Here is a 72,089-nt window from a genome sequence, read left to right as displayed (position 1 = left end):
AGTATTTTATTGAGGAACAGTCGTTGAATGCATGTCATACTATTGAAAAGCCCAAGGGTACAATTAATATATAAGTACTTATACTTTAACTGCCATTTAGAATCCTTGATTACCAGGCTGCAAGAATCTAGTTCAGGACGTGTGTAAAATTTATGAAGCATTTCATTCAAGTCTTTAGCCCTAAAGCCTTCATTAACCTAAACATTATGAATTTCTACAGTCCTATACATAATGCTTATCCCATAGCTTATCCCATGCATCACTAATGAAAACTTTGTTAAGTGTAGCAACTAGGGATGCAATAGGTTAAACGGTTAACCGATAAATAAACGCATACTGTTTTTACATAACAGTTAACATAATACAATAGATACTATGTCTAGCATTTTGTGTTTTAAAAGTAAATATCCAACAAAACATGTGCTCTTTACGCACTGCCTTTGAACTCTGCAACTCCTCTGCCTGTAACTATTTTGCAACACAAGACATCGGGTTAGGCATGATTAGTCGCATGAAAACAACTATCAAACTGGTCTCAAGCTGTCAATTTCCGGTGTTCATACGCAGAGCACAGCAGCTGGCGTCAAAATACAAAAGGGAGGAGTGTATAGATGGAGCGGTCAAAACAAAGTTATGTGTCGAATACCTGCGAAATAAAAATAAAAACCATTTTAGTTTAAGAAGCAGGTACTTTAATGTATTATTATGGCCACTTTCTAATCAGTTGTACTCCCAACGAGTCCCTCGCCCTACCTGCCTTTGTCTGAAAGTTCTGAACTGGTTACCTAGCAACCAATTTGCCATGTCAGCGGGATGCACTTCTGTAGTCTGTGATTTTTGTTGTGAAAGGAGTTCAAAAAGTTGCTTCATAAATATCAAACAACTGACAGTTTTCTGAAGAAAAGTGTTGGAAATGTGAGTAATGAAGGGGAATCGAGTAGCACTGCAGCAAAAGTAGTGCCGACAACAATAACCCGATCAGCAGTAAAAAAAAGAACCTGAAAAGCTTCTGCTAAATGGCTTGCTTTGCACGGTTTACGGACAGATATTTTCTGATCGCTTAAATATTCTTAACACATCACTCCAAGGACGAGATATTTGTCTTTTCTCTCACTGACAAAATCGAAAGCTGGACCAAGAAGCTGTTTATGGGATGGTAACGTGCATATATGTTTGTTTTTTTTAATGGTGTTTTATTTTATGTGAAACCAGTGTCCCCTGTATCGTGGATCGAGATTAACTATGAAGGAGATACTAGAAACTTAAAGGTGTACTGGTACACATCACCAGTGTGATACAATTGTGATGCAGTTAAAGAGGATTTGTGCTCTAAGCTGCCTCTGTTTGGTAAACAAATGTCAACACATGACAAAGACTACACACAGTGCTCACCTGTTATAACGCGTCTCGTTATAGTGCGGAATCGGTTATAACACGGTAGGGTCGTGGCTCCCATTTGTTCCATAATGCCATTACAGCAGCCCTTTCATACTCGTTGTAAGGCGGAACACAAATAGCACGGTCTTGTAACTATGGCTCCCCACTATAGCGTTATAAAGGGTGAGCACTGTACATGTGGAAATGGTATTTATTTAAAGGGTATTTAGTGTGACTAACTATGGTTAAACAGTTAACCGATAGTTTAAACAGATTTTTTACATCCCTAGTAGCAACACTATTGGAGAACAACTTAATCCTAATGCTTTTTTTTTGGTCTGCAGGAAAATAGAAAAGGGATTAAGAAAGAAAAAAAGTAACTTAAATTACTGTACACACAGCATTATGTAAAATATATTCTAACTGTGTTTCTGGAATCACGTAGTTACACTTTTCCCAAGAAGTTCTTTTAACTCTTATGTAAATATGTAGAGAATTAACTCTTTAAAATGCAGAAATGCTTTTTAGACACAAACACACTATTCTCTTCTCAGTTACCTGAAGCTGCTCAGTGCCTGCCTGAGCAGCCAGTTCCTCTTGCAGCCTCTCTCCCTCTACAGTGAGCTGATCAAGAGCAGTCTGCTTTCCAAGGAACCTCTCCTCCATGGCTGTTATCTGACCTCCACACTCCTGAACCTCTAACCGATCAAGCTCCGCCAAGCTCGAGGTCAACTCCTGAACAAAAGGTTTCAATAAAACAAACAAGCAAACATGATGTAGTCTTCGCTAACATAATCACAAGCCAGGGAATAATCCACAAGTGCACCTGCACAAGCTAGAAGCTCTGAAAAAGCAACTGGAAGTAAAGGAATAAAAAGGAAAACTAAAAAGATTTGCCAACAGAGGTGTGATTTTTAATAGAAATGAAAATGATAAAAGCGGTACGATGTTGAAAACTGTAGACAAACTTACTTCAGTATTTGAGTCTCCCAGTGTACTTGAGCTTAACAGTTTCACTCATGATTTTTCCTGGCAAGCACGTGTTGTCAGCACTTGGCTGTGATTGGCTAATCCACCGACGGTACCACACGGCAGCTAGAAAAATCTCTGTAGTTTCTACTTGAGTGATACCACTCAACGTCACCATGGGACCAGTGGTATCGTCCTGCACTGATCTGTCCAACACCATATGAAAGCAATGGCAGTGATACAGGCGGCAAAATGCTTCGCGTGCCACGCCTGTCTGTGTCTGTCTGTCTCGGGCTTTATACTGCGGAACAGGTTATAAGGCGGTACGGTCATGGCTCCCATTTGCCCCATAATGCAATTGCACTAATACTAGCATTCTCGTTATAAGGCGGAACACAAACAGCACAGTCTCTTAACTATGGCTCCCGACTACAGCGTTATAAAAGGGGGAGCACTGTATTATAAAGGGAGCGATAGCGGAAAGCGGTAAACTGTGCTGCAAAAAAATAGAATCTATTGCGGAACGGAAAAGCGGCACGGCGGAAAACCGCGCCGGACAGAAACCAGACCGATTTTTTGATAATACCACGCGGCAAATTTCCATCTAGACCAATCAACTGAAGTGTTGTTGTGTGACGTTATCTGCACTATGTACAGTGAGAGATGGCGAACGAAAGACATGGTTTTCAGCGTGTAAAAATGCCCTCAACTGTATGACATGTCCCGTCCAGATAAGGATACGCTAAAAAAGACATTATAATATAATCTAATGTATATATAATATATAACGTTTACTAATATAAATACCTCTCGGCCACCCCCATCCTGCCCAGCAGCTAGTGGGCACTCTTGCGCTGGAAGGTCATGCGAGTGGAGAGCCGTGCCCTTCCTCTTCGGCGTCTTTTTCGGCGAATTCGCGCCGTCACTTTTTGCTTTTCGTTGTCTGAAGTGAGCAAACTGCGGATGAAGGTGAATGACAGGTATAGAGACAGGTAAGTGAGGAACAGGTAGCAAGACCAAAGAACCAGCATGGTTGCTGGAGACCACCTTGGCTGGGCCACGCATACAACAGATACTTCTGTCAGCAAAACAGTCTCTGTACAAAGGACAATCACAGCACTGCCATCAAAGACAACAAAGAATTCAAGAAGCTGCTAAAGCAAGTCATCCAGTGGAATGTCCTCATTCAAAGGTGCCATGCCATCATTCTGCAACAGGCCAGAAGCAAATCCAGAGGCTTTCTTCAACAAGTCTGCAGTTGACAGGAACAACTGTACAATTTTCCAAGACAATTTAAGGTTTGTTTAATGGTGCAAATATACATCCAAGTACTCTCCAACAGAGTCTTGTCTAATTCTGTAGCCAATCTCTCTACAGCGCTTTAAGCTGCTTAGGACAGATTAGAGCATTTGAAACAGAGGCACTTGTGTTGCAGGCAGTATCTCTCATGATTGTCTCCCAGACAAAAAGGGCTTGATATCCATCCAACAGGAAAACCTCCCCCAAGGTTAATAACAGTAAGTGTAACTGATAGATACAGGTACAGATACTGTGCACCTCCATAACAGACTGCCAGGGGCGAACTGGCATCTCTGCAGATCTGTATCTGAATGAGAACACCTATTTTACTATCACATGCAGTTCTAGTAAGTACATTACAAATGATGAACAATTCCTTTTTTTTTTTAATCTGGGGTTACAGCACACAACCGGTCAAGGTGTCAGCAGCTTTAAAAGTGCTGCCCTATAGTCACCTTCATGCTTGTATCACAAGAGATGCCTAAACACAAGAAATGAATGTAAAAATGTAGACCTAGGTGGGACATTTGAATTGTTGCAATGAAAAACTATAGAAAATGTGCAATTTTAGTAGATTGAGTTAAACAGTGAAAATTGTTCTAAATGAGCTCTCGACTCACCCAGCGCACCACGTGGCTGTGCTTCTACCAGGTGAGCCACTCCGGGACCCCTTTGTTTTTTGTTTTTTTTAACATGCAATCTGGTATCAGCCACTACTAAAAACTTACAGAAAGGTACATTTGATTACTGGAACTTGTTCATTTGAATAGAAATAAAACTCTCTAAAATGCATATATACAGTTGTGCATCTGAATGCTTCACTTATTCTTCAAAGGTTTCTGCAATGGTGACTACAATGACTGGTCCCACATTTAATTCCATATTACTCTTGGTATTCATCATGGATAAAACAGAAAAAAAATGCATTTTTATTCTAAAAGAACAAATTTCCCACCTAGTTGTTCTGCAAGTAATAACCGGCCTGCGCAGTACATAATTTTGCAATTAGAACAGAAATGTATAGAAGGACATTTTAAACTGTGGGGTAAAACAGGCAACAATGACATCCCCTTTTATTGAATGTATTAACTATATTAATATTGGTGTGTAGTTTCTATTGCAAATACATAAGGGAGTGGGAAAATTATTATTATTATTATTATTTATTTCTTAGCAGACGCCCTTATCCAGGGCGACTTACAATCGTAAGCAAAAACATTTCAAGCGTTACAATACAAGTAATACAATAAGAGCAAGAAAACCACCAATACTGAATTACAGTACTGTATACTGTATGTCTGTATACTGTATTGTTTTTAAAAGTAATGCTTAACCTGTTGCAGTTTCCCCATCAACAGATCAAGACACACCATAAGCTGGTGGGTGAATGGTTTGCATAAAGCTCTGTGATTGTGAGTAGTATAGGCTAGATGTAATTCACAAAGGAAACACATGTTCTTGTCCAGCCCCGCCCCCCCTTGCATATTGCTGCTGCATTTTTTAACGTGTGTAGGGGTGCTGTGTTCATTTAGTTTGACAGTTTACCAACGTAAGTTTGTCTCTTACTTTATTATTATAGTTCATTAATATATACTCGCCTATTTTGCTTTTACTTATTCAGTTAATTTCATTATTATTATTATTATTTATTATTTATTTCTTAGCAGACGCCCTTATCCAGGGCGACTTACAATTGTTACAAGATTTCACATGATGCAGATGTCACATTATTTTTACATACAATTACCCATTTATACAGTTGGGTTTTTACTGGAGCAATCTAGGTAAAGTACCTTGCTCAAGGGTACAACAGCAGTGTCCCCCACTGGGGATTGAACCCACAACCCTCCGGGCGAGAGTCCAGAGCCCTAACCACTACTCCATATGTTGATGCACGTGCGTCATGACAAGTAATACATACTTATTTATTGATTGATTCATATTGCGTATGCTGGCTAACTAGAGAACACTTCGGCTATAAGAACACTTTGGCTAGAAGAACACTTCCCATGCTTCCCGAGGGGTGTTCTCTTAGCCGGAGACTACAGTAATGGCATTCATGCACCACCTACAGAGACTACCATGTAATGCAGGCAAATATGGCTACTTGCTTATTTCTCAATGATGTACCTGGGAGACAACAACCCATCATTTTGTTCCAGAAATGCACCTGGGAATATATCAGAAGGAAATATTTAATCTTGAAAGTAGTCATTTGGATTAGAATACGGCAAGCTGCACTCAGATGCAAACTGAAATGACAGGTAGGATAACAACTTATGTTTTTCTATATTACTTTTAGAAAGAAAAAAAAAAATCAGTTTTACAGGTTTGTATGTACCAGTTTACACAATAGTGTTCAATGGAACTGCGTCTGTTTACAACACAGCTCCTGGATGCAGGCACAGTCACCTGGCAGACACGTACGTTCCTCCATAGAGTATTATGCAGCCGTCATACAGGAAGTAGTGTTATATTCTCTTTTTATGTAGAATTAGAAACAGTGATTTCAGTTTTATAGCTTTGTGTACATATACCCGTTTACACCTCTACACGGGTATATGTACATATCTGTTTCTTTTGAAATGTGTATTTTATTAGATTTTTTCACTGTGTGTAGTTGTGCTCTATATGCGCTCATTTTGAAAATAAAAACTTTTCCATTTAAAAACATTTTTTCTGCAACCATTGACCAATGAACAGAGCAGATATCAAGCCAGTATTATTGCAGGTATGCTCCAATTACACAACTGTGCTCCAACACCACCAACCCCCTGTTCACCACACTATTCTGATAAAAGGAATTTTCTGACACAGTTTGATAGCATGCTACTGATGTATTCTATTGCAAATGAGAGGTCAATTACAGATATAACGTATAAATGACTTTTGCTGGCTGCTTCAGCAAAAGTCAAGGCAGACATTCTCCCTGTAGACCCACCTCTCCATTTGCGTCAGCTGTTATAATGTTACTATATTTACCTGCCACCTGTGGCAAAAAACGGTCTTACCCCAGAGACAGAAATGTGTCAGTTTACTTGGTAAATACTCAGAGTAGCCAAGATCAGATTAAAGCCAACATCTGACGCAGGTAGAATTCAAAACACCAAAAGTCTTAAATACACCCCCCCCCCTCACCCCCTCACCCCCAATCCACAAATGTATTGGATTCTTGCAGGCCCTGAGAATACCCTCATTCAGAAAAACATTTAAGCTACAGAACCAAAAAAAACAGTTGAAACTATACAACTTTTTGTATTGATATTGTGTGGTACAAAATGCAGAATTGTTTCTTGGATCACAGCATGTTGCAGCATGATCAGCCCATACATATTTAAATCTGTGATATTCCCTTTACCGTTAAACCAACCCATTCCTATAAATATCTGTGACACTACTCTAATGCAGAACACATGCAAGAGCAATACTGGACATTTTCTCCAAGTGTATAGCAGCTTGCCTGCTACAGCGAGTTATTCTGATCTAGACGAGTATTATCCAGTTCCATTCAGAGTCATTAAACAGCTGCTGAGATATTGAATCACATACTGGGGAAAAAGTGGTCTAGCTTTGAGCAGGTTTAGGCATGATGGGCAAGACAGCAAATCTGACACAGTGGGCTGACAGATGGTGCTTGGCTGCCATTTCCATAGCCAGGTCTGCAAAAATGACTGATGTATTAATAAGGAACAACAGTCTCAAAAGCGATGTACAGTAAACACTGCGGTGGAGTTACTTATTGTGTAGAATGGTTGCAGATACATCCAGAAGCATGTGAACACTTTGCAGATGCAGTCTCTGCTGAATATCATGGCAAGAGTGTCCAACCTGTTTACAGTAGTTTCTTAATACAAGTAAAAACAGCGTTGCATAGTATTTATCCTTACTGTATACTAAAAACACTTAATTTAAACCTAGCCATTCACTATTTCTCTTCTTGGGTAAGGTATGAACTATTACTCGGAATACTAAACAGGCTACCAATTAAGTGCTAGCAGTACAGTGTGCTACAACAACGCTCTACTGCACTGCATCAATACAGACAATGTAATAAGATCATCAGAAAAATTGGCTTTGTTTAAATCTCTGACTGCAGAAATTAGGTATTCTGAAAAGTAGGGGCACCTGTCGTTTTTGAAAGTATAGCAAAGTGTAACTAAGTGCTGCATTGAAATCCAAGAGAAACAAAACCACAAAAACCCGCTAGGATAAAACAAAAATCTAGTAAAATACGACAACCATACCAGCAATAAACAGATGTATTGTTGGTAAGTTAAGTATTGTCGCATGCTCATAAAGAAAGGTGGTCCAGCAAAACAGCTTTTGTTTATTGTTCCATGTATTCAGTAGCAACTTCACATTTCATCATATTGGATTCAAGTACCACATAAACTCGAACCTGCAACATGTTCGATTGGCAATCCGCACATCTTAACCTAACTACGGTACTTTATGGCTTTTGTTGTTAAAATAAATACGATTACTGTGAATACATGACGTACAGTGGCTAAATTGTAACTTTAAAAGACAAAAAACATTCTATTCAGTCAAACAATATCATTCGTTGTTATGTTTACTAGGGATGCATTTTAAATGCGCACAAAAATATATCTTCTTTCTTAACGATGCAAAAAATATATAGGCTATGTTTTATCCAAATAACATGAATTAAGAGAAGTTAGTTGTTAGTTAGTTGCAAAGTTTAAATAATTATGCATTTACACACCTTGGCTCTACCGGCCTCCAGCTTCTTTTGTCGCTCATCTTTATCCATTGCTAAACAAAAAATATGTAATTATTTATATATCTAGAATAAAAAATAAAATATTGTTCTTTTATTTTCTCTAAAACGTTTTCTCTGATGTGTCTTTCCAACGCACACTCAACTCTACCCCATAACTGTCAGTAACAATTTCAATATGGCCGCCACTCAACGTTAGCACCGCCCTTATAGACATTTCGTTTTATTGCGAGCCAATTGCGACGTCTTGGCTACAACTCCCTACCAATTAAAAGAGCAACTACTGTCTTTCTACCTGCCTTTTCAGAAATACTTTCTCCGCCTATGCGGAGTGTTGACTGGCATTGAAATAGCCAATCGCCATCCAGACTGGGAGGGATCAACTGTAGAGATTTATTTGAGTGATAAGAGTCTGGACCTATTGGATTGCACAATCTGGAGTAACTTTGTTTTTAAATAAATTTGTTCAGTTAAACTATGCATTGTGGAAATACAGCACTAAACCGCCTACAGCACAGACCTTAACCAACTGGTGCTTAAAGAATAGCCGGGTAAATGAACCGAGCCAATGCATTTTTGTAATAATCTTTCTCTCCGCCTCTATTCATTACAGTACCTCTTCAAGACCGCTTATTTCAAGCATGGTATTGGTTTTATTTAAATTGGCCAAAAAAATGTTTCTTATTATTATTTTACTGTGTTAAATAACTTTATATAGAAAATATATACCTAATGTTAATGTTACCCGATTTTTAAGTCCTTAAATATGTGGACATATTGTGAATAACTTCCGACTTCCAAGTTATGGGGAAGCTCTAGGGATTTTATTTTCACTTTGGCAATGTTTGAACTAATATCATATTGAAAGTGAATGCAGAGACTCGTGGTGATATTCAGAGTGGAATATTTTACTTTCAAAAGTAGAAATTCAATAATATCAGATTCCGAGATTCTGTTTTATTGCTGTCTGTTCTTGGGCCTCTCCTTTTCAACATCTACATGCTTCCCTTGGGTCACCTCATCCGCCAACATAGCCTCATGTTTCACTGCTATAAAGATGACACCCAGTTCTACCTAAAACTAGACCCTGGATGTCCCTCTGCCATGGTCCAGCTCTGAGCTTGCATCCAAGACATCAAGGCCTGGTTGTCTGCCAATTTTCTTCAGCTCAACACTAACAAATCTGAACTTCTTCTAGTAGGATCGAAAATTCAACTCAAGATTTGGCTTGAACCTTGGAACCTGTCTGCTGCTGCCTTCCCCCACTGTACAAAGCTTTGATGTACTTGTAGATTGTAACCTCTCCTTTGATGCCCAAATCTCCTCTGTAGTCAAATCCTCCTTCTACCACCTCTGAAACATCTCAAAGGTCCGTCCCTACCTTTCCCTCCCGGATGCAGAGATACTCTGTCATGCATTCATCTCCTCTCGACTCGACTACTCTCTGTATGGTGGTCTTCCGTCACGCGCCACAAACCGATTGCAGCTGGTTCAAAATGCCTCTGCTAAGATCCTTACTAGATGTAAAAAACATGATCACATTACCCCCTGCCTTGCCTAGCTGCACTGGCTACCTGTAAAGTTCAGGATTACTTTCAAAAGTATCCTGCTTGCCTCAAAGGCCCTTTATCACACAGGTCCAGAGTATCTCTCCAACCTGCTGACCCGCTATGTCCCTGCACGCAAGCTGAGGTCCTCTGACTCAGGCTTGCTTGTTATACCCAAGCAAAAGTGCACCACATTCAGAGAGCGCACTTTTAGCTTCATGGCTCTCCCAGCTTTAGTGTGTGCAGCTCCCACAGTCACTCGCTTCAAATCAGCTCTCAGGACCCACTTGTTCTCTCTTGCTTTCAATGTTCTTTAAGCTTGATCTATGTTATTAGCTGTTGTCTAAATTGTTATTTCAAGTTTTTCCCTGCATCTTATTCGTATGATTCTGTATGACACACGCATCCACAATGTTTAGAATTCACATCCTAGCCTTTTATTTAATGTGCCTGTATGTAATGTATTTGCATTGTTTTTTACTATTTGTATTTAATGTACTATGCCCTGTATTTCAATGCATTTTTGTATTTAATATTTTATGCATTGTTCCTCACTATCTTGTAAACAGCTTTGTGATGGTGGTCCACTATGAAAGGCGCTATATAAAATAAATTTTAATCGATTGATTGATTGATTGATTCTACTATTAAACTATTACTATTAAAGGCGATGAAATGTGTTAAGTATCCCATCTTTTGAATGTGTTGCAATAAATGAAGTCCACTATCAGCTTTTCTGAGTTTTGTTTAGAAGCTGCCCTGATAGCAGAAACAGGAATTTCCTTCTGAAGTAGTTATTAAGTCTGGTAAATATAAATAATAATCCACATAGACAAACCCATTAAGTTTCCTCCATTTCCCCCTTTATCATGCTGCTCAAAATGGAAAGAAACCTGTTAAAAACATCTTAATTGTATGACCAATCAATCAATCTTTATTTTATATAGCACCTTTCATAGTGGACCACCATCGCTTTACAAGATACAGTGAAAAACAATGCATAATACATTAAATACAAGGCTAGGATGTGAAAATTTTAAAACATTGTGGGTGCATATGACATATAGAATCATAAGAAAAGGAAAGGAACCTGTTAAAAACGTGTTAATTGCATGATGACATTTCCTGCCTATTCAATTTTTCGGTACCAATCAATGAACATGAGAAAGCGTCTTCTGACAATCTAAATTAGATAACTAGACATTTTACGAAGGCTAATTTCTTGGCTGGAGTTTATTTTTTTGAGTAAACAGTAGGCTGAGACATGGATCAATGTGTAATAAGATTAAATCGTATTCCTTTTGTGATCAAATGAAATGTTGTCACTTCTTTACTTACGAAAGGAATACTATTTAATCTTCCTTAATATAAGCATTAGCCTGTGTAAAATGCGCAGGGGAGTGTTCATATTGTCAGGAGACGGTTTCTCATTATCATTGACTGGTACTGAAAAATTGCATGTTTTTAACAGGTTGCTTTCTGTTTTAAGGGATAGCTGTCGGCTTAAAAGGAAATTTGGAATAAAACTATTTGGAGAAACTTAAAGGGATCGACAAGCCCTGACATTTGCCTCTTTTACTGAAGGAAAAACTTTTTTTTTATCACTGTGTTGTTTTTTAAACTAAAGTAAACTACTTATAAAGTAACTTATATGTAGTTCTACGTTTTTTTTTTTTATAGTACTGTTATTTAAATATATGTTCTATTTCTATTTTGACTTGAAGATGAAGAAAAGATGACAGTCTGTTAGAAATATACCTAAACGTTTATGATATGGTCGTTTATCAGTTTTACAATAACAGTTTAGCCTCTTGCATTACACTTACCTTAAGGGGGGGGGGGGGGGGGATTGTGCATATTTGGAACCCCATACAGTGCTTCCCAAAAGTATTCATTCCCTCCTGTCTTTTCAGAGCAAAATGCTCTAATCCAAGTTGATATACATGGGCAATGATGGATATGTATGCAGGCCCTACAAAATATGAAAATTCTTCTTACTATTGATTTTTAAATTAGGAAGTGATGTTTGCTAATATGTGATTCTCTCGAAACTGCACATCTGAGACAAAATGAGCTGCAAATCAGGTAAAATGTATGGAATTATTCTGTTAGCTGCAATCACTTTAATGGTTCTTTTTGGAACCCACTGCTCATTGGTAAATTATATAGAATGGTTCATTATAGAACACAAACAAAATAGGCCAAAGGTTCTATATACCCACTGGAACCATATATTAAACACCTGTACACCAAACATTTGCCTATTTGCATAATTATACAGCACTATAAGGTTAGCTCAGAGTCCTTTCGGTTTTAACTATTTAAGAGCTGGTTAGAGGTTACATTTACTTCTGTACTGTTTTTAGAATGTTTGCAATCATTCTTAGATCTGTTGTACAAATGATGTTTTTTGGGTTTTTTTTCAATTTTCTTGAAATGGATTTTAAAACTCTGCTCCTCAATTAAAAGGCTGTTCACAGTTCTGGCCTTGCCTATTTGCATGATATACAATACAACCTCAGAGTTACGAACACCTTGGGAATGGAAGTTGTTCATAAGTCTGAAATGCCAGTAACTCTGAAAATGAGTTTTCAATGGTTTTAATAAATGTGTAACCTGCTATCTACACCCTCAATCTGAAGAATAATACAAGGATACACCATTGTTGTGTTTCTAAAGTATTTAAAGCAGTACTGTAAATGAAAAAAGGCTACATTGAAGTTACCACTGAAATCGTAACTGTAGCAAAAACACAGAACGTCCAGGAAAACCTGGGTTAACGTTGTGCTTGTTTTTAAACAAAATGCATTCATGCAGCTTGCTCAGCCATTCAGCCTCCTTTGGCTTGAAAAAAACTGCTTTGTTTAAAACTAAAATGTTCCCAGTAAAATTGCCCATACTTGCTTCGAAGTCTGCCTCACCTTTCTGAATACATTTGTTTGTACCAGCACATGACCAGCACACTGCTTACGTAGGAGTGCCTATCTGGTTGCATTGCAGGCATGATTGAGTGACTGCATCCTCTGGGGTTCTACTGTGCTTATTCCCTACAAAACTGATCACACTTTGAGGTCGGCCAATGACGGTCTCTTGCTAATTCCAAGTTCTTAATTCAGAAACGATGGTGTGAGGGCTTTTCGTTCTTGAGCTCCTTCACTTTGGAACTTTGAATCTAGCTCTTTGATTTGGCCTTTCACTAGAGAGCAGTTTGGAGCACTTTTAGCTTCCTGTATATTTTTGTAAAGTGTCCTGGGATGCTTGCACATGAAGGATGCTATATAAATGAAGTTGGTATGCTGTGGTACGGTAAATATGTCTTTCCCTGGCTTTGAGTTTGTCTGGAGAATCCTTAGTGCCAGGAATAAACAGACTTCCTGGATTCCAAACAAAGCAGGGAAATGTAAATATGGAGAAAAATAATAAAGTAACTCAATACTGGAGCAACAAAACAAAACAAAGTATTATTATTATTGTTGTTAATAATAATAATAATAATAATAATAATAATAATAATAATAATAATAATAATAATAATAATAATAATAAATCGTTTTTCCCAGGATGTCTGTTAAATAGCAATACATGCTTCCCAATTCTCTTTAATTTCTTAATTTATTTCATGTGTGACAGGTAATAGTACCCCAACTGAGCCTTTCATATTGGGTTTTATTACTTGTACCCCAGGAAGTAAATAAGAAGAAAACAAGTACTTCCTTCAAAATCTGAAAAAATACTGCAGCTATTTAACTACAGTTCATTAATCTAGTTTGTGTTATTATTTATGGGTCCCATACCCTTATTCATTTCACAATAACAGTTTTAAGGCAGCATTAATAATATCCATCTCTGTTAAGTTAATTATAAAAGTTTTTTTGGTTTTTGTAACTCTTTGTAATTACATTTTTAATGCTAATTTGTTATTACATTCTCCCATACTCTAGCTTCATATCTGTGACTGTACCGTCATTCATCACGGTGCACACAGAGTGTTTGTTGACATTGTATGCAGGTTCTATGTACCTGGAGATGGAGTTGTTTACAGGCCAGTCCGAGGGTAGCAACCAGCAACCAGAGAGCTGGTCTGGTCTAGAAGAAACATACAGTGTCTAGCAACCAGGTGAATGATAAGGGCTTGGCATAGAGACACGCAGAGAGAAACACAAGAGAAAAACACAGGCAAGGTCACGAACACAGCGGCTTAGAGATCAAAGTGGTCCTTACACTGCTGGCATGTTGAGGGAATAGCACCTTCGGGGCACGCAGAGGGGGCTTGCAGCTTTCTGTTTCTGGGAACTATAAAGAAAAGATACTTTAAGCAGGAGAAGAGCTCCAGTGCATTTGAAGATCTGTTTGGATTTGATTTTCACCTTGCCAGCGTCTCGCCATCTCTTCATAATGGCTGATGCAATGGTGGACCAGATGACGAGGTTAAAACTCAAGCTTTTAGAAAAGGTAAGCATTTCTAATAGTTATCATTTGGCACATTTTTTATTTTAACAAATTTATTTTAAAAAATTAGGATATGTCAATTCTGTAACAAATGTATAAAAATACAGATTTGTGGCCACTTTGGTATATGTAGAGTATGCTGGTATGTGAAGCAATTAACACAACCCTTTCAGTCCAGGGGGAGATGGGAGAGGGGGTCAGGTCAGCACATCCCCCACAAGAGAAATACAATGAAAGCTCTTTTGTAGCAAAAAGCAGAAGAATATGCTTTCTGTCCATTTGAGGAAACACCACCTGGTCAACCAGTGTTTCCTGACGTCTATTATAGCTAAACCATAAGGCAATAATACACATTGGAACCACAACGACAAACAACTTGAACCTCATGAATCAGTATCAGTATGTGTATTTGCATGGCAGTTCTACACACATCATCTTCTATATGAATCATGCCTTTATGTATTCTTATCAAGCTTTCACAGGCAAACTTGTACCATGCTTTGTGGTGTTTTGCTATACTTTAACCGTATTGCAGCAAGGCGTGAAAAAACTACTATATGCACTCCAGGATCCCTCACATGTCTGATTCATGTTTGTGCAACTGGCATCTCTGGCACCTAAAGTCAAGTTCAGTCACGATGGGAAGACAGCAGATCTTTAAAAAGACTTTGACAGATGGCTGATAGCCAGGGCTCGATTCCATATCAAGACTGCACAAATGATCTTCTCAGACATAGAGTAATCATTCTTGGATCTGTTGTTCACCATAGAGACTGATGATAATGTTGTAATTCATAATGGAATTACAACATGCTATGGCATGGGTTGAGGTCTGGCAAAGACGCAAGAGTGCCTCCCTACAGTGCCATCAACACTGCTTCTTCTAGCATCTAGTTTTCCTTGGAAGTCACCCATCCAAGTAGTGTCCAGGCCCACCCTTGCTTAGTTTATGTTCAGCTGTAACAACTTGGGTTGCCCTCAGCAAGCAGTCTGGTGGCACCAGGCAGTTTCCTCTGGCAACAGGGATCTTCCAAAGCCATAGGTAGTTAACTGTGGCATTCAAAGTGTCTATAACAAAGTCAATAGTCAATACAGATGTTCTTCTTAACCAAGTTTCTTTTAGTATAAATTAAGATCTTCCAAAGATCCCAGCCAGTAGTTGGAAGGAAGGCTTGCAATGAACCCCAGGTGCTGCAGTGTATGAAGTGGTGGTGGTTCTGCAGGGAGCGCTCTTCCCTGTATCCAGACATCATGTGCTGGTGTCATTCACTACTTTGGGAGGACACGCAAGGGTGCAAACCTCAGTGTCTTAGATAAATATAATTTGCTTCACGTTCCAAAAATCGCCATTGTATATCCGGGTTAAAAATTGGTTGATCAAGTGAAAAAATGCTTTAGAAATCAAACTTCTCTTTCCTTTCCTTCTCTTTCCTTTCCTATCCTTTCAGTTGGATTGAGATGCAACACGCAAAGTCTCTATCTATTGAATCTATTGGTAGATACATTTCTGGGCCTTGCTTTCATATCCAGATCTCATGCCTATTCAGGTGAACTTGACTTGCCTCTAGATGAGGCACCTCACACCAAGCTATAAATGACAGAATTCAACCAAACATCTCATATGAAAAGTGGAATAGTCTAGTGAGTTAGCCACCTAGCCCCCTAGCCCCTCACTTCTGTGAATTCAGAGCTGCTCTCAACAGAGGGGTAATGCTTTGGGTCCAATGTGTTTGTTCTTTTCACTTTTGTACTGTGTTGGATACAAAGTAAGATCCCAACAATTACAACATTTCCACAATCAGCATATCAATCAGCTTTGTTTTCATGGTAAACATTGGCAAGGCAGTCAGAGAAACCTGGAAGTCTGAGTCATTTGCCATGGCAGCACTTGGCTTGTGTTTTAGCACTGTCAGTCTCTTCACTGTGGACATAGCCATTCAGACGCAAAGATGTTTCTCTCATGCATTTTAGCCCCTGTGCATGTGGTAAACGATTCACAAAGAAACGCTAAACCAAGTTTTGTTAAAGACAGCAATAGGAAGGGAAAATCTTTTGTTTCATTGACGTTGAATTCTAGTTTGTAGTATATTGAACTTTTTTTTTCCTGGAGTCTTTTGTTTTGCTGTGTTTTTCTTGCTTCCGGTATTGAGAAATCATGTGACATTGTGACCTCCCAACTCCGTCCACTTTTACCATGAAAATCTTTATCGGGATTGTGCGTTACTGTATTTACAAACAGCAAAATAACATTCACTCTGTGTCTGGCGGTTTTTACCACCAGGTGGCACCATTTCACTGAACAAATAATTCAAGAAAAAAATCATTAGGAAAATAATTATGGTAATGATGAAAGTTTGCCAAATTAGACCTTAGAACATGGAGCAGTAATTATTATTATTATTATTATTATTATTATTATTATTATTATTATTATTATAGTTATAAAGTACAATAAAAACAGTAGAAAATAAGATTCAATTCAAATAATAACAAAGAATACAGTAAATAATTACATTTAATAGCGAGTTCAACTAAGAGCAATTCACTTGTAAAAATATTTGCCTACACGAGCAGTCATTAAGAGACGTAGTAAGTACGATAAGCAGATAAGAACAAATTAAAATAAGAGCAGTTACCAAAAATGTGAATACGGATATCTAAGAGTACAATCAAGTACAAGATACAGTACAAGATACAGTGAATAAGAAGTTATAATTAAGAGCAGTAGTAGAATACGGCAAGGTATGGAGCAATTCAGTGCCAGTACAAGCTGATGCAAGTACTGGTACAATAGGGTGCAGTATTGTATATTTCTTACGATGCTGTAGTCACAGCTACATTATATAGTATTTGATATTTATTCCCATACCTTAAATATGTAAAGTACATGTAGAGTAAATAAACGTTTTGTTAAATAAAATATTTGTTTGCTGATTTTATTCTGGTTCTTATACAGCAGCTTTATATTGGTCTCTGAACACCAGCCACATATCGAGGGGTGCTGTACAAGATTAACAACTCGTAGGAACTATTTCGTGGAAAAATATAATTGCCAAGATTAATATATATATATATATATATATATATATATATATATATATATATATATATATATATATATATATATATATATATATATATTAAACGGGATTTCTATCTAAATATACAACAAACTGCATGATTAAATTATTACATTTCTAAAATGCTACAGTACAATCAAACTCTGCTCTTTTTTCCAGTTTAATCCAACTCTCTTATTTCACAGAGACTGGAGAACGAGCGAGATAACATGGAAGAGCGATCGGAAACAGCAATCTCCACGGCCAGTAAGGAACTCTTTTGCATTCAAATATTGTACCTTTCTCAGTACAGATTAGTAGCATGGGAAGCAAATGAAATTAAAAGCATGGGAAAACTGCAAAGCTACTGTGCAAAATAACAATTCATAAAATATGGACACAATGTAGCATTCACAAAGGCTACATCTATCTACATTTATAATCCTATAAACACTTTGAAACCTACGTGAAAATAATTATTCATAACATGTTGCCAAATGTGTTGCAATTACATTTGTCACTATAATGGTACAAAATATAGATATTAATAATTACAATTAATGTGTTAATTGCTACAGCGAAGGCATACAGTGTTAGGTATCCCTTCTTGTGTCATGATATCATTGCCTCTTTAGGGAGCTATGATGGGCAGGAGGATGCATTGCACAGTGCTCTGAGAAGAAAGAAGGATCTGCTCCAGAAACTGAGGGTAAGAGTCCTGTGGCGCTGTGCTGAATACTGCACACAGTTTAAACGGTGTATAATGACTGCTCAACAGGGGTCTTACACAAAGGTGGTCTCACATGGATAACAGTGTATAAACATGGTGATATGTCAGCACTGTACACAGGTGCTGCTTCTTTACTGGCTGCCTTTATTGCAGATTTTACTGGAACTTCATTTTAAAGCATACTCACTAAACCAGACTTGAATTAACAAGCAAGTACTCAAAAGTTGTAATGCCAATGAGGTATGTACATGTTTTTTAAAGGCTTGATTATAGCATTGTACACATACCCATACAGTATATAGTTACAGTGCCTTGCGAAAGTATTCGGCCCCCTTGAACTTTGCGACCTTTTGCCACATTTCAGGCTTCAAACATAAAGATATGAAACTGTAATTTTTTGTGAAGAATCAACAACAAGTGGGACACAATCATGAAGTGGAATGAAATTTATTGGATATTTCAAACTTTTTTAACAAATAAAAAACTGAAAAATTGGGCGTGCAAAATTATTCAGCCCCCTTAAGTTAATACTTTGTAGCGCCACCTTTTGCTGCGATTACAGCTGTAAGTCGCTTGGGGTATGTCTCTATCAGTTTTGCACATCGAGAGATGTCTTTATGATTGATGGCTAAGAATTGCAAGAAAAAAGCTTGTATTTAATCCCAATGCAAACATGTAGAGCATAGGTGGGCTGAGAGGCCTTTCCTCATTCTTGAGTTTCTTATGTCTATTCGGTGCCAAGCACTAGTTCATTCAGGTCATCTTTAACTTAGGTGGCCCCAGATTGCTAGAATGATCATAGAAAGGTATTTCCTGTTTGAAACCAGCACTTAGCAACCCAAAACACACCCCAGCTGAGTGAGTGGAGCTTTTCTCTGAAAATATTGACAGCGAGACCTGGGGTTTTAACAGAAGTAAGATACCAGAGAAAACAGCGAGGAACATTTGAAAACTGGAATAGATGTCTGGTTTATTTGATCAAGATCTTTACGTAAATTACACTTTTCTTCTTGGGACTATGGAGACCTGGGACTGGTTTATCTGATGTAATACAATATAAAAAGCAAATGCATTTGCACACCAGGCCAGTTGTGTCATATAAGTCTTATTGGAAACATAGGGGGTTGATATGATCAGCATAAATATATATAACGTTTTCCACTAAAAGTTTTGACTGTGTATCCTTGTCACACATTCTGAAGTGCTGCAAATCTTAAACAATTTCTTAAACTGGCATTTTCATGGGTTTGTATTTGAAAGAATGTGTCAAATAAAATTTAAAAAAATATTTTGGCAAACAAAAACATCTAAATCTAAACACCTCTCTTTAAAAAAAAAAGTCTTCTATATAACTACTGTGATTTTATGGGTTTGTAATCAGAAGATGTTTAAAAAGTTCTTAAAAACTCCTGAATTTCTGGTATTTTCTTATGAATAATGGCTAATGAAGAAACCACACAATACAATGTAATTTTCCCTGATAAGCAAGCATGAAGACCACTTGTTATTTTGGTTTATTTTTACTTCAGTGTTTATGGAATATCATCAAAAGAACTTTGAAAAGGCTTTCATTGATTTCAAATACTGAGCAAATACACTGGAGGCAGTGTGGTCCAGTGGTTAAAGTCCAGGGCTTGTACCCAGAAGGTCACCGGTTCAACTCACTGTGTGATCCTGAGCAAGTTATTTAACCTCCTTGTGCTCCATCCTGCAGATGAGATGTTAAATCAATGTCCTATTGTAAGTGACTCTGCATATACTGCACAGTTCACAGCCTACCTCTTTAAAGCTCTTTGTGATGGTGGTCCATTATGAAACATGCTATATAAAAATAAAAATATTATTATTAATAAACTTCAGATTTTATTTTTTAAACTTCAATTCAAAATGGGTATTTGACATACTTTTTCATACACATCGGCGTTCCTTTACAAAGTTTGCATTAGAGAACACCTTTTATATACTGGGTGGATATGCCTGTATTTTAGGGCTCAGACACAACATGCTGTACATGCCTGCTACTTTCATGCTGATAGTGCACAGTCAGTTCCACACATCCCTAAAACCTGATCTCCAGCCCACACTCACAGTATGTGACAGACCACAGAGCTGAATCTCTTCTTCCTGTTTGTGTGACTCAGGAGCAGCACATGTTGGAGGAGCTGAGCCGGCCTCAAACTTGGGGAGGGACTCGGAAGAAGTACCACAGGCTGGATTCAGCCCCTACACACCAGCCAATACATATGTACCAGCCTCCACCACCACTCCTGCCCCCGCCACAGCCCCAGCCTCCTCGAATCATTGAGCAAATGGTGAGGGGACCTGCCCTGCCTCTGTGCAACTTCTCAGCTGCACGCTGTTTGTGAGTCACAGCTGCCACTCTGGCCAAGGAGGAAACTGCTGTGACTACCTATACAGGACCAAGAATTATGGGAAATCAATGGTATTGCAACACATATCCCAGTTGTATCAGCGCCATTCAAATGATGTGTCTTGTTTTTCATTACATCTTTACAGGGCAGACCCTTGGTCCGTTTTGTAAATACATCTTCATATGGCTGGTTTCTTTAGTCTACCTGGCCTTTTTTGTACAGAATGTCAAGGTACTAAAGTATTTTTGTTTTAAAACCCCTTTTAAAATCCCCATTGCACAATTTGCCCAAAATATGTTCCTGGACCTGTAACTATTGGGAGCAGTGATGAAAAAAACCCACAAAAAATGATCCCTTTGGGGTTTTTAATACAGAAGATGACAGTATGGTCAAGATAGAAATCACTGTAGAGTAGCCAGACTGTTACGTTTGACAAAATGGTCAGTTTGGGAATGGGGAAATTCACTGAATCATTCATAATATTATGTCTGCCTGCACTGAGAGTGATATATTATGATTGAGAATGTATTGTGCCAATTGAAGGATGGCAGTCAGCTGTCTGCAGACAGCATGAGTCCCTAGGTCCAGTAATAATATTTTAAGATCTCTCTCTCTCTCTCTCTCTCTCTCTCTCTCTCCACCACAGATGCCACAGCAGCCAACGACAATCATCCAGCAGTTACCACAGCAACAGCCACTGATAACACAGATCCCGCCTCCACAGCCCTATCCTCCAATCAAATCCGGCAGCATCAAAGAAGGTAGGTCTTGCCCACTGGCAAGTTTTCCCCCGGCAGATGTTGTCTTCTGTGCTGCCATTTTGATACATTCCACAGAACCGATTTAGGTTCCACCATGTGAGTAATGATGCGGCGGGCCATTCCATGATATGTTTATTTAGGACACATACAGTATATATTTTAACATTTAAAAATGCTTTTCAAACATATAATTTTAATGTCATTTATGGATACATACTACCCGTGGGTCCTCTTTGCAAACAAAATAATCTCAAGATTCCCTCATCCATTAACCTGAAATACAAACATTTTCTCACACACTCCCAGAGAAATTTGGATAGGTGTGATTCTAATGTAAAGTATATTACAGGAAAGGTGTTCAAGAAATAGCTAAATATATGCTCCTTTTTATATAGACAATATATGTTCAAGGTTGTTCCAGCCGACATCTTTGGCATGTGTTTCCAGTGTAAAAAGGCACAGCTACTTGATTATTTTCACTGAGTTGAGTATATCTTCCCTATTCCTGTCTTTCCCTATCCAGACATGGTGGAGTTGATGCTGATGCAGAATGCCCAGATGCATCAGATCATTATGCACAACATGATGCTGAAAGCCATTCCTCCAATGGCCCTCTCCCCCCCTGGTACTGGGAACCCCCCTCCCCCTCCTGCTCAGCACAGCCAGGTAGGCTTCAACAGGGCTTTTCCATCCACATCTGCTTCTGGCTGGATCTTCTGCTTCCGTGCTGTCTGAGCAGGAGCCTTGGTGCTTCTGGTTCTATTCCTCTTAAACATCACTGCTCAACAAGTTTGCTTCCCTGTTCTCCCTGCCTCACACCCTGGCTCTCTTTGTTATGTAAAGAAACCTTCTGAAGCGCAAAATGAACGTAAAAGAAGCGTAATAAATGTAATGACAATCGTTTTGAGTAGAAGTCTTTTTCAATGACATTGTAAAAGAGCTCTTGTCATTTTTTAGTTTTTCTAAATGTAGTACTATTTTGTTAGGTTTTGATGACAGCATATCTTTTTTTAGGACCATCACTTTGGAGGCCCCATCATAGTGAAGTCCGACAAGCCCCGGGGATCCTCGGTACATCACCATCATCACTACAGCCCACCTGGGCTCCAGGGCCCGCCCCATCCCGCACAGCTTCCACCCATTGGCTACCCTATGTTGCCGCCGATGATGCCACAGAATCCTATGGGACAGGCAGGTGGCTACCAGCCTGCAGTACATCACATGACCGGCCCCACAACACTTCCTGCACTGCATACGTAAGTAGCTACAAAACAGCCATGGCAACATGTGGCTTGACAAATAGTACAGGTGGAATTAGGTGCTATTGAGCAATGTTGGTAGCAAACCTAGCAGTCAAACGTAATGCTTTACAGAAATACATGGTCATCTTTGCTTCGGGTTTCATCTGTGTATTTTCCTTAGGATTCACCAGAACAAAAGGATTTAGTAATGAAAACACAATGTGATATGATATGAAACCATGGTACTGCAATGGATTAGCAGTGTGTAACAGTTCATTCATATTTTTTTTTGGATCAGAGAAAACTAAAATCTGGTTAAAAAAACTAAAAGAAACATAGAACATTGTGACAGAGATCGAATGATTCTTGGTGCTAGATGTCCCTCCCGACCTGCGTGGCAGCTGCATAAAGGGAAAAGAATACCCTGGACTAAATGGCACGACAGTTTATTCCCAGGGTTAGGTGGAAGTTGGCCATCTAGAAAGGGGGCAAAGCTACGGTATACGAACTCAATGACCCAGACGGGAAATGGTGTGGCATCCGCTGATTGGAGGAGCGGATGTGCTCATTGACCAAGGGGTCATGGGTGATGTTATTTGTTTTTGTTTGTCGTTAATAATACTGTTTGTAATTATTTGGATGGCTAATACGATCCAGAGCTGTCGCCAAAGGCCAGCACTAAACCCGGATCAACAACACTGCACTTTTGTTGTCACTAAAGAACTGTATTTACCACGAGCACTAGAGCACGCACTGTGGACTGGTGTTTGTGTTACGTGTGGGTGAACTGAAACGGGACTGTTATTATTTTGGGGCAAACCCGCAGATTATAAATAAGCAATACACGCTGCTGTATTGCTTCGTTAACATTGTTATTGTATACTGCTGTTAGCCATCAGGCATTGGATTATACAATTAAACCTTCATTGCACCTGGATTATTGTTGTTTGTCTGATTATTGATCACCTGCACTTGCACACTGTTAACCACTTTGCCTTGCTGGAGGCTCTGGACAGCAGACGGGAGGTCGTGGAGAGACGGAGTGAAGAGCAGTACACGGCACTGATCGAGAGGATCGGGCCTGCACTACAGTCCATGGCACCAGCAGGAACCGTGATGATGGCCCCAAAGGCAAGGGCACAAAAGATGACAGCGGAGGATGACCCAGAGGCTTACCTGGTTGCTTTTGAGTGGCTGGCTACCACCTCGCCATGACCCAAGGAGTTCTGGGCAAGCCAACTGGGACCCTGCCTGATCGGGGAGGCTCAGGCAACCTACTAGGCCATGACGTACACCGAAGTGGTTGAGCAGTTTTGCCATGTGGTTGGTGCCAATACACAACCGTGGATACAGCACCACAACCCCGACACCCTGGAAAAGGGTGCTCCACCATCACCATCACTGGGACCGGGTCCGAGACCTTCTAGACCGCCGACCCCAATGGGCAACCTTGTCTCCCCTCTGTGGAGACCAAGGTTGACCCCCAGCTGGGGTAGAGTTGCTGCCCCTGCCTCGGTGCCATATCAGCAACGGGACAGATATTTAACCTCTGCTCCCTCCTTCCCCCCTACCTGTTTTAGATGCCAACAGCCGGGACACCAGGCCAAGTCATGCCCATCTGTGTGACGTGGTGACATGCAATTGGGCATCAGAAGCGGTACAAATTTGGTACAAATCTGAATAAAAGTTTTGGTTCAGGCTCAGCCCTACAGTTTGTCATCTTGGCCTGAAAAAAATAGCAGTATATTTCAGTAATGTATTCTTTTTTAAGGATTGAAATGGATGGATGGCACCCCAGAGTCCCTCCGGGTTTGTGAGGTAAGAAGCTGGATTTTAATTTCTACGACTAGATATACCCTGACCTATCAAAAAATACAAACTGGTGCTGGTTTGTGGTTCTTCCACACCCCCACTGCTCCCCCACACACGTTTACTCCACTCAAACTAGCAGGTCGACTCTGCTTGCGTACTAAATATCTTGGTATCTTTTAATAAATTAAGCATCCACAATGCAAATATATGCAAATAATTGTAACAACCAATCTGTTCCCCGAAATGTATCAGTGTTCAAGGAATGACTAACACTGGGGGGGATATTTATTGACCTCTTACCCACAATTAAACCACTTGTTCATTAAATATCTTGGTACTTGTGAGCAAGGTGCTCACAAGTGCAGTAGTTCCTCAAATCTTATCAATTTACTATCACTGCAAAACTGACTGGGATAGCACAATTGTGTCAATGGGAACGTGGCTTAACCCTTCTCACTTGGATTATTATTCTAAGAATATTCTTAATTTTGTGTTTTTTTCCTCGCTTTGCTTTGTTGCCAACTGATGCCTATTAAACTTGCTTTCAGTCAAGTTCTAACTAGGTGTTGATGAGCTCTGATGCCCTTATAACAGTGTACCATGGTCATTTTACAGTTTTCACATGCATAATATGCATTACGATAGCATGTTTTTTAATATGCTGTACCGTACCTCTACAAGGCTTGCCTATGCTCTACCATGCTATGCTGCATTACACTTTGCTATGCTTTTACTATGGTAAACTTTTATAAGGGTGAGGCTGTTATAAATGTTTTACTGCACTGGTAAAATATATATATATATATTAGCACAAGACACCTGTACTGTAAATTGTGTATGCTGTGTTTTGCAAGCTAATTTTTTTGTGACATTTGAAATAGGGGAAGACTCACCTGATCTGAGACATAGGGACATGTTTTCAAAGAGTTTACAAAATGAGAAATAAACAACTGCAGTGTTTAGACCTCAAATGATATAAACAGAGGTAAATTAGAGAAATGGAGGAAACGCTTTTGAAAATGTCTCTGATACAGCATATATTACTTCTAGCTTCTGGTGATGGGGTCTCTTGGGCCAAATATCAAGATTTATGGACACGTTTTTAGACAGTGTGTGAGTTTTCTGACCATTGACCTATAATAATCATTAAGCCAGAACTGAAAATAAAGTTAAAAAGTATATTTTTATGGGTATGAAAAGTTATCTTTACTAAAGTGTTCTTCTTGTTGTTTAGATTCACTTTGTTTCATTTTCTGTTATCACATACTGGAGACTTTTGAAATGCCAGAAATTCAAGCTGTGGCCTCAACATCATGACTCATGTCATACCTGCAAGTACATCATGTACATCAGAGTGTAACCATTAGCCTGTCCCCCTGTGACACTCTGCCTCTAGTAGCTGTAAGAAATACAACAGGAAGGAAATACCACATAGAACAGATATTGTCTTCCATCCGTTAGGGGTAGAATGTTGCAGGGGGACAGGCTAATGGTAACACACGGGTGTACCTGATGTACTTAGAGGTTAGACATGAGTGTAAGTCATGGTGACCCACTTTTGCATGAGATCTGTCCTCTAAATTGGGCTATTGAGGGATACCTATATGTTTGTTACTCTTTGCCCATATGTGTTAAACTGCATCAACATTTGTTATTGTGTGTTCCTCATACAGCGCTGACACTATAGCTTGGAAACAGGTTTGATAAAACGAAATATGGGGAAGTTGTGTATGTAGGTCACAGTGAACTACTTTTTCATGATTGTGATGCCTGTCATGCATTATTTATAACCTCGTCAGGTCATATTAACGTTATTGCATATCTGTTTAATAAAACGGTTTTATTTGTTTGACAGATGGTACAGGTAAATCTAAATCACAGCTTGAAACAGAAGACACATTAGATGGAGTCAGACATTTACCTGTGCAACCTACTGAAGACGACCTCAATATTCAGCACACTATCCACTGAAGACTCCCCCATCTTACTCATTGGTCTAAAGATGTACAACACAGCCGCTTTACAGATCTTTATCTAAAAAATGACTGTTTAATACATAAATTCATACAAGTGTATTATTGTGTCAACATTTAGCAAGAAAATGTTTTGCTCATTTATTGATCATTCATATAAGAGAGAAACTGAACATACAGCACATGAAAAGGCTACAGGAAGCAGATCTATAGTGTTGCGTTTGTAAAATATGCATTCATATTTTCGTTTATTTAGGTGGTTTGCTGCATTTGTTACAGCACATCTTTTTACACAACCTCCAACATACATAAAATCACAAAAGTTAGCATGGGTACATTTATATACCTTTTTACATTTTTCTGCTGACATCTGTATAAGTTTTGTGTGTGTTTGTCATAGAATGGACATGTTCAATTTTCCATGAATAAATAGATTGGGGCATTTCCCCGCAGGCTTTAATGGACATTGCACATTCAATGAAATGCTCTTTTGTTTTAAAGAAGCATGGGGCACCCTATTCATTTACATTCATTTTAAATGAAATTGTTGCAAACTATCTTAAAGAAAAGAATAATTTAAAAAAATAATTTAAGAAAGAACAGAAAGATGAATAGCACTAAGGAGAGCGTTGATAATGTTCCTAATGCTAATAAGGAGTTAGAAAGTGGATTTGAAAGTCTTGGTTAGCATTCTTTTAAGTATGCTGTATATGCTTTGTCTTTTAAATACCTCAATACAGTACAACATACAGAACTGCAAAGTGTGCCAATGCATGTCAATGATTTGTGAATATAACCCAGTCATGGTTAACTGTTGATTTGTACAATGTTTTATGTTTATAAATGACTTTCATTTTTGTTAATTATCCTGTAATTATGATCTTTCATGTACAAGTTCAAAATTCATAACTAGATAAACAGATTTTTTGCTGTGAGTGGATTGACATAAGTGAACAACAGAACTGTGCTCAGTTCGAGCCTCGTCTATCAGGGGTATCACCGAATAGTCGTCTTGTCTGCCTCATTCTGCTGCTATCGTCTATATTGAATGGAATAGTGTTGCTTTCTCCTAGAGCAGGGGTGCCCAATCCTGGTCCTGGAGGGCCGGTGTCCTCCTGGCTTTTGTTCCAACTGCCCTCTAAATTACTTAATTGGACCAATCAAGCACTTATTAGAAGCTTAATTGGTCCAATTAAGCAATTTAGTGTACAGTTGGAACAAAAACCAGGAGGGACTCTGGCCCTCCAGGACCAGGATTGGGCACCCCTGTCCTAGAGTAAGCCTGAATTTGCTTTCCCATCTTTGGCCTGTCAATTTGTAGTGTTCAGTAAAAAAAACAAGTGGAACTGAACATTCATCTTACTCCTCTTTCTCACCTCTACACTTGACACACTTACAAGGTATTACGATGTTGCGCACACTGTGCCAAATTCTACACTATCAGCTTCCACTCAGGTCCGCCACGGACACGGGCTAAGGACTGTACTGATTGGGCCATGAGGCCTCCCGAACTGTTGCATGATTGGATAAACTGCTGGGGACTGTATTTACAGAAATGTAGTGATTTGGGAGGTCAGGACTATATAAGGAGGCCTGCAAGCCGCAATGAAATGGTTGTGTCTCTCTTCACTTTGATTACTGTGTACTCAATAAAAGAGCTCCATTGTTTTAAAAAACCTGTTTCCAATCTCCTCCTTAACTCAAAAGCTGCTACACTACAATAATTACAAGAACTAAAATGTATGGTGAAACAGGGCAGCAGCTCCCATAACAAAAATAAATATATATGTATTCATATATGTACTCATTGATCAAATTATAATACTGTAAATGATATATTCTGCAATAATATCTTCACACATATATATGGTATATTTAGGCTAAAATATATCTTTAAAATATATGTAATAATGGTATACTGTATATTTCAGAGGTAAAATTTTGATATATAAGCATACATAAAGGGTCTCAATGATTTTCTTCCACTGGTGAGTATGGCCTGTATAATGTTCCCTTCCCTCACTTGTGGAGAAATGCCTGAGTTATCATTAAAATATGTTATCTATACAGATGATATTCATAAATGTGTCTGGAAATTATGTGCTTTGTATTCCCTCAGTAGCTAAGGAGAAACATTAAGAACACAAAGAAAAGGGCTTGTAACCAAGAGGTCCCCGGTTCAAATCCCACCTCAGCCACTGATTCATTGTGTGACCCTGAGCAAGTCATTTACCCTCCTTGTGCTCTGTTTTTCGGGTGAGGCGTAATTGTAAGTGACTGCAGCTGATGCATAGTTCACACACCCTAGTCTGTGTAAGTTGCCTTGGATAAAGGCGTCTGCTAAATAAACAAATAATAATAATGTGGGACAGGTGACAACACTGACATCAAACAACATAGTGGGCCAGCCAGATCATGAATAAAAAGTTTTGATGGCATTTCTTGTTAAAAGCAGTCACCCATGTTAAATCAGCTCTAAAGGGAGTAAGAATTAAGATGTAGATGGATGACATTCTCACCTTTGACCTTTAAGATAATTTTCAAGGTCATAAAGGTCACCGGGGGGTCAAATCGGCACATTTTGGGATTTTTCTGTTTGTGCAGAACTTTGGGGAAAACTAACTTCACTCCAGTTAGGAGAACAACAACGTACATGAAAGAGTGATAAACATTTTAATCTGCATTGACATGTATGGGAAATAAAAACAGAAAATGTGTTTTTCTCAAAATCACATTATCAATAACTTGTTTATACCTAATCTTTGCCATAGATTTATTTGTGTTCATAGTTTGGCCTCCAGGCACATATGAATGTGCTGCAAAGATGAATTCGTGAATTAGGTGAAATTAAATTCATAGAAATATTGTCTGCCTAAGTGCACTATTCATATCACATTTCGTATAACATAAAGCAGTATTGGTCTCTGACAGAATGTCATCCGCAACATGAAGTTTGGGTTATCCTTGAACTGCTCTACACATGCCCTCGTATCTCTGCCAGACATCGCCCATGGCATACACATGACCACGAGTCGTGGCTGTTTGCAGTTCACTAGATGTTGCTGCATCTTCTTGGCAGAAGAAACAGTGTGTATAGTCAGTTTGTCTGCAGTGAATTTTACGCTTGATGACAGCTAATGGATCCATGGTCATGAGCTTTTCCTTGCTTTAGTCAAGATGTATTTGAAATTATACAAGTGTTGTTGTAAATCACTTGGCCCAAAGTCTAAATAATTTTTTTGATGAGATATATGAAACAAGGATCCCATGCTTTCAAAAAACTTAAGTCATGTTTATTTGACCCTACGTGACCTTTATGACCTTGGAAATTACCTTAAAGGTCAAATGCGAGAATGTATTCTGTTACTGCAAATCACTTTACCCCAAGCCTAAATAAAGTTAGTTTTTACTCAGATATATGAAAAATGGGTCACATATCTTGAAAAAAAAAAAAAACTTATTTGACCCTACCTGACCTTTATGACCTTGGAAATTACTTTAAAGGTCAAAAATGAGAATGTCATGTGGCCACATTTTAATTGTCCTCCCATGTAGGGAGGATTTTACATGGATGACTGCTTTTAACACGAAATGCCATAAAAAGTGTTTCTAGTACACTCAAGGGTGGCTGGCCCACTAACAGTGTCACTACAGACTGATAGCTCCAGCAGTGTTGTCAGCTTTTCAGATCTGAAAGTTGTCAGATCGGCCTCAGAAAGTCGCTATTTTAAAGCCGCCAAACAATGATACACATAGTAATGCTGTGGTGTAGTCCTAAATTTATTTCTTAGCAGACTAAATCCGTAAGTACCGGATCGCTAGGGGGGTAGGGGGGGTGATAGAAGAGCGAGCGTGTCGATGTCACGCGAAAATGGTTCCTCCGGGCTAAATTTCATATATTACAAACAAATATTTAGCTTTGCAGTATGAAATACATTTTAAGCTTGTCTATTGTTAAAAAAAAAAAAAAAAAAAAAAGTACAAGAAGATATTTGAGTTTAAAATATAAAAAAAGGCCTGAAACAGAATGGTTTCTGGTTGAAAGTTCTGGTCAGCAGAAACACGGATATGTTCATGCAATATCACAACTACGTCAAATACTGAAGCATATATTTATAGTCTTAACATGAACAACAAAAACAATATTTTTAGCCTTCTCAAAGAAGTCATTCCATGTCTCTTATACGGAAACGTTATAGTGCCAATAAGAAAAATACTATGTTGGTGATTTGAATAGAAAATCGTAGGCACTTTTTTACACAGGGAATGGTGGGAATCTCGAACCAACTACCAAGTAAAATTACTGAAGCTTACACCCCGTGTTCCTTCAAGAAACAGCTTAGAGATTCTAGGAACAATAAGCTACTAACAACCAAGCGAGCAATACGGGCCGAATGACCTCCTCGCTTGTAACCTAACCTTATGTTCTTATGTTCTTATGCTTAAGGGGGCAGCAGTAGTATTTTTAGTGGTTACTTGCATTACGATTAGCAGGTCACTCGTGATCTCTGCATCGTCTCTGTGATTCGCAGCCGCAGCCACTCTCCCGCATCAACTTTTCAAAGCTGCGTGCAGATTCTGCACACATTTCTGTGGATGAAGTTGAGTGACGTCACGCAGCAGACCTCTAAGAACGCGCATCCCTGCAATTCTGCAGAACTTCTGCGCTAAAGAAATCTGCGCTATAAGAACACGACCAATGTAAAGGAGCTGCGCATGTACGACTACACAGTAGTGGCGCTACACTGCTGGAGGCTGCGGTCTGCAGTCTCACATGCAGCCTCACCCAATCACATCTCTATCTTTGAAATGTCTACCAATCAGAATTTTTCACACACTACAACCACTGTGCAATCAGGGTGCTGTTGGTGTGGGGAATGACGCAAGTCTTTCATTATTTCTTGTGACGTGCGTTTGTGTTTACAACAATCCTAGTGTATGGTGGACTATTTAACTCAGACTGGACCGGACCCCGACGGAGATACTGGCGCCCCTTTTCCTTGGTTCTTTGTGATGTATGAATGGATCGTTAACAGACTCAGTTCATTCTTTGTGCCCAGTTCTGGGCAACCGGCGCGGAGGCAGCCCGCCCCCGGGGAACCGCACAGCTCTGTAGCGGCCCCCTCCCCGCAGCACCCGCAGACAAGCAACGTCAGCCCGGCTAAGAGAAATTACCAGAGGTCGGTATGCAGTGGGTCGGAGGAGACTGAGAACTAACACTGCCAAAACAGTGCTGTATTGACCACGTAGGAACCGAGGGATTTATACCAACAGCTTTTGCTTACTAAATTAATCGTCGCTATGAAATTCTACAATAATTGGGGAATACAGATAACAGCGACCACTTCCATTAATCTTGTGTTTTAACTTACACTAGTTTATGCTGTAAATATTTGTTGTAGTAAAATTAGCTATTTATACTTTCCAATGTAATCCTCACAAATGAATAATTATAGCAGTAACTGGAACTACTGCTGGTTAAATTATAGCATATCATGTTTGAGACAAAAGTTGTGAGGCTTTGCCAAAGTTTATATATGTTAATGTGTGTGTGTGTGTATATAAGTGCGTGTTCTCTCCCTGGCAGTGTTTTATGTAGGGAGTGTAAGGGTCAGGCCTCACCTAGGTTTTGGTCTCCCTGCTGGGAAATGTGTAGTAATTATTTTTATTTATTTATTTATTTTAAATATAAACGACAGTAATTCGTTTCATTACAGTTGAACACTGTTTTTGAACCATCCTTACATAAACACTGCTATGAATAAGTCAGTGGAGGCATTAAAAACAATTGGTTAATTGTTTGCCTATTTGATTAGGATGTTAATTTATTTTTAAAAATTGCTAGTGGTTCACTTATCTCAATTACTGTACTTGCCAGCAATCATTTTAATATGCTGCAGATACTACTGTATATTGAATAGGCCTTGTATACAGTACGAACTTTACAAACAGTGGCAGTTTATTGTATCTCGTATCTCATCTGCATATATATTTTTCATCTTTTGAATATTTATAAATGTTCAAATTAACGTTTGTTTGACAGACTTTCAAGTGTGGTCTTGGTGTAATTTGCTGTAATATACTGTACTGTAATGTGCTCTCTCTGCAGTATCAATTCACCATCTGATAACACTGAATGGATTCAAATTAAAAGACCACGACTGGGTATGCTCTTTATTTTCAATTATTAAAGTTTCAGAGTTTAATTTAGTTTGTTGTGCTTCTGCAACAAAGAGGTTGGGAAGAAAGAAGGCTACTGCAGCCCCTGTGACGTAGCTACCAATGAATGAATGAATACCTGTTGCTGTTAGGTGTGTCAAGTTTTAAGGTGCAACACTAAATGTTTAAGTTAAATTTATGTGATATTGGCCATCAAATTAATTTTGTACGTTAACTGTGTGTTTGATTTTTGATATGTGATAGGGCTTCTGTTTTTCGGGTTTTATTAATTGTATTTTTCAGTGCTTATTTGTAGCTATTTTCAAGTTTTATGTAAATGGTTTTTTTTTTTGGGGGGGGGGCTTTCGTTTTTGACATACTGTATGAAATCAGTGTTTTCGGTTACTTTCCAAAATGCTTGATCGCTTTTTTGTGTGTGTGTGTCAAAATATGTATAGTAGTAACTCGACAGTACTTGCACACTTAAGTTGTACCTTCTTTCCTTTGCTGTCTTCCACAGTGACATGCCTATGGTCACGGGCTCATTCTTCTGGGGGTTTTGTGTGGAGGCATTTTTGTACATTTTGCCACAATTCTGTTTTAAATCCTCCGTGTCTAAACTGTAATACAGCTTTAAATCCCGCTAACAAGCCTCCATCCTGATTGTAATCTCGTTTTAAATTGGGGCGGGTTTAAAGTATTCAGAACTAATCAATGATAGATACAAGTCAGGAAGACCGGACATTGCCCAGCATCACAGGGAAATGTATTTATTATTATTTTTGTAATAGGTTTTATTTTTTTAAAATGTGAAAAGGGTGAAGTCATTTACACAGTTTTTTCCGGTGTTTTCCGGTGTTTATTGGCTATCCACCGATTATTATTATTATTATTTTTTTTTTTTGTATCGGATGTTTTATCGGTTAAACCCGAAAATCAGAAGCCCAATTTATAAAGTGCCTTGCAACATGGTGAAAGCTGGAATGTAACAGTGTCGCCCCTCTCTGTTTCCCTAGATGGCTTTGTCAGTGTTGTGAAAAGAAGGATAACTGGTGTCGCAGGCTTCTTCAACTTTCATAATCCTCTGACTGCACCCAACAGCGACTCCCAGGGTGTGGACTGGGCTGACCAGGTTGGTTCACAGATTGTTTTGAAGCCAGAAACATACTGGACAAATCCACTTGCTCGGTTCCAGTCCTACTTTTTACAACTCGGTGTCTAAGAGAGATGTATTACTTTTTAAATACCTGATATCTCCCTTACTGAGATATCAGGCCCATACATAATCATCATCATCATCATCATCATCATCATCATCATCATCATCAAAGCAGTCAGTTTTGTGTAAATGATTCCTAAAGCAGTTCACTGAACTTCTGAATGCGGTCTTCTAATATTAAGTAACTGTAAGAACTTTATTTTTTAATTTAATCATCCATTATGTGAATACATATGACCACCTTTTTATTAATTTATTCTAAAGGTTATTCCAAAGCCATTCGGTGAAATTCAGAGACATAGCCCAAAGAAGTGGTTACACAGAATGGAGTTCAAACTGGGTAAGATTAAGCTATTACGTTTCTACTGACTTCATTGAACAGTGATATTGGATTCAAAGTTTGAGTTGTGTCAATTCTGTTCCCAGAAAATCTAACAGAAGAAGGTAGCAGCCGTTCAGAAAAGACCTGGCTGGATTATCGATCCAAGGCTGTGCCGTCGTTCACAAAACCGAGGTAGGAACCTGTCATTAAAATACCCTTACTTTAGCCTTGCAGTTTCACTGGGTCCTCCTTGTGTTGCCCTAAATGTGCATGCAGAAAGCTCTTGTTCAATTAGGCTGGCGCTTTTTTTAAAGACCCTTTTAATATGTCTAAAAATCCATGGCACTGAAACACTAAAGCAATAATTCGACTGAAAAAGCCCAATAGTTGGTGAAAATGTTGGCATTAAAAACACAATGCTGTGTTGGTCAATGAACTAAAGTGTACATACATAAAAGTACTGTAGTAATCCAAAGAAAAGTACACCTTACAAAGTAACCATCAAGCTGTACTATGTTTTGCTAATAAGTTTATTTGATTTTGTATTTTAAGAATGAGAATAATGATTCGGAGGGTGTGCATCGTGTGTGTTTGCTAACGTTACATTTATGACAAAAAGATACTTGCAACAATTCTTTGGGCACAATAAAAATAAACTCCATTAGAATGCAATTACTGTCTTTAAAGCAAGCGCAAATGCAAATTTACTGAGGAGTACACAGCCATTTTACTGGTAGAAAATGATCAAGGAACGACCTGTTTTGTTCTGCAGTGTGACCGGTGCAGAGAGTTTCTCAGTGAAGATGCAAGGCAGGAATCCGCGGCACTGCCTTCACCAGGGCCTCCTGCCCTCTCGACTCCCCCAGGGCTGTGCAGTGCTGTCTACAGCAACCGCTGCCAGCCACACCCAAAGGAGGCGCTGCCTGGCAGCAGAGGAGGTGAGAGGAGATCTTCAGAATATGACAGATTTGTACTGCTGTCACCTTATCTGATTTTAATGATTATTTCTACTTTGACATCATAACCACAGCTTATTTTTTTCTTTGTTTTAAATCGGGGATGTTTTGCTGATGCACAAACAAGAGATATAGTAAAAATAGAAGTACATTTGTAAAGGAACAATATCATTCCCTCCTTCAACGTCATGCTATACCCTCAGGAAGGTGACTTGTAGGTGAAGGGTTTGTTTTCCAACATAATGGCCCTAAACACACAGCCAGACTAAACCTAAATTACAACCGGTTTTGAAATTGATGCGCTGGCCTGACCTTAACCCCATTGAAATGTTATAGGATCTACTTGACAAACGAATGAAAAAGATGAGTGCAACTAGCATAAATATGCTCTGGGAGAGGATTAGGACTGAATGGACAAAAACAGACAGCTAAAGTTGTGTGACAGAATGCCAAGAGTATAAGCAGCTGTGATTTCTAACAAGGGGGCATATTTTGATGAGAAAAGTTTGCAGTAAAAAGCCAACACAACATACCCTCTGTTGCATTTTCTTTTCAGAAGGTTAATAAATGTTTATATAAATCAATAGTTTATGCTGATTCTTCTTTACTTGAGATTATATATATATATATATATATATATATATATATATATATATATATATATATATATATATAATATAATATAGTATTTATTTTACACTTTACAACATGCAAGGAAAATATAGGGGTTACCAGTTCAAAACATTCATGAAATCTAAAAATAAAAAAATGGTTAAAGTATGTGGGGAAATTAACTTTTTTTTTGCCCTACCAGATGATAGCAGTGCCATACAATTGGTGATTAGATTCTCATGATGTTCTCCTGAGCCGACAGAAGGGTTCTGTGAGAGTGCCTGTTGGATTCCTGCTTTAGATACCCAGAAGACGGGCTGAGGCAGGTGATTGATTATGGGCTGTCTTTCAGAGTTTGCAGGAGAGTGGTAGAGAACAATACAGACGTCTACTGGAGCTGGTATCTGAAGATTACAGTAAAACTGGCAAGCAGGTGCTGTTTAACAGACCAAAGCAGTCCATGTAAGTATTGCTCAAAGAGTAAGAAACAATGTAAAACACAGGGGGGCTTTTTGAAATATCTAAACTGCCCCTCTTTAACCCTAACTCTAGAGTAATCCTCCAGGTGTTTTCTGCCAAGGGTGATTTTAATGATCACCTTATTACCATGCCTGAATCCAATTAAAAAAAATAGAACCCCATGATGATGAAGCCTGGCAAATTGTTTTCATCTATTTATTTATTGATGAGTTGGGCAGGAAATACTTGCGAGTTAAAGGTCAAGACGCTGCAGATGGTATTAGTCAAATTGTCAATGATTTAAAAGATAAATCCATCTAGATAGTCTCTTTGCATTTGTTTCATGCAGTACATATACCTCTGGCAGACTGGTATGCAGAACAGGTTAAAGAAGTGCTGGACAAGGGAAATAATGTGTCGGATGTCAAAGTGGATATGAGAGTGGCAGTAATGAAGCCAATTTGCTTGAAAACATTAAAAGTAGACCGGACATTTCCATCAAAGGATTTTAAAAAATCTGGAATTGATCTGATGTGATCAGAAACCCAGAGGCTGTGTATTTTATTATATATTTTTATTATTAATAATATTATTATTATTATTATTAGTATTTTTTTTTTTTTTTTTTTTTTTTTACAATGGTTTATTTAAGTAACAGCCAACATTGTTGGAAAGTCTGTAACAAAATGGTTGATTGTTATTGTCAATACGTTGTAGATATTACTAGACACCCACCATGCAGGTATCCGAAGTTAGTTCTGCACCATATAAAACAGCTGGTATGCTAGTATAACGAGTCACTGTAAATACATTTTAGCAGACAGATTTCATTAAGTAAGTATTTATTTGAATCTTTTTGGAATTAAAAGTATAAATGCAAAACTCTGTTGCATTTTTCTTTGTGACCGTGCTAAGTGAAAAACGGCAATTCAAGAACCGTCAATCCCCCGAATTCAATACCAGCCAAAATGTCCTGTTATACGGTATGTTCCCGTCCCCTACAACATTTTTGATTGACATGTAGTGATGTAATTTCCTCCCAGTCCCAATTCAGACTTTAGAATTCAGGCCAGCCTGAGGAGTGAAATCAGACCAGATAATTCGGGCTCCCACCCAAATTGGGAGCCAACTCGAGTAATTTAAAAACATGGAAATGGAGGTGTGGGGAGCAACTCAAGCACGTACCTGGGTTATGTGGTTCATGGAAACGTGGTATAAGTTAGAAAGCCATGTTTACTATCTCATGTTAGAAGGTCTACTAGATTTTCTCTCTTTCTCTCTTTTTGCCAGTAGATCTTCAGCTTCTTGTCAGTCCAACAGTTTCAGGCCAGTCATCAGAAATGGAGCCTGTTGCTCATCATCAAGAGTTTTGCCGATGCGAGGTAAAGCCCTGTCTGACTTAGTACAGTTTATTGAGGGTAGTTCTTTGACATCAGTTTGACAGAGGCATATTCACTTAGACAAAAGTCTCCTTTGCAACACTGTTTTCACTTGGTTTCTTGTAGTTTTACCTGCTGAATTTGAGTGTTTAAGTTATGGTTGTTCTATTATTATTTGTTAATTTAGCAGACGCCTTTATCCAAGGCGACTTACAGAGACTAGGGTGTGTGAACTATGCATCAGCTGCAGAGTCACTTACAACTATGTCTCACCCAAAAGACGGAGCACAAGGAGATTAAGTGACTTGCTCAGGGTCACACCATGAGTCAGTGGCTGAGGTGGGATTTGAACTGGGGACCTCCTGGTTACAAGCCCTTTTCTTTAACCACTGGACCACACTGCCACTATTGGACCGATAAACAGTGGGTGCAGATTGATCAGTGACTGTAGTTCCCTACTTGACGTGAATCAGGATGTGTGATACCAGCCAATAGATAGTCAACCAAAATGAAGGCCGTTGAAGTTTAAACAGTAAACAAAAATACTAATCCTTTTATGAAGTGTATTCCTAATCCATTAACTGAATATGAGGGTGTTGGATTGATTTTTTTCTCTTCATTTACTCATCACTTATGGTTACCATGATGCATTGTAAATCACAGTAATTTTAATAACTGAAACTCCATGTAGAATTTGAAATAAATGCAAAATATATAGGTGAATATCAATGCTATTTTTTTTTTTTTTTTTCCTTTGGTGGGCGGGGGGGTTGTAATTGAAAATATAGATTTACAGCCTTACTTAATGTAACATGGATTTTATTTTGTTGCAGCGAACCACTGTGCTTCAGTATGGAGAAATGGTAGATTTGCAAGACAAAGTCAGGATCGGTAAGGTGTTCTGTGAGCTTTGTGTCATTAAGTATTCCTGCGGGAAATGCTTTTATCTTTTAGTAAGGATTCAGTCACTCTTTCTTCCTTATTTAAGGAACCATTTGAGACTTTGTTTGCAGGGTTTATAGAAACTACTTGGGAGAAGTGTGCTGGTATATTGCTGTCATGTGTCTTTTTGGATTACAGGTGATGAAAAGACCACATGTTTCAACACATTGACTTTAAGTTCAGTGCACAGCTTTATTAGCTGCAAGTGTCTCAAGTTTGAGTATCCTCTAATAAATAAACCAGTACACGCACATTCGGAGGGCACTCCTAATCGTGTAAAAAATGAATGCACAGTGCCTGAAAGGTTAAAAATATTTGTCTAAAATGTATTTAGTGTTTTTTGGATTATAGCAAAATGCAGTCAAACACATGTATGATGCACCTTTGTACCTTTTTGTGTGTGTGTGGTTTTTTTTTTTAAGCCACCATTGCCACACATTTATCCACTCATCTCAGGCATTTGAAGTACAGTCTTTGTGCTGCTATATGTACACCTTGCATGTGTGACTTTCATTTCCTGATGATGACCGTTGTCTGTGTTTATTTGTATTGTGTTGTCACAGGGTGCTTGCTTTGTTCACAAAAAGGCCAATATGTAGAGTGAATGTAAGCATGCTTTCTAATAAGTGGATGCTACTTGAGACTCCTGTTTTTAAAACCATGATTTTTATTCACAGAAAGATTGATACACACATTCTTAATTTGTGCAAGCAAGCAGCAGAAAACAAACCAGGTAGAGGAAAAACACCAGAAATGGTAAGAATTTATTGCAACTCTAGACTTGGATTGATTTAAATACCGTAAAAATCGTTTTATAAGTAACACTGGCGTAAAAGTTGCACCCCCATTTTTGAGACTTCAATTTTTGGAAAACTTTTTTTTTAATAAAATTTAAGTTATACATCGCACATTACATCTGCATTTAAACTACCAGTGTTTTATTTTAGCTTATCAAGTTCCCAAACAAGTTCAAGAACATAATTCTTTGCTTTACTGAACATTTCTTTCCAAAACCATACTTAGACAATAGTTCTCGCTGCATTGGCTTTTACGAATTTGTTGTATTAATTCAAATTTAAAAGAAAAGTATTAAACTGAATTAAAAAAAAAAGAGAAACCTAAACTGTGCACCATTTAATAACCAGCAAATAAAACATTTTAGTGTTGCATACGGTACAGCACAATTGCATTCAATTTCCAGCTGTACAAATGCATTCATTTTGTGTTAATCAGAACCATAACCATACACATACACATACTTTACAAGTGTACCATTGCATTGCACTGACATGTTGAACAAGTTACAGTATGTATTAAAGTCATTCAAAGTACTCCATTCAAACAAAATGTTTTCTACATCGGGCCATAAACACTTTCCTCCTATCGGCTCATTTTTCTTTGGCCATTTTAAGTTTGTCTTTGTTTCATCTCCAGTCACAAACTGTTTTTTTAGCATTGCGATTTAACATATATTTTGGCAAATTCAACAACTCGCAATTTCAAACCTGTTGTGTAGCATTTTCTTTTTTTCTTACTGTCCTACTTTATCCAGTCTCAAAATCACCTGCATTATTATAGCATTGCAGTTACACGACTGGAAGACTTGAAAAGTTTACTACTCTGCTTTCTAACCAATAGCTGTTTGGTACAGACCCCAAGGGCAGGTTCAGTTTGAATTTTGACAAATCAATGTGCTCAGGAGGGTGGGAATAAGGAAATTCATAGAAACGGACAGCTATTGTGTGAACACTAAGTGAAGCAGTATAGCTGTGACGAGATGAGGTCAGTCAACAGTCTGAAAGCTTGTGTTTAACATTCAAAATGACTGAGGGTATTGAGACTAAGAAATTAAAACTTTTAATTAGAACTTTTTTTTTTGTTTCTACCTAGCAACATGACCTGAATGCATTAGATCCTGAACAAATAAATCAGGTTGTTGACAGTTAAGTTTGTGTGAGACATAACTGTGACTGTAGTAATCCCATTGTGGCACTGGTACAGTAGTTTAATATTAGACACACCGATGCATGTGTTGCACCGGTGTATTCGTCGCGCCCCCCTTTTAAGGGCCCCGCAAAAATGCCTAGAAAATAGACTTATTCAACGTTTTTTACGGTATTAATATTTCATCACATTACGTATTTAAATGTAGTAATCTGTACATTTTTGTAGCTCTCAAAATAGTTATGTACATTTTTCTCCACCATTCATGTTTTAGCAAACGTGTTTTCATTTTAAAACCAAATATCTTGTACTTTTCTTTGCAAACCATGCATGTCATTTCACCAGGAGGGTAAAATTGTCCCCACCCCTTCAGTGGCTTTTTTCCTGTCAATAGCCAATCAGTACAGTGGTTAAAGTCCAGGGCTTGTAACCAGAAGGTCACCGGTTCAAATCCCGCCTCTGCCACTGACTGACTCACTGTGTGACCCTGAGCAACACTTAACCTCCTTTTGCTCCATCCTGCGGATGAGATGTTAAATCAGTGTCCTATTGTAAGTGACTCTGCATATAATGCACAGTTCACAGCCTACCTCTGTAAAGTGCTTTGTGATGGTGGTTCACTATGAAAGGTGCTATATAAAAATAGATATTCGTATTATATTATTTAACTGACATGCTTTCATCCAGTCACTTGCTTGACCCAGAAAACACTGCTAAGGTGTAATAACCCAGGACATGCAAGTGCAGTCAGATAACCTGGCAAAAGGCATAGAAACTGGGAGCTTCCTGTAACCTAAAGTAGTGCCAGATCACATGTTTTAAAATGAAAATACATGTGTGGTATAACACGTGTTTTTTTTCAAAACTGCACCTTTGAGATTTATTTAGCTAATGGAAGTGCAAAACAGGTAAGATTCATAATTATTTTGTTAACTACAATTACTTTAAGAAATGTTACATATAGTATACTGTAAAGTAAAATACATTTACATAGCACCCTGCGATCTGACTGAGTTAAGTCAGAGGTCATTCCTTGCACCATTAATACTGGTTCATTTATCACATTAGAACATAAGAAAGGTTACAAACAAGAGGAGGCCATCTTGCTCTTTTGGTTGTTAGTAGCTTTTTGATCCCAGAATCTCATCAATCGGCGTGTGAAAAATAAATAAATAAATAAGTGCCTCCTATGTTCTGTTCTGAATGCCCCTTTATCTATCTCCATTTGTGACCCCTGGTCCTTGTTTCTTTTTTCAGGTTGAAAAAGTCCCCTGGGTCGACATTGTCAATACCTTTTAGAATTTTAAATGCTTGAATCAGATCGCCCCGTAGTCTTCTTTGTTCAAGACTAAATAGATTCAGTTCTTTTAGCCTGTCTGCATATGACATGCCTTTTTTAAATCCGGAATAATTCTGGTTGCTCTTCTTTGCACTCTTTCTAGAGCAGCAACATCCTTTTTGTAGTGAGGTGACCAGAACTGAACACAATAGTCTAGATGAGGTTTTACAAATGCATTGTACATTTTTAGCATTACTTCCCTTGATTTTAAATCCAACACTTTTCACTATATATCCGAGCATTTTGTTGGCTTTTTTATAGCTTCCCCCACATTGTCTAGATGAAGACATTTCTGAGTCAACAAATTCCTAAATCTTTCATAGATTCCTTCTTCAATTTCAGTATGTCCCATATGGTATTTATAATGGACATTTTTATTGCCTGCGTGCAGTACCTTACATTTTTCTATTTTAAATGTAATTTGCCTTGTCTTTGCCCAGTTATGATCATTTTGAATGACCTTTGCTGCTGCAACAGTGTTTGCCACTCCTCCTATTTTTGAGTCGTCTGCAAATTGAACAAGTTTGCAGACAACACCAGCATGTCTGGTACCAGAATGAATCACAGTTGTAGATATTTTTGGTGATGTGACCTGACCTAAAAGCACAAAACAGAGTAAGTATAGCAACTGATAAACTTGCGAGAAGGGAAAGATCAGTTGGCTTTTTTTTAGCTTTAGTTTTTTGTTTATTTATTTGCACTTTTTTTACATTGTTTGTGTGGGTAACAGGAAGGAGATGGTATGGGAAGACACAGCGAGAGGCTTCCCAGCACTGCATCATCATTGTCATTGTCGTCGTCAAGCCTCAAACCTGATCAAGAGAAACCTGCCTCCAAAGAGGTAAGACAGGGTTGAGGGTTGGAGTTGATTAAAAGGGAATGGGAATTGGGATTGACCTCAGCCCTGGAGGGAGGGTTTTCTGTCTATCTGTGTGCGGTGGGCTTGATATATTGGCAAATAATCTGTCATTATTTACCATGTCGATCTATGCTTTTGTGTCAAGTAATCACCTGTGTAAAAAGGCAAAACCTTTCTTGATTCTTAACCCTGGTTGTAATAGCATACCGTTGGGGTTAAAAATCAAGAAAGGTTAAGATAGTAAACATGATGGTAAAATAGCTGATCAGTATATTGATGTATAAGCTTTAACACAAGGTGGACAAAGTTGTCTCTTCTAGTCCGATGTCTTTGCTCCAGCTGTTTTGAATTGTTAATTGAACCAAGTAAAACTCCATCCAGGTTCTAAAATAGTCCTAACTTATAAACCTGGAGAGGAATGGCCCTCCAGGATTGTGATTTGTGCGTCCCTGCTTTAACACAAAAGACAACTCTGTACGGTAACTGTTACTGCAGCTACTGAACTTCAACGCGGCTCATTAATAGTGTTATATTGTGTTCAGTGGTGGAATGCAGGCACTTTCTAGTTGTAACTTTGTGTAATGGTGCTTCATTAACAGAAGCAGCCTCTGGATGTGGACCTGTCTGAAGAGGTTGCAGCTCGCTTGAATCTGGGTGACGGTGACTCCGCTGTTTCAGCTAGAGTACCAATCGCCAACAATCAACCAGCTCCAACAAAGACACTGCAAGCAGCTGAAGAATTCCCTCCACTAACTCAGGTAAAGTTCAATTGTAATGTAGGTCCTCCTTATTTTCGGTGAAATGGAAGTAGATATACATGGTGTCCTATAAGTAGGCCTAGCAGAATTACATTTTAATTGATGTCGATCAGTGGGACTCGCTGCTTTTCACATTGATATCAGCTGTCGGATAATCATTAACATAAAAGGAGTGTGGGTGGTATTTGCTGCCGGTCCTGAAGGTGCTACAGTAACCAGATGGTTTTTTATTTTTTTATTTATTTATTTTTTTCTGTGTTTCAATAAGGAAATGGAGCAGGCAATCCACAAGGCGGTGGGTCACAGAAACCCTGACGAAGTCCTCAGCAGCTCTTTCAAATTGAGGATAACCCGCAGAGACCTCAGCACCTTGACTCCTCAGAGCTGGCTCAACGATGAGGTACGGCACACTTCACTAAGGGTAGACTCTGGTGGTCTGACTGAACACATTTTGATCTTCGACGTACTCCATTATAAAAAATACAAATAAAAAATACATTAATAGTCACCATCCTGTGACTAGTTGCAAATATATATATTTTTTTTTTTTTCAAAGCTTAATGTGATGACCAATCTCATGTTGTTGCAGATTTACTCATTTTAGAAATGAGTGATATTTGTGTTCTTGCAGGTCATCAATTTCTACATGAACCTCCTGGTGGCCCGCAGCGAGCGGGAGGGATGCTGGCGAGTGTACGCTTTCAGCACCTTCTTCATCCCGAAGCTGCGTGCCGGAGGATACCAGGCTGTGAGGCGCTGGACCAAGGGCGTGGATTTGTTTGAGAAGGATCTCATTCTGGTGCCTGTGCATCAGGGAGTACATTGGTGTTTAGCAGTAAGTAAACGCAAAATGGCTTGGGGTATTGCGTTTTTATAGCTGTGTGTGTGATATATATTATATAATATAAGCCTGTAAGAAACGCGGGCCGTTAAACTGCAACTTTTAACAGACCACAACTTTTTATAGTTGCCGCTACTTTTAATTTGACTACAATGTTTCTTTTTCTAGTGGGGGATTGGTATGCCTTGTCATCCTCTCTAGCCAATCAGTGATCTTCTTTCCCGTTGCTATGGTTAGCAATGGGAAAGAAGACTATGGGTTGTGATGCAAGTACTGTACTTGCTGTTAAATTTTGTGACTGAAGGTTTATTGCCGTCTTGCAAATACTGTAGTGTCTGTTAAATTTTGTGAGTGAGCTTTTACTGTTATGCAAGTACTGTGTGTTATGCGTCATTGTTAGCTGCAACTCTTCACTTGTAATGAAACACAGCTTACAATTTCACTTAGAATTACTGTTTTATTTTGTACTGTACACCGTAAACAAAAATATACAAAATAATTAAACAAAGCATTAATATCGTACTGTTATCATATACACACACTGCACAATAACACAAAGTAAATTAAATATCTGCTTGGTGTCACTTTTATTCACTTGTGTCAGCAATGAAAAAATAAGTTTTCACTGCGCCTTAAAGACAATGTCCAACAGGCCGTACCTAACAGGTGCATCATTTTCCATAAATACACAGGTAACACACCATATTACAGATCCGCACAACGAGGAAAAAAACATACCAATGCTAAATTCAGTGAAAAACAGGCTGTATTTATTAGTGACAGGCTATTAGTGACAGGCCATTTATTAGTGACAGGCAATGTCCATACTGTGCAAAAAGTGCAATGCACTAGCAAAGTGACAGGGCAGTGAAGTCATCTCCCTAGCAACAAGCCTCCTATGTTGGGAATGGGATTCTTTCAATGCAGTAGGTTTGTGCATTTGAGAAAGGAGAGGAAGACTCCTGAAATTAATTGGAGACTTTAAGTTGATGAGAAGCAATTACTCTCCACTGTACGAATTAAAACGGTGTGCTGCTTTTTATACGAAAAATGAGAAAAAGCGGGTTGCATAGAGGATTTATATTGGACCCTGACGCACCCGATAAAACAAGGGAGTGGTTGCACAGTATTTGTTAGCCTGTTTGTTTTTCTATGGGTCTCTCGCTATATCGCAGCCCTCTATATAGTGGATTTAAATTGGACCCCAACACCCGCGATATATCGAGAGGGTGGTGTATATAGACGTGAAAACTGTTTATATTTATGACCGCGCTGAAACCACAACTTTAATACACAGTATTAATAACCACAACTTCTTGATGAAAAAAATCACAATTCTTACAGCCATGTATATGAGAGAGCGCTGTTGTTTGCTGGTGTTTGCTTTTTTAATATAGCTTCCTTTTTCATTTTTAAATCTCAGGTAATAGATTTCAGAACAAAGACAGTGAAATACTACGACTCTATGGGCCAAAGAAATGAAGGTGTTTGCCGGATTTTATTGTAAGTTCTAGTTGAAGTGGTATATTTTGATTTGATTTTATTTTCTGTGTGTTAACCTGTATTCCGACTGAATAGTGTTTCTCCATCCAAGCCGCCTTAATCTGTTGGACATTTCTATACAAGTTGTATCTATAACAATCAGAAAATATATTTGAAAAGTTGAACAATGATTCATCTGACACATTTTGTAGGTTACAAAAAAGTAGAAGGAACGTGGCTTTGCAGTCCTGGTTGAAACAAGAACTAAAAATGGATGTGTGCTTTTTACTTGTGGGGGGGGGGGGAGAAGAAGCCTGATGGTGCTGTACTCCTATATAAAGTAGAGGGTCTCTGTCTTGTGTTTGTTTTGCTAGGCATTACCTAAAAGAAGAGTTTAAGAGCAAGAAGAGCAAAGATCTGGAGGTTTCAAAGTGGACCGTGACTAGCGCAAAGTCAAACGTATGTGTGAAATATTCAAGTTGAGGGTTAGGTGTCTGTCGCTACTCTTATCCTTCCTCTTCATTCCCAGACAATTATGTTTTCCTCATAGGAGATTCCTCAGCAGATGAATGGCAGTGACTGTGGGGTGTTTGCTTGTAAATATGCAGATTACATTGCAAGGGCCAAACCCATGACTTTTACACAGGTATGCAGACAATTTTCCATTTTACTTGTGACTTATATGGACCAGTGCTCGTTGTGATCCTTGTTGTGTTTTTTTTTTTCTCCCTCCCATAGCACCACATGCCCTACTTCAGAAAGAGAATGATCTGGGAAATCCTGAGCCAGAAGTTACTTTAAAAGCCTGAGAGGAGGCTGTCTCATCCAACACTACTGTGCTATTCTTGAACCTGGATATCTCCACAAACCTCTGTGTGTGTCGGTGACAGACGTACATCTAGCCAGGCAGCCAAAGCATTTCCACCAATTCCAAAGCATCACATCCGCTGGTTCTGTGTGTGATGTTAGAATTGTACACATTGTATTTGAAAGATAAAGGCTTTTTGTTTCTTTTGAAATCCAAAGCTAGCAACATTTGTATTTATTTTATTTTTGATTATTCTTTCTTTTTTTTTTGCTAGCTGCAACTGTTAATAATCAGAGCTCTAAAATAAGCTAATTAGAGCTCTAAACTCAATACCTTGTAACAGTACTTTGTTAGTATTTAGAAGGGGGTGGGGCACAAATGATTTGTTTTAAATATTGCACCTGTATGTTAGGTGAAAACCAGCAGTTGCCACACAAGTGTCCCCTCGCACACTAAATGCATTTGAATACATTGCTCTGTTTCACATTAGTTTACAAGGTACAGATTAAGTTAATGTATTTAAATTGTGTTCTCCTCCCCAATATACTGCTGGTGTGTATCTTGCTAAAACAAACATTTTGATATGGAAGTTATAATATTTAAGTTCTGTTATCATTTGTAATAGGCTATGTTATTTATCCACAGTCGTCCTTATTTTGTGAAACAAAGTGTCCTGTCCTGTTCTGGAAAGAGTAAAACTGAAGTGAGGGTAACGGGACCCCGGAGAATTACGAAAAACATTGATAAAACAGTTGTGCAAAATTAACACCGTTCAATGAATCTGTGTTATATTTCTATAAATTTATATTTTTTAATTTTAGAAAAAATATAGAAAGCTGTTTTATGAATTTGTTTGGTTGTGTGCAATTGTGACATAAATAAATAAACTACTTATTTGTGCCTCTTGTCCTGTGTATTATGTTTTGCAGATTTATCTCAAACTTTAATTTATTTTGAAATGGTTCACTGTACCAGCAGTGTGATATACAATGTTTTATTGGCCCTATGAATATTTTATCAAGTAGTATCTCCTTTTGTTTCTGTGTCTGGATCAAGAGTAGTTTTGTCCTTGTCAGAGATTCGGTAATCATGGTAGAATTCAACATTGCAAAAAAGAATTGCAAACACTGATGTTAAAGGAAGGAAGGAAAGACTACTATACATATATGTGTGTGTGTGGTTTGTTTTAAGTCTAATATATAGTAATGAAACTACTGGACAACTTGCATACATTTGAGTTTCAGCAATTTGTACAGTAGAGGGTGTTGCAGACCTGTGGCATGTTCCTCTGAAATAAGTCATCTGTCAGTACTTAATAGGCACTGATACAATAAGACAAAAATGCAATGACAAAGGTATAGAGTGTCTCCAATTATATGAATGTACTATCGCTCAGATATTGAGATACAGCTAAGTTAGCTACCACCAGTCTTTGATTTCTTTGTTCCAGAAAGACATACAGAATATTTAATTGAATCAACAGTTCAATATGCATAGCCTCACATGAAGACTTGGATGTGGAACTTCAAAATGGGCAGTAGTTTTCATACCAGGAAGGAATGTAATTTTAACGTGATAGACAGCTGCCAGGAAGGGAATGCATGTCGATACAGTAAAATGGTGTTTGAAGCGATTAACTGTTTTCATGCTTCTACCGTGTCAAAAAAAACCCCAAAAAACTTGCTTTTAGATAATATAAGTTGTTGTCAGTTTTATGTTTTTGGCAGTGTGGTTGAGATGCCAATCAATCCAAAGTGAAATTGCCCCCCATTTTTAGTACCCTAGGATAAGGACATTTCAGTTGATAGTATATATTCAATTGAGGGATGTTCCACTGTGTAAAGAACGTTTTTGGAGCACAGATGATTTATTTGCCCCTAAACAATACTGTGGTCTGAACTTTTATAGCCGTAGTAATTGAAGGAGCTGCTCTGTCTGATCGGAAGCTTTCTAACAGCAGAGCTCCAGGCGTGATGCCACCCATGGTGAACCAGGGCTTTTAAACGTTGGCATACTTTACATGTTCCGAGGTTTCTATTCTTGCATGTTCATGCAGGCTTTTTTCAGTCAGTAAAACCTTTTATCTTTTTGTTTTTACTTATGATTACCCTGGCAATAGGGAGCTTGCCCGTTCTTTCCAGCTACCATTAAAATGTTTTGCACGATTACTCATATTACTAGTTGATGGAATGTAATCTGCTTTTGCAAGTGGCTAAAACAAACCCCTAGCAAGGTCAGAATGGTTCTGTTAATAAATTATGTGGCAATGCTAAAAGAAACATAAAAGTCAATGATAGAACACAATGAAAAATACTTCTAGTCCAAACCTTTGTCATATATTTTTATATATTTATTTTAGCATTACCACCAATGCCACCATTATGGATGACATACTTGTATTGCTTTTCAATATAAAGCTGGATTTCAGTGAATAGGGGGTACTGCATGCTAACAGACAATCACAGCATATATAAGCTCAGTTCAGAGAAAACAGGAAGGTGTTTTGTAATCTTTTTGTGAGTAACCTTTTCCAAGGTTTCCATAGGGAACAGAATAGTATAGAGCGTTGTTGTGTTAACAGTGAGTACCTTAAACCATGTTTCTCATACTGCTTCCTTCTGTTGACCAGCCGTTAAAGGAAAGAGCACCCACCGAGTCTTTTGGCTTGCTTTCCCAAAGACATGCTATGACAGAAACCCCTATGCTCTTGTAGAAAGGGGGAGCTTTTACAGCAGTTACCTGACTTGTACCACCACCACCTTTTGAGGCAGAATCTTTGGGCCAGTGTCAACAAGCAGAAAGCTGTTATTACCAGGGCATCTATCTAAGCATCAATCAATACTGCAGCGGAAACTCCAGCAGGGCTTCATTTAACAGTGGGATGCTTGCAGTATGAGCTGGTAAACAGGTGGAGTGGGGCGTGCCCCCCAAGCTGTTTGTTGCCGGCGGGGTTTGCGGTACTCATGCCTCCACATGTGCAGTGGAAGTGGAGAGAGGGATCTGAGTGAACCTAGCAATCAGGCTGATTTACAGCCCCGGAGAGGACCTGGGACCTGGGCTGCATGCTGACAGAGAGCCTTGATGTGGTCCGTGCCAGCAAAAGCGTTTCCAGGCTGATGCCTGGCACTATTTCAAACTAGTAAGTATTGTGGGCTGCCAGAGCCCTGTTTTGCAGCTTGGCTCTGTTCAATGCACGTCAAGTCGAGGGGGAGAAAGCCTTCAGGTTTTAAAACTTCAACCATGCCCCCCCCCTCCCCACCACACACACTTTACTGCTTGTGTTTGAGGGTGCATCTACATTTCCATGGGGTACTTTGATTCTGTATATAAATTCATTTTATTAGTGCTGTGTATTACGAGTTCTTGTGCTGGAGGGTTGAGATGCCCCTTTATAACATTTTGTCCCTTGAAATGTTTCACAGGTGTGCAGTTTGTTAACACGTGAGCTTCCGGGCTGGCAGACTCACTGCTAAAGATTCTCCTTAGTGACAGACATCATTATTATTATTTGTTTATTTAGCAGACGCCTTTATCCAAGGCAACTTACAGAGACTAGGGTGTGTGAACTATGCATCAGCTGCATAGTCACTTACAATTACGTCTCACCCGAAAGACGGAGCACAAGGAGGTTAAGTGACTTGCTCAGGGGCACACAATGAGTCAGTGGCTGAGCCGGGATTTGAACCAGGGACCTTCTGGTTACAAGCCCTTTTCTTTAACCACTGGACCACACATCATGGATGAATCAATGTGTTAAGATGCAGCCTCACAGGCAGGTTTTACAGGGAGATCTCTCTGTCTGATGTGGCTGCAGAGAGCTCCTTGTCTAGAGAATGTTCAGCTGGCTGCTGCTGTTCCACTCCCTGGGGGAGACACTGCCACTGTATGGAACCCTTTGTGGTCCATCCACCCTGTTAACTATGTATTACTGTACATCTCTAATTGGCAACAGGACCTTACTGTAGACCTACAGTAACTAATAATAAGCCTGGCTAGATGGACCAGCAGGGTCATTTTTTAGCTTTTCCTGCCTCTCTACTTTGGGGGTCTGGGGTTGAATCGTCTGCATTAGTCCACAAAACAACCACCCACTTTGGCACTATTTGCCAGCCTCTGCTTGAATGGCTGGAAATGATCAAGAGGATTGAGGTATGCTGTGATGGGGCTTACCAGCACTGTTCCTCTGTGGTCTGAATTTTGTAATGGGATACAGAAAAGATTTTAAAGTTTTTTTAGATAAAGGTGTGCTGTTGTCAAAATGACCATTTTATTTCTTTGCCAAAGTACAAATAATAATAATAATAATAATAATAATAATAATAATAATAATAATAATTACATATTTGCTTTAAGATCATGCAAGACCATTTTCAAGTTGTGGAGCTCAAGGAAATACACTTGCTGTAAAATCATAGATATAATTCTACTGCTCCATCCTGCATCTCAGTTGCATGTTCCTAGTTTTATTCTAAGTTGTATGTTCCCAGTTTTATTCTGCTGTTGTGATTGCATTCCTCTCACTTTTGTCACATTGAACTTCTGAAAGAAGCACCTTTGATATGAGTTTGCCACTGATCAACTGGAAGGAGAAATACTCTCCCACCTAGACTACTGCAACTCCCTCCTGGCTGGCCTCCCTGCGTCCACCACCCATCCTCTCCAGCTCATCCAGAACTCCGCTGCTCGCCTGGTGTTCTCTCTGCCTCGCTTCTCCCACGCAACTCCACTGCTCCGCTCACTCCACTGGCTCCCGATCACCGCTCGCATCCAGTTCAAGACTCTTGTACTCGCCTACAGATGCCTTGACCAGACTGCACCCAGTTAACTCCAGACCCTCATCTCTCCCTACACCCCCACTTGACCTCTCCGCTCCTCCTGCACTAGAAGACTGGCTCTACCTCCTCTACGCTCCCCTGCCTCCAGAGCCCGCTCCTTCTCCACCCTCGCCCCGCAGTGGTGGAATGACCTACCTACAGATGTCAGGATTGCCCAGTCCCTGACCACCTTCCGGCGCCTCCTCAAGACTCACCTCTTCAGACAGCACCTATAGAAACTCCTATTTTCCATCTGTACACTTATCACTCTTCCTTAAATGCACTTTACTTGCTCATTTAATCATGTACTTTAGAGTACTGTAATCTGTCACAAGTGTCATTTAATCTGTAGTATTTTGTATTTAATTATATCCTGATGTAACTATCACTGAAACTGTTATCTGCTCCGTTATTGAATCGTATTTTGTCATATACTTGTACTTGCTAGAACCGAAGTGATTGTATTTTATCTTGCTCTTAATTGTATTAATATTTGTATTGATTTTTGAAATGTATTTTTGTCTACGACTGTAAGTCGCCCTGGATAAGGGCGTCTGCTAAGAAATAAAATAATAATAATATTAATAATAATAATAATAATAATAATAATAATAATAATAATAATAATAATAATAATAATAATCAGAATAATTCCCAGAATACGAGTGGAACCATCATCCCTTAAAAGGGTGCTTTCCTCACTGATAGCGCTGAAAAGGTGAAATCATCCTTATGATAAAATGTCACGCACACATTCAACACTGGTGATTGCTGCATGGTGTCTGGCTTGTGCTCTGTTTGTTTATTTATTTGAGCACTATATTCATAGAAATGCCACCAATCAGCTAAAACTAACACAATGCAATAAAACAGCTAATTTGGACTTAAACATAAAATAAATCATGTGATCGGCGCTCACTCATTATTTTTCTACCAGACTTTCATGCAAAAATATATTTACAGTAAACATGCAGCCTAACCGCTAATTAACCAAATTTGTTGAAAAAAACTGTGTTGAATATTATATTAAAATACTGTTCTAACTTGATTTTCTAAATTGCTTTTTTAAACCAAATTCAGTTAACCCTTTAGCTGTTCAATGATAGAAGTGTTAAAAAAATAAATTAATGAATTAATTAAACAGAGAAGATGTACATATATGTAGAGAATCTGTGCTTATTTTCATGACCTGAGCTCCCCCTACAGTGTATTACCAGTTTTGCTCTCCCCTTACACTGGTTTAGTAATGACAACCAGAAATATACTTGACCTCTAAGGCAACATGGATTTCTGCTGCTAATGCTCACAGGCTTTGTGAGAGTCAGTCAAGGTTTTGAAACCTTGTTTAAAGACGTTTATGTTTGATCAGGATTGTTCCATTCAAGAGACCTGTTCACACATAGGGCCCTACTCTGAGGACTGTTTTAAGAAATGTGTTTTTAAGGACTGTTTTTTTAGAAGTGTTTACAAACATTTTCTTGGGTTAAACAGTGTTTTGAAAACTGAGAAAAAATGTATAACCTTCTCAAAAGCAGTTAAAAAAAGGTGCAAACTTGATTTAATTAATCAAAATGGGTTTTAACAAAACATTCCTTGAAAGAGTCCTTAAAGTTTTGTGAATTGATTCTTATCTCCTGTGTTGGACCTTCTTGATGGACATAGCTTTCAGGTTCTATTCTAATTTTCCACCAAGGGACGTATATACTTGAATAGTGGAGACACTGTACAAGTAGAGAACCATTTACCAATGTATGATGAAAGGTGTTGAGAGTATAGGAGGCTGTGTGGTCCAGTGGTTAAAGAAAAGGGCTTATAACCAGGAGGTCCCCGGTTCAAATCCCACCTCAACCACTGACTCATTGTGTGACCCTGAGCAAGTCACTTAACCTCCTTGTGCTCCGTCTTTTGGGTGAGATGTACTTGTAAGTGACTTTGCAGCTGATGCATAGTTCACACACCCTAGTCTCTGTAAGTCGCCTTGGATAAAGGCGTCTGCTAAATAAACCAATAATAATCAGAATCAAGTTCTTGAGAGCATCATAATCTTTGGCCTTAGAGAATAGCTTGTATGTCTGTTGACCCATACATATGTTTGCACATCTAGCAAAAGAATGTCACATTTTTACAATGCATCTACAGAACAGCTTATTCCAGAGATTCAAATAAGTCTTCAAACAAAACAGCACATGATTTTTCCAATAATAAGAAATGCTTACACCACAGACTTCCAGGGAAATGACTCAGTGCCTTGTGTACCTAAATCACTGTTAGCAAGAAAGCTAGTCCCACAATATGGAGCTCACCTCCTGCTGCGGCTTCAGAGAGAACTCCCCCTCCTGGTCTGTGTAAGGCTCCCTTGCGTGGGCATCATTGGGCAACAACAGTTCATATCACACCACACTGGCCTACAGGGGTCTGGAGGCCAGGCTGCTTGCAAACAGCCTCGCCAGGATATGTGCTTGCACAGCAGTGACAGAGCTAGATGGAATGTTGTTGTTTTCAAATTTTATAATACATCAGTTTAGTTACCAGATAAACTGACAGGGGCCTAGCCTATGAGCCTAGTTTATTAATCAAGTTACTGTCACCGCAGATAAGATACGGTGTCACAAAAGCAGTTTTAAGTGCTAACTATCCTGCAGATTTCCTTAGTTTTTTTCTTTGCTAAGTAAGTCATCATTATTATGAATATTATGGCGCCTTATCCATGGTGACTTCCAGGGTTTTTCAAGCATTACAATTATTATGCACCCGTAAACATATTCTTCTTATTTTTCATTCTATTTTTTCTGTACTAATTTCAATATTAAATGCCTGAAACAAATTTGTAAAATGTAATCGGGTTGATCATTAAATTTTATAACCTGTGGGTAATTATATAATTTCATATATGACATGTTGTTACAGATAACTGAAATATGGCCCAGCAGCAGAGGCAAAGGCGGGGAGCAACAAACCTTGTTTAGCTTTGGCATTAAACACACTCTAAGACGCATCAAGCCCTACTTGAAGTCCACCATGACTCAACAGTGTCTGAACCACTGTATGCGGTTGCATATTTGAACAAAAGTTATTGTATTTGAACAAAAGTTATTGTATTTCTTGCTCTTATTGTATTACTTGTATTGTAACACTTGAAATGTATTTGCTTACGATTGTAAGTCGCCCTGGATAAGGGCGTCTGCTAAGAAATAAATAATAATAATAATAATAATAATAATAATAATAATAATAATAATAATAATAATAATAATAATAATAATATATTTAAACAGAGAACTGACAGATATTGCCAGTATGTTATTTCAGTGTAAATGAGAGGAGACACAACTTGTTTGGTTCATTTTGATTATTTTTTTTTTTATTATTTTGAAATCTGGCCCCCACAATGTCAAACATCTTCCTACGCCTATGAACAGTATTGTATATCCATTTTACTTTTTCATAATGTATAGAATCCTGTTTTGAAGACATTAAAAAAGACTTGTTTTAAATGTTTGACATTGAATTTACTACGTTTCTTTTAGTGTTTCTAAATGTATGGAATCCCAGCTAAAACAAATGCTACCATTATATTTCTTTAGTCAGATGGCAATCTTGTGCTATTTTATAAAAAAATGCTCCAGAGGCAAAACTGGAGGCAGAACAAAAGCTGAACAAAAAGCGATATGTGTACAAAATGCCCAAACAGTGTGCGTCAGGGGTACAAATCACCACCATGACTGTTCATAACCTACAGAATCATTGTGGTGTTATATCACTTGATGTGTACAGGCATACAAGAGTTCCAGTGTTGAATACATTTTTCGTTAATTTCTTTTGACTGATGAGCTCCTGTTTTTCTTTCTATCAACAGTACTACTAGAAATATCCTGGAGGTGGGATTCTGACCTTCTTAATGTAATATAGTGACCCTTGTATCTTTATTCTTTACAAATATACAGAAAACAGCCACCGCAGAACTATTCTTCTGTGTAAAACTGAGCCGTCATCACAGGACACTGCAGCTTTAAGTGGACAGACAGATGAGTCAGACTGCTGAAACCCTCACAAACCATCCTCCTGTAAACCTTCAAATACAGTCATTACAACTGTGGGAGGTTATCGGAGGCACTTCAGACCAGTTGTTATATATTATTTTATATTATTCTTGCTAAAGCAGACCTGTGTTCTTCACAACAGCAGACCCCCGCATATTTATAGATTGCCTGACTAAGTGTTTAGATAACAAAACTATGGAAGATTATACAATGCTCTAGCTCAACCGCTTAGAATACTGTGTGCAGTTTCAGTCAATCTCCATCAAAAAAGCCGTTCTTGCACAAGAGAACGCACCCCAACAACTTGTGGCATTAGCTATGTGGGAAGATTAAAGAATGATGGACCCCATTCACAAAGATTTAACCTATGGGTTGTTTAAATGCTGTTTTTATTCATAAAAGAGCATCCATGACACTTCCATTGGGTGTAGTTGGAGATGCCAGCATGGTTTAAATTATTATCTCTATGTTATTTGTAAAACAGTAAGTAGCTTGGTTCTGAAACATACAGCGTTATACGTCCCCACGTGTTGCTACAACTGTTTAAATAATATACAGTACCTGTAATTTTTCTTTTCATTGTTAACATCCTGACAACTGTTGCCACTTATAACTTTAAAGTCTGTTTCAAAGCTCTTTTCAAAATGGCCGCTCTAGTGCAAGGATTATTGCCTACATTGCCAAACAAGTAGCACAGCAATAACGATCCATGATGTGGTACGGAACAGAAAAGCCAGAGCACTTGCTGTTGTGTTTTTTTTTTTCTTTCCTGCAGTGATTTAGAGGACAGATTGCGAACTCCAGTGCACTAGAGTGGACATTTTGAAAGAGCTTTGAAATAGTGTAAAAAGTTGTTGGGATGTTAACATTGCAAAGTAAAATGACAGGTACGTTATTTAACAGTTGTAGCAACATGTGGGGACGTACAATGTAGTATTTTTCAGAACCCCACTATTTACTCTTTAAAAGGATTCTTTAAACAACTTGTGAGTTAAATTTCTGTGTATAAGGCCCAGCATCTTTAGTCTAGAAAAAAAGCAGGTCATATTGGGAATTTAATTTCTAAAAAATTGAAATGCTCCAATCTGAAAACATTTTTGATAGTTACAATGCTCTTGTAAAAATCGACTCTACAGTCAAGACTGTGTGACGTTGTCACGCGAATACATCGTGAAACAGCAAAAGGACGTCCTTTTGGCAGCGCGACTTTAATGGCAGTGTCAATCTCTTTCTCACGATAAAAATAGCTGTAAAAACCCATGTAAACCGGAGCAGGAATCGTGCTTGTGGCTCACGAGGTTTCAGCAGTCAAGATCCCGTTCTTCTGACTTAATCTCACGCAGAAAGGTCGTACAAAACACACTCACGCACACACAATGTTCATTTATGGATTACTTTAACACTATAAACGCCGCGGTATACTCATACCTACAACCGCCGATGGCAGTAATTATCACGGTAAACCTCATCAATATTAAAACCTCATCAATATTAAAATGAAAGACATACTATCGGATACAACTCAAAGGTTTTATTCAAGCACATCATATCAAACATCTGCACAGTCGAAACGCCGTATTAAAATGTACAATTAAACAAAAGGGTTTATTTTCTAATTTGCCACATATACTATTTCAAAAAATGAAAAACTATAATAAAATAACATTTCAAAAGAAACTAGTGTGTAGACAGGTGTAAACAGGTTTATGTACATACAAAACTGTAAAAACAAAAGTAGTTTTTATTCTAAAACAAAAGAAACATGTGATTAATCTTGCATGTGTGTCACTCGCAGCACAGAATCCACGTTGAGCTGCTGCAGCCTGGCGCTTTGCAGTTTTCTGATCGAAATGTTTCTGCTGAAGAGCTGTGGCTAGCTTCAAGATGAAATCTCATACTACTGATATTTTCCGCGGTGCATTCCTTGTACAAAACGAAGGAATTGATGGCTGCCAGGTGGTTCTAGTGTTAATGAAATTTAACTTTTAGATGTTCCACAAACACACAAATGTAATTTCTAAGTAGTAAAGCTTGTATTTAGTATAAATTATATTTTATATAATTGTGTGTGTGTGTGTGTGTGTGTGTGGTAACCAGACAACAAGTAGCTAATGCGCGGCGTAATTAAGAACGTGCGCGACAACACGTGAATTAAGTTCTCTTGTTAAATGTTTTTATCTTCATGGCAACGCATGAAGCTCTCCTCACGACATTAAGAGTCGTTCTTTTCCTACTTAATAAGCAGACACAGACATTTAAATATCCCCTCCCCTAAATGACTAAGAATTGAATAGTCTGCATTGGTACAGCAGATTTTCCCCCCCTAAATCAGAACTACATAGCAACGTATTTCCTGAAAAGTATGGTATGGTGAGGCCTATGTGGGGTAAAAGGCCTTTTTTTCCTGGTGCTAACAGGAAATTATGTAATTAGCCATAATCAGTTTGAGGTGATTGGCGCACTGTAGAGGCACCTGCTACCAGTTTTTGAAGCTCAACAGACAACCACATGTGATAATTTCTCAAACCTTTTACTTTTATGACTAATTCTTATAATTTTTTTTTCAGTTATGTTGCATGGTGTGAACACTGGGAGGCCTGCAGATTCAAGGGGATATATTACAATTATGAATTGAGCTATTGGCTTCATGATAATGTTGTGTTCGTGTAGGTGCCTTGCCTTAAAACAATGAAAACAAAATGCCTTTTCAGTAAGAGGCCCCTACCCTCCCCCACTGTTAGGGATAAGAAGCCTATGGGAGGCCTCTTACCCCATGATGAAGAGCATAAAAGAGCATCCACGATACTTCCATTGGGTGTAGTTGGAGAAGCCAGCATGGTTTCTATCATGACCGAGTAAATTGCAAGCTAGGAGGTGTATCATATTATTAGGATAAGTTTATTTAGCCCTCCCCAAATTCTACAGTGACTAGCTTGCTAGGCCCTAATGTAAGTTTGTCAAGGGCAGCCTCGAAGGTACATAAGAAAAATCATCAGAGCATCATATATGCAGCAATATTTAAAAATAGCCCTTCTTGGTGTTATTTGAATTAAAATGCTATTAATAAAAGATCATTAAAGTGTGTTTTTGAGTGAACATATACTGGAGTGGCATGTGGGGGTAAGACGATCTGGGGCTTTTTGCCCTCACGTGGGGGTAAAAGGGCCCTTTCTCAGAAATTGTATTTTCTTTTCTTTTTTTTTGTGTATTTATGATATCACTAGAGACTTCTGCTTATACTCAGCTATGGAGGTTGCATATATACGTTTATTAAGACCATAAAAAGGGGAGAAATATACATTGTTTATATGAAAAATATGGATTTTTTCTTAAGGGGGGCCTCTTACCCCACCCTACCCTATGGCAAACACGTTGTGAGGAAAACTGTCATGACTTGTACATGTAAACGCCGCCAAAGTTAATCCAAGTCATCAATTCAAAGTTAACAAAAAAAGCAGGATGAGAATTGGGAACTGATTAAATCAAGTTAAGAACAGAAGGTAGGAAGCACTTCTTAAGCAAGAAGTTTACCAGGTGAACTCACTCTCAAATTTCAATTACAAAAAAAAGAGTTACATCTGTACTTAACCAAAATGAGATAGAAATAATGCAAGAATCTCATAAATCCAATTGAATTATTTCAACATACCTGGCAAAGATAATGCCACTCAAAAACTGCAGACCGCTCTTGTAGTATACAAAAGATAAAAAATACTTACAAATACTTATATCTGTATACATTTTTATTAATTTTTTAATACAAGACACTGAACATACTGAATTGGGTTTCCTTTGGTCGTTCATGGTTGCTTTGGCCTTTCCATAAAGTTACTTAGGCATTGATTTGATCAACCTTAACCCTGTAAAGGGATAAACAACAGCTGGGTTTCACAGCTGTGGGGAAATCTCCCTTGGTTATCCCTAAAATAAATAAGTGATGCAATCTCTCGGCAGATTCCCACATGATGCACAGGGCTCTAAAGAAATCCATCCATGCTTCTTAAAGGACCTTAAGGGGCACCTCATATAAAACTAATAATAGGTAAGAACATTGTTTTTTTTGAGTATTGGATAACACTCTTTTAATAAATATTGATAAAACGGTGTTATTTCTTTCTTTTGTTTTTTTTTTACTGTGTATACCAGAATTTCCTTAATGAATCACAATTTAATGACTACCTATGCAAGACGATAAAAGTAAACAGATTATAAACAATAAATATTCATCAATAAAAACATGCATCCCAGATTCTCTGAAAATGTATGATCTGAGACACAAGACATGGTCAAAACATACAGGGTGTTTCAGAGAGAGAATCACAGCATACAATTTGAAGATATTAATGACTTGCTATTTTTTGTATGTGTTTTCTACAAATGCTTAATGAGATGTGTTGTAAAAATGCACATCCCCTTTGCTTGGGTCTAGTGTTATCTATCTATTTATAAGCGCAGTGGAGAGGTAATATAAACAACCAGCTAAACAAAATCTGTGTAATGGTGAGATTGTTTTATTAAGTTGAATGAAGACAATTTATTTGTAAGGGAAGTCACCTTTAACAGCCTTTAAACTTTCTTTCTTAATTATTGTAGGAGCCACTTTCAATCCAGTAATTACGTCACTTTTGCAGACGCTACTTTTTAAAATGTAATCGTCACTTCCGCCGATCGCGGTCTTGCGTAGTGGTTTGAGAGAGAAAGAGGAGTATATAATTCGTCTGCAGCTGTTGTTCTGGCAAAAAAAACATCAACCGAGAAGCCATGAGCGACAACGAGGATAAGGAATATGTGGAGCGGGTGCGTAAAGTGAATTATTTTGGAAGACGTGTATTTGGTTTTATGAAGAAAAGGGAATTTTGCGAAATGTTCTCACTTTTATTTTTAGAAGTCGTACGTTTTTCAGTCCGCCATTTCCTAAGGCCGAGTACCATCTCGAAGTTTCTTCGTGCACCCACTGTAGGGGACGTTCCACATTTTCTGATTGGATGTGTGATCGATCAATCTTGTGATGCTCTTTTCTGATAGGGTAACAAATGGTGAAGGGGAGGGATGTGCATTCGCGGGGCCGCGCGTATTGAAATAGGGACCCGAAACGAGCTAATATAATATCAAAAGAAAACACACTTTTTATAAATGTAAATCGGTACGTCATGTCTTTACAACTTTTACATAGAACGGTATTGTTATATACTTTATTGTATTGAGGAAATGCCGATGGTCTCCCAGAGACGCAGTTGCTTGTATCGCTGGTAGGGCAAGGCTGCATCCGCAGTATTTTATTTTGCTTTCCGTTGTTTGAAATAAATATCCATTTGAATGAATTGATTGTGTTAATGAACAAGTGTTTTATAAATATTAAATCGTGTCCCGCATATAGCTCATACCAAACTAAATATTCAAACGTTCGTTTTGATTTTAATGAGATCAATATTTCCAAATTAACCCTTTCATGCATGAAATACTGAAAATAGCTGAACAAAGTAGTTTAGACACAAATATATTCATTTAATTTTTTTAATTCCATTTCTTATGGGGGAAAAATGGCGTCCTAATAAGGCTAGCATGCATTGCGTCTTCCATACGGCCCCATATTATGAGGTCGCCAAGCATGAAAAGGTTGAAACAATCTTTTACTTCTCCATGAGGCGTTCTGTCCAGATATTTTCGACAATATACTTGCTGCACCGGATCAAGACGGATTTTCTAACCACAAATGTTCAATCTCACATCAAGTGCCTACCTGCTTTTGTAAATAATGTAACAGTAAAATCAGTACCTTTCATGGCTCAAACGAATACAATGTAACACGTGCTGCTTGTTTACAATGTGGATTTTAAATAACAGGTATAGCTTAAAGTACATTACAAATAACAAGAGTAAAAGTAGGTTTAATATTTTGCGTATAAAACATTCCAAATGCCCCTTAGTAACGCGATCAAATGTTTAAAACGGATGTCTTGTGCTGTTGTGACTACATTTTAGGATATCTGGTAATCGGAGATTGAATAAGGTATTATTCACTTTACACCTTTTAAACGTCATGATTTTTTTTTATTCCGATACTTGTTATATAGAAAATTAGGAATGTCTTTTAAAATGTATATTTACTGTACAAATATGCAAATTCGAATACCCCTTAAGAAGCCTTTATTCCACTGATCTATAAGATTGATGAATTCCACCTTTCAAAACAGAAGATGGGTGGAATTCAGTGTACATTACTATCTGAAGACGCAGGTATTAGACACTTAGAAGCTTTGATAAAACCAGCCTTTTGTAACATGGACCTTGGTCTTTTAATTGATGCCAAGTTCTAGGGAATTTCCACAGTTCTTCCAGCAAGTTCATTTGGCTGCAGAAAATGTGCATGTGGTGGGACTTACATACTTTATAGTATTGACTTTTCCTAGAAATATGAAACCTTTTCAAAGGGGCTGAGTGTATTCGAAGATCTTAAACCAATATAGGTTTTTCAACATTGGTGAATGTGTAGTATATTTGTAATATACAGGTATTCCTGTTTTCTGGGCCTCTAGCACAGGAAAAATGTTTAGGGTCTTCTCTGAAACTGTTGCTGACCTGTGTATTTTATTTGTATATTGGTTTGTTGATGTGTACACATAGCAACAAGGTGGATATACAACACAGTATTAAGTTGATACAATCAGAGGTTGTTTTTAAACGGCACAAGCGGTGGAATATTCTAAAAACACCCACTCGTTCTTGTGTAGCTTGAAGTTGGGGGCTTTTGTATTTTGAGTATCTGGTATGTTTGACGTGAAAGAGTAGCTTCTTGGGAGGTTGAGCCAGAACACCAGGGATATTCTATTAAAAGGTTGTGGATGGGATGTAAACTCTTTGCAAACAGGCAACCTCGTTGTGGCACCATTTAATACAGTGCTAAAAAATTCTGCCCGGAAATGCCTGTGCCTTCCGGACACAATAGTTACATGGCCATGCCCGAAAGATTTTTACATGCCTAACATTATAGTGAATTTGCACTGCTTGTCTGGACTTTTAGGTCATGTATTGTGTATACCAAACAAATCAAGACGTGTATTAAGCAATCAACAGTATTATTTTACTAGTCCAGAAAGGAGACAATACTTTTATACTACTGTTAACGTTTAAAACGTGTTTAATAACAATTTTTAGAAGAATTACGTGTGTGCCCAGCTGGGCATGAATGCAAATGTGTCCACAGCTCAGTGGTGCACTGGGCATGGGATTTTTGTCAGCTCATGCTTCGTGCTTGGTATTTGATTTTTCCTCTGTAGCAGAAAAACTGGCTAAAAGCAGGTTCCCTATGGCCACCTGTGTTTTATAATGTCTTGGATGTCCACCAGTGTACAGCTCCACTGGCTGAAGAGTGCTGTCCTCAGGGGAAAGGGACTAGAGGGGATGACCTGACTACTTCTAGTATTAATTACACTGTTAAACTGGCTGAATCATGGAATCCAATCAGAGGTCATCAAAAGCTGACATGGTTCAGTAATTTAAGAAGTTTTCATCTGATGGAGTAAGTTTTTAAATAAAAAATAAATACAAAGTCCTTTATTTTTGCATTGATTGTGGAAAACGTGGGTCTAGAATGTGTATGTATATAAATTTATATTTTAAAACGTCAGCTTGGTGTGCATTTTTACTTAATTCCATCGTAACTTTAACTTTGAACTGTTCCCCATGATTTATATGAAGGGTTTTTCCATTTTGTCAATATGTAGAATGTTGACATTGTATTACATGGAGTAATACTCTATCTATTTGATTCCTAATGTGTCTAATATGGAGCAGTACATTGCATGCTAACCAGACACATTGAGGTTTTACCCACTTCAGTGGATTGGGCAATCCATGATTGAGTCCTGTGACTGTTTTTACGTTTCAAAATAAAATTAAAATCACTAATTTGAAAAATGAAACTGCAGATCAACCCAACTGCACAATTGGGGCAATGTTAGTTTTAACATTTGCTTTTTAACAACCCGCAAATACTGATTCAAGTATGCATGTATAATGAGCAGAGTGCAGACACCAGAAGTATTTTATTGGTGTTGTGGAGAATACATTATTTTTTTATAAAGTGTATCATAACGGTTGCCCAAGATGAATTGAAGAATAGTTAGTTTTAAATCTACTCGGCCAATTTCTAAATGAAGTGTGCAATCCCTTTGTAAATTATTGAAATGGTACTTGTTTTGGGGTTGGTGCTTAATGCAGTATTTGCTTTTATTTTGTATCCAGGTTTATTCATTGTGTTAAACAGGCTTTTATGGGTCAAATACAGTGCTGAGATACCCTCTTGAGTAGATTTTAAAATGGGATCTTGGTTGCCTTTCTATAATTCTGTAGTTTTTATACATGCTTCATCCTTTTCTTTTTTTGTTAAGGTTAATGTTGGAAGAAGGAATGCGGAAGAAGTCAAATGACAAGTTTTTATTAAGAATAATTTGAAGCTCAAATAAGAGAAGCTGAATTTGAGAGAAAAGAGAATGCATGCTAATTATAAGAAAAAAAGAAGTTCCCACATGTAGAATATTTGCAGTGTGAGAAATGGGGAAGATGAAAGAAGTCAGAATTTGAAACAGAAGAAAGAAGAAAAGAAATAGAAATGAAGTTAAGATCAGAAGTAATCTGGGATAAGAAAGCACTGCGCTAAGTAATTACTAGTCTGTTTGTGTCCCTGTGTATATATCTATCTTTTTTTTATAAGAGTGCATGCATTATCTATGTAATACAATGATATACAGGGTTTCTTACTAGTTTTATAAGGGATTATCTAATTAAATCTTAGTTTCTTTGTAGCTGTCAGTTCACAAAAATAAGTTAGCCCTTAGTTATACATATGTTTTTATAATGTAATTTTCAGCTGGGTTTTATTTAAAGAAAACCCAGACTTGTTGCAGGCTAATTCTCCTGTATGTATATACCTAATACATACACATGTTCAGTGTTATTTTCTGTGTGTCTGGGCCATTTAATTTAAAGAATGAGTTTTTTGGGATTGGCCTGTAATGGGTTAAGATAACTGATTTTTTTTTTTTTTAGAATTGCGAAAATTAATTGAATGTATATATATTTTTTGCTTGTTTTGCTAAACTGTAACTTGCTTGAATTTAGGAGTCCCGTTCTGCCTCCCGGAGTGTAAGCCCACAGGGATCGGGCAAGTCTGGTAGCCGCTCACCTGCTCACTCCCCAGCACGGTCCCGTTCCAAGGAGGGTTCCCGCCACTCCAGGTCCAAGTCACGGTCCCGCTCAAGGTCCAAGTCCAGGTCAGTTGTCGCACACCAAATCGGTCTCTTGGTATTCAGATGTTCTCCTTTGCTATTTTACGTTTCTTGGCCACTGTAGATCATATGTGGTACTAATAGTATTTGTAAAAGTCTGATGTTTACATCAATTCCCAAAATGGGGGGGAGAAACATCCTGAAAATGTTTGCAGAGGAGAGCATTCTGTTTGTGTGTGCAAGGACCCAATTGAATGTATTCTTGCTTCTGCAGGTCTCGATCTCACCGCAGCTCCCGCAGACATTACTCTCGCTCACGCTCTCGTTCTCGATCCCACCGTCGGAGGTCCAGGAGCAGGTCACACAGTGGGGAGTACCGTCGCCGCCGAAGCCACAGTCACTCGCCTATGTCCAACCGAAGACGCCACGTGGGCAACCGAGTAAGGACACATCACCCACCCACCCACCTGTGTTAACCCTTAGCGGTCCATTTATTCAGCGCGTCCGGTCCAATTTATTTTCACACGCGCATTTTTTAGACGCGCTGTTTAAATATTTTTTCACAGTAAAACGGGTTTAAAAGGCACTGCATATCAACAGGACACTCAGTACTGCATCTCCAACCCCACCCCACCCCTTGTTCGCTATATTTTTCAAATGCCTCTTAATAATAGTACATTATTATTTGTTTATTTAGCAGACGCCTTTATCCAAGGCGACTTACAGAGACTAGGGTGTGTGAACTATGCATCAGCTGCAGAGTCACTTACAATTACGTCTCACCCGAAAGACGGAGCACAAGGAGTCAGTGGCTGAGGTGGGATTTGAACCGGGGACCTCCCGGTTACAAGCCCTTTTCTTTAACCACTGGACCACACAGCCTCCTTACCGATGAATCATCTCTTGATCACTTGTTTTATCACCAAACTCCTCAATAATGCGATCCAAGTCATTATTTTATTACTATAACATCTAAAAAAAGCTCTGCAAATGTCTGATGTTCTTTGAGCGCTGGATGCGGAAGCAGCTATCTTGTTTTATGTCCGTGTTATCGATGCGGTGTCGGGTCTATCAGTATTCATGAGATACGCCCCTTTTTTTTTTTTTTCTCTCGGCTCCTATTGGTCTCACTTGGGCATGTTTTATCGGCTTTTTCCAGAGAAAAAACTACTAGAGACCTGTTTTTTGCGTCTTTTTGATGTCGGACAGGGTCCGACATTGGACCGGAAAGGGAAAATTGCGATGTCCGACATGGGACCGCAAAGGGTTAATATCCAAAGAGAGAACTATAGCAGTGGTGCAGTATCTTGGATTTTTGACTACCTGATGTTTAATTATACTTTACCAAGCATTTAATTAGATTTTTTTTTTTTGGTGTGGGGGGGGTCTACAGTTGTAGAATAATGTTAATATTTAACAAATATAGGTAAATGCAGTAGCTTGTCTTTAGAGGTGGTATTTAGTTTCTTTTCTTTATTGCATAATAGGCGAACCCAGACCCTAACAACTGCATTGGAGTGTTTGGGCTGAGCCTTTATACAACAGAGAGAGACCTGAGGGAGGTGTTCTCAAAATATGGGCCGCTTGCTGATGTAAGCATTGTCTATGACCAGCAGTCTCGACGCTCCAGAGGATTTGCTTTTGTCTATTTTGAGACTAAGGCAGACTCTAAAGAAGTGAGTATACAAAGTTGTGGACCCTGAAAACCTGTAATTCATGTGTTCACCCTTCTAATCATTCCTTTATATGCCTTACAAACAAGGTCAGATTTGGAGTCTCCTTAGAATTCAGAAAATTGTGTTTTCATGTCTTCTAGGGATTGCTGCGAAGGCACTTTTAAAACTCTGTTCTAGAAGTTATTGTCAAATTGCATTTTGTAGAAAACTTTGAAATCGGTAAATTTGTCCCTCCCTGTAATGCAATGTTGTGTGTTATTCTTTCTTCTGGGTTATTGTCTAATGGATGTTTTCTGCTGTTAGGCCAAAGAGCGTGCTAACGGGATGGAACTTGATGGCCGCAGAATTAGAGTTGACTTTTCCATCACAAAGAGACCTCACACACCCACTCCTGGAATCTACATGGGGAGGCCAACATAGTAAGTTTAATCTATTTGAGGTAAAGGGGACAGTGCAGTTAGGTTGGAGTCAAGGGTGTGTCTTGACTGAGTTAGTCTTTTCAATGCTGCAAATCTGACCTTTTTCTTTTTTGTTTTTTCTCCCTGTTTTAAAGTGGCGGAAGTGGCAGTGGTGGCAGTGGCGGTGGTGGTGGCAGTAGTAGTAGTGGTGGTGGTGGTGGTGGTGGTGGTAGTGGTGGTGGTGGTTCCAGGCGCTCCAGAGAACACTACGACCGAGGATATGACAGAGGGTATGACCGATATGATGATCGAGATAATTACAACAGATCTTATAGGTAAGATGGATTTCTTGGCACATTCAGTAAACGGCACTTGAGTTTAAGATTCCAAAAACAGTTAATGTAACTACAGTATAAGAAATGACAAAATACTGAGATGACAAATCTCCTAAAATTGGCTCATGGTGCCCCCTGTGTATCTGTTACTATAATGGCCTTGTTTGGTATAACAAGTGGTTTTTACTGGATATTAAATTAACTATGAAGTGATTGTGCTACAGCAGACTTGAACTTGCTCACTGCAAAGATCTGCCTCCATGCAGTTGGCTTTGTCCCTTCATGCACTGCACACATACTGTCTTTAACAAAAACCACCTTGAATTTAGCATGTGTTTTAAATAAGGTGCCATCTAGTTGAAAATTGTTTTTTTTTGTTTTTTATTTTTAACTCTAGAACCGCTGAGATTTCGGACTACATTCAACTGCCGCACTCGCAAAAATGCACGGCTCTATTTTAAAACGGCTTCGATATGAAAAAGAAACAATCGGTTAACTTAATAATTTTATTTATGAACATCACACAACATTTTCAGAGCAGAAAAATACATTGAAAATTACTTTTCTTTTCAAGTAGAGCACCTACATAAACATGAAAAACTGTAATAAAATCTTTACGCAATAAACTTCTGTGTAAACAGGTGTAGAAAGCTGTATGCACATATAAAATTAACCCTTTGCAGTCCATTTATTAAGTGTGTGTCAGGCGCGTTGGGTCCAATTTATTTTCACACGCGCAGTTAATTTTAGATGCGCTGTTTAAAAGTATTTTTTTTCCCCCACAGTCAAACTGGTTTAAAAGGCCCTGCATATTAACAAAGCACTCACTAGGCATCTCCAGCCCCGCCCCACCCTTTCGTTCGCTATAGCTTTCACATATGCTAAGAAATAAATAATAATAGTCGTACATACCGATCAATCATCTCCTGATCACTTGTTTTATCACCAAACTCCTCAATAATGCGATCCAAGTCATTATTTTATTACTATAACATCTCAAAAAAGCTCTGCAAATGTCTGTGATATTCTCTGTGCGCTGATTCAGTAACAGCCAGCTTGTTTCCTTATGGCTGCCGTTATCTGATGCCAGGGGCAAGTATGACTACTCACGAGATACGCCCTTTTTTTTTTTTTTTCAGCTTGTCTCTGCTCCTGTCACTCCCGCTCGGCCATTGCATGGTTCTCGGCTTTTTCCGGAGAAAAAACGACTAGAAACCCTTTTTTGCGCTTTATTGATGTCGGACAGGGTCCGACATAGGACCGCAAAGGGTTAAAGCATAAATAACGAATTATAAAAATAGCATAAAACAAATATAACGTAACTTACGCAATGTGAAAGCGCTTTGAGTGAAACAGTTAACCCTTTGCGGTCCATTTATTAAATGCGCGTCAGGTCTAATTAATTTTCACACGCGCAGTTAATTTTAGACGCGCTGTTTAAGTGTTTTTTTCCCACAGTCAAACGGGTTTAAATGGCCCTGCATATCAACAAAGCACTCACTAGCATCTCCAGCCCCGCCCCACCCTTTCGTTCACTATAGCTTTCACCTATGTAAGAAATAAATAATAATAAAAATAAGTCGTAAATACCGATCAATCATCTCCTGATCACTCGTTTTATCACCAAACTCCTCAATAATGCGATCAAAGTCATTATTTTATTACTATAACATCTCAAAAAAGCTCTGCAAATGTCCGTGTTCTCTGTGCGCTGATTCACAGGCAGCCAGCTTGTTTACTTACGACCGCCCTGTTATCTGATACCAGGGCAATGTATGACTATTCATGAGATACGCCTTTTTTTTTTTTTTTTTTTTTTTCTTTGACTTGTCTTGGCTCCTGTCGCTCCCACTCGGCCATTGAATGGTTTTCTTGGCTTTTTCCGGAGAAAAAAAGACTAGAAACCCGTTTTTTGCGTTGCTATAATGATGTCGGACCCAGTCCGACAAAGGACCTGAGAGGAATAATTGCAATGTCGGACCCAGTCCGACAATGGACCGCAAAGGGTTAAAAGGCTGTCTGTTCAGAGTTCTATTACAGTTTTCTAAGTACGATCTATGCAGAAAACACTCCAACTGTACCAGTGCATTTGCCACATTTGGGCGCAGACATCAAAAGTTCTGTTTTTATTGCATTTAGCAACCTGACATTGTCTTTTATTCTGTGTGCCAGTGGGCGCAGCGCTGGCTGAAGGTTGAGGGGCATTTGCCAGCCAGTTTTCGTGTGTCTTATCAAAATGTTTCTGCCATAGCTCCAGGGCTAGCTGCAAAATGATGTCCCTCTGAGTGATTGTGTTGCCTGTGCACTCCTTGTACAAAACCAAAGCGTTGATGGCTGCCAGGTCCAAAACATTATAAAAGACACAGACCACCTGCAAGTACCACCTTTGACAGAATACAGCCGTGCCATTTGATCCAGTATATCTACACTGTACTTTGTGGCATTGTAAAATGCAAGTCTCTGGTATTTGTTTAGCATCAGTCCCGATGGTCACTGATCTGTGCAGAGCTTAGAATATAGATTTTTTATTTTTTTGCACGGTCACACTCAGGGTGGCACAGTTCTGCCTGAAGTGTAGTGTAAATATATGATGTGTAGAATGACTCATCAGTGCTTAAAGCACTCAACAGGATTATAATACATTATTTCACAATGGTGTTGATTTTTATTATAAAGCCCAGACTAAATCGTCTGCTGTATTGTATCGATTTCAATATGCTACATAAACTGCGGGTCTGGCGGTTGAAGAAGCAAGTGCTTATAACTTATTTTTTACCATTCTGCAGCTGAAACACCGTATGGGTATTTAATTCAAATATTTAGTAACACTTAAGAACAGACATGCATGAGATTCACATATGCAGAGATATTTAAATTTGAATTGCAAAAGCCGTTCAAAAAGCGGCAGTGGTGGTGCTAGTGTTAATAGACATTTCAAGACTTGTAGGCTTAAGCTTTCCAATTGGCATATTTCATTATATCCCTTCCATAAACGTCTTTTTCACAGAAAATTGGGGAATGGATTTGTAAATGTAATTCAGGTGTCTGGAAAATAATTAACATGCACGCTTTTCCCTGCCATAGACGCAGATCCCCATCTCCTTACTATAGCCGTGGAGCATATCGGTCCCGTTCCAGATCTCGTTCCTACTCTCCACGTAAGTACTTTCTCCATTGTGTTTTTTTTTTTTTCTACAAAATGAGATGGCACATTTCACAACCAAGATAGTAAAGATATTTGTATCAAATTATGGAATTGTTTTTGTAGTACTGTAGTTGTAGCTCTACAGTACCTCAACTGTAAATAAGGATTGGAAATGGTGGTTTGTGAATAGTTACATACTAAATTACTCACTTAACCCTTTGCGGTCCATTTTATTCAGCGCGTCTCAGGTGCGTCGGGTCCAATTTATTTTCACACAGTTTATTTTAGATGTGCTGTTTTTAAATATTTGACAGTAATACAGGTTTAAAAGGCACTGCATATCAACAGGACATTCAGAACTGCATCTCCAGCCCCACCCCTTGTTCGCTGTATTTCACATACCTCTTAGTCGTGCATACTGATAAATCATCTCCTGATCACTCGTTTTATCACCAAACTCCTGTAACATCTCCAAAAGCTCTGCAAATGTTCGTGATATTCTTTGAGCGCTGGGTGCGGAAGCAGTTATCTGGTCCGACATAGGACCGCAAAGGGTTAAATGAATACATAAATAAAGCAAATTTATTTCATTGTGGCATTCTCTAAATGTCAACAACAATATGTGAACTACAGAATTTAGTGATGGAGTATGCCAGAGAACAATACCCTTCACTTATCCCAGTCACTCCTTTTCTTTTACTTCTTTCTTTTGATTTCCTCTGTGTCAGTCCAAACACATGCAGTTGTTACTTAGGACTACTTTGCTTTTATATAGTATGTTCAATTGTTAAAGTTCCTGATTACACAACTAAATAAACTTTGTTTCAGCGGGTCTTAACACAGGGCTCAATTGTCTATTTGGGACCCCATTTCGCTGGGTAGTAAATGAGTGATTTAAATCAGTGATTTAACAAAAAAAAAAAAAAAAAAGCAGAAAGTGATTTAAATCAGCCAACCCTGCACAAGTGGAGAAAAAATAGCCTCCTGCACCTTGTGTTCTGTTCATCTTTTGAGAATGCTTGTCTATTGAAAGCCACTTCTAATAATGTATTCTTGTTCCAGGTCACTACTGATAATCGTACTGTCCCGGTAGCAGGTAGCATGGTTCTGGGATTACTTCTCTGAAGATGACTACTGCCTTTTCCTTTTTTTTTTTAATTTTTTTTTTTTTTGGGGGGGGGGGGGGGGGGGCTTTTAAGTTAAACATGTGATTTGTTAGGGCTACTTTGTTACAGCCACATAAATTACTTGTGTTATTCGTTAGATGCAAGTTTTCATCTTGTTGCAAACTGTTTTAGAGCTGTTTTTTTTTTTTTTTTTAAATACATAAATTTCTTAATTGTGACTGTGGCAATTCCTTTTGTAAATTGTCAGCTGTGGGGGTTTGTATTTAAATATGGAAGCTCTTCCGCAGTACAGGATGTCTTGTGCATATGCTTTTACATAAGTAAAGAAGCAATAAAGCTGCTTTTTTACACAATGTGTGTGTCTTTTTCTTTATTCAAGTTATGTATTTGTTTTAAGCCTCTACACTGTCACAATTTGTAATCTGCTGGTTATTGAATGTAAGGCACCACACCAGCTCTACATGTAACGGAGAACTTTGACCCTGTTTGCCAGATGGAATTTGGAAACTACTGATGTGCTAAAGAAGGTCCTTGGTGATGTTCATTTGAACAAGCGGTTATCTAGATAAATTCAAAACTAGAGACGTATGGATGTATGCATATACACATGTATTGACATTAGTGTTCTTGCCTGTTCTTTGAGTGCCTTCAGTTTTATAGAAAAGCCAAAAATATCTGGCCTGTGTGGATCCTGCTTTCAAGCTGCTGAGAGCAACCAGCTGGAAAAGAACAAATACCCAATTTCATGGTATGATATTGGGGTGCTAAGGTGAGAAATGGCAAAAAAGTGTTTGAGGTGCAAATAATGTTGGTAAGAGAATGAAGGACTAGTGCTATGGCTGTATTCATTCAATACAGCGTTATATGTCCAAGTGTTGTGAGAACTGTTTAAATAACGTACCTGTAACTTTTTTTTTT

At 38.4% G+C, this 72,089-nt stretch overlaps 4 protein-coding genes across 6 annotated transcripts in view; 3 read left to right on the top strand and 1 right to left on the bottom strand.

Moving 5' to 3' along the window:
• LOC117426629 (pericentrin-like) overlaps positions 1-8,634 on the bottom strand; it is a 63,678-nt gene extending 55,044 nt beyond the window's left edge. The window contains exons 1-3 of the mRNA XM_059033424.1: positions 8,372-8,634; positions 3,154-3,303; positions 1,936-2,112 (exon numbers count right to left, since the gene is read on the bottom strand). Coding sequence (XP_058889407.1) covers positions 1,936-2,112; positions 3,154-3,303; positions 8,372-8,419 — 375 coding nt within the window. The 5' untranslated portion in view covers positions 8,420-8,634. The remainder of the gene's footprint in view (positions 1-1,935; positions 2,113-3,153; positions 3,304-8,371) is intronic.
• Positions 8,635-14,098: 5,464 nt separating this feature from the next.
• Positions 14,099-27,980, top strand: LOC117426721 (uncharacterized protein C21orf58-like). 2 transcript variants are annotated; one of them, XM_059033507.1, is made up of 9 exons: positions 14,099-14,385; positions 17,648-17,708; positions 18,077-18,150; positions 20,313-20,483; positions 21,190-21,304; positions 21,828-21,970; positions 22,319-22,560; positions 24,317-24,363; positions 26,213-27,980. In XM_059033507.1, exons 1-8 carry the CDS (start codon positions 14,329-14,331, stop codon positions 24,360-24,362), a joined length of 909 nt encoding a protein of 302 aa, XP_058889490.1. In that variant the 5' UTR covers positions 14,099-14,328; the 3' UTR covers position 24,363; positions 26,213-27,980. The 2 variants fall into 2 exon arrangements, with proteins under 2 accessions (XP_058889490.1, XP_058889491.1); XM_059033508.1 differs by lacking the exon at positions 24,317-24,363.
• Positions 27,981-31,077: 3,097 nt separating this feature from the next.
• senp2 (SUMO specific peptidase 2) lies at positions 31,078-47,309 on the top strand. Of its 2 annotated transcripts, none has more exons than XM_034043762.3 (18): positions 31,078-31,510; positions 32,440-32,495; positions 33,506-33,621; positions 33,973-34,048; positions 34,135-34,222; positions 34,803-34,968; positions 35,951-36,060; positions 37,351-37,439; positions 38,270-38,327; positions 39,056-39,134; positions 42,392-42,502; positions 43,120-43,278; positions 43,547-43,678; positions 43,910-44,113; positions 45,543-45,622; positions 45,976-46,060; positions 46,152-46,247; positions 46,340-47,309. In XM_034043762.3, the coding sequence occupies exons 1-18, from the start codon at positions 31,269-31,271 to the stop codon at positions 46,400-46,402; spliced, it is 2,010 nt and encodes a 669-aa protein (XP_033899653.2). In that variant the 5' UTR covers positions 31,078-31,268; the 3' UTR covers positions 46,403-47,309. The 2 variants fall into 2 exon arrangements, with proteins under 2 accessions (XP_033899653.2, XP_033899652.2); XM_034043761.3 differs by having other exon boundaries at positions 37,348-37,439.
• A 12,606-nt stretch (positions 47,310-59,915) lies between these two features.
• Positions 59,916-71,524, top strand: LOC117426788 (transformer-2 protein homolog beta-like). Its single transcript, XM_034044766.3, has 8 exons — positions 59,916-60,060; positions 64,384-64,535; positions 64,765-64,930; positions 65,978-66,166; positions 66,470-66,585; positions 66,720-66,899; positions 69,984-70,057; positions 71,107-71,524. The coding sequence occupies exons 1-8, from the start codon at positions 60,025-60,027 to the stop codon at positions 71,115-71,117; spliced, it is 924 nt and encodes a 307-aa protein (XP_033900657.2). The 5' UTR covers positions 59,916-60,024; the 3' UTR covers positions 71,118-71,524.
• Positions 71,525-72,089: the final 565 nt, after the last annotated feature.

This window comes from Acipenser ruthenus, chromosome 11, assembly GCF_902713425.1.
Source record: "Acipenser ruthenus chromosome 11, fAciRut3.2 maternal haplotype, whole genome shotgun sequence".
NCBI classification, from domain to species: domain Eukaryota; kingdom Metazoa; phylum Chordata; class Actinopteri; order Acipenseriformes; family Acipenseridae; genus Acipenser; species Acipenser ruthenus.
This window is presented reverse-complemented; position numbering and strand designations above follow the sequence as displayed.

Coding starts and splice junctions, on each gene's coding strand:
- LOC117426721 (XM_059033507.1), top strand. CDS start 14,329: ATGGCTGATGCAATGGTGGACCAGATGACGAGGTTAAAACTCAAGCTT. Junction 17,709..18,076: donor AACAGCAATCTCCACGGCCA/GTAAGGAACTCT, acceptor TTGCCTCTTTAG/GGAGCTATGATGGGCAGGAG. Junction 22,561..24,316: donor ACACTTCCTGCACTGCATAC/GTAAGTAGCTAC, acceptor TTCTTTTTTAAG/GATTGAAATGGATGGATGGC.
- LOC117426788 (XM_034044766.3), top strand. CDS start 60,025: ATGAGCGACAACGAGGATAAGGAATATGTGGAGCGG. Junction 60,061..64,383: donor ATAAGGAATATGTGGAGCGG/GTGCGTAAAGTG, acceptor GCTTGAATTTAG/GAGTCCCGTTCTGCCTCCCG. Junction 66,167..66,469: donor CTAAGGCAGACTCTAAAGAA/GTGAGTATACAA, acceptor TTCTGCTGTTAG/GCCAAAGAGCGTGCTAACGG.
- senp2 (XM_034043761.3), top strand. CDS start 31,269: ATGGTGGACTATTTAACTCAGACTGGACCGGACCCCGACGGAGATACT. Junction 34,049..34,134: donor CAGAATGGAGTTCAAACTGG/GTAAGATTAAGC, acceptor TTCTGTTCCCAG/AAAATCTAACAGAAGAAGGT. Junction 37,440..38,269: donor AAGAGTTTTGCCGATGCGAG/GTAAAGCCCTGT, acceptor ATTTTGTTGCAG/CGAACCACTGTGCTTCAGTA.